Source organism: Gallinula chloropus (genome assembly GCF_964237585.1).
Source record: "Gallinula chloropus genome assembly, chromosome: 29".
Classification (NCBI taxonomy): domain Eukaryota; kingdom Metazoa; phylum Chordata; class Aves; order Gruiformes; family Rallidae; genus Gallinula; species Gallinula chloropus.
In genome coordinates, this window is record NC_140114.1 from 4,894,293 (window position 1) to 4,964,911 (window position 70,619).

General features: G+C 52.9%; 2 protein-coding genes across 2 annotated transcripts; both read left to right on the forward strand.

Annotated features, from left to right (window-relative positions):
* Window positions 1–11,505: 11,505 nt before the first annotated feature.
* Window positions 11,506–16,519, forward strand: LOC311202185 (coiled-coil domain-containing protein 183-like; the record flags this gene model as incomplete). Its single annotated transcript, XM_084276723.1, has 12 exons — window positions 11,506–11,617; window positions 11,721–11,848; window positions 11,963–12,040; window positions 12,804–12,974; window positions 13,103–13,207; window positions 13,327–13,449; window positions 13,824–13,952; window positions 14,077–14,322; window positions 14,583–14,743; window positions 15,099–15,288; window positions 15,682–15,778; window positions 16,389–16,519. 12 exons carry the CDS (start codon window positions 11,506–11,508, stop codon window positions 16,517–16,519), a joined length of 1,671 nt encoding a protein of 556 aa, XP_084132849.1.
* A 24,914-nt stretch (window positions 16,520–41,433) lies between these two features.
* Window positions 41,434–42,357, forward strand: LOC311202186 (olfactory receptor 14C36-like; the record flags this gene model as incomplete). The annotated part of the gene is made up of 1 exon (XM_084276724.1): window positions 41,434–42,357. The coding sequence occupies one exon, from the start codon at window positions 41,434–41,436 to the stop codon at window positions 42,355–42,357; it is 924 nt and encodes a 307-aa protein (XP_084132850.1).
* Between the last annotated feature and the right edge of the window lie 28,262 nt (window positions 42,358–70,619).

Sequence of the window (70,619 nt, forward strand, 5' to 3'; positions counted from 1 at the left end):
AGAGCCCATAAAGCTTCCCCCAGAGATCAAGGCACACACCATCCTAGTTACCTATAGCTAATGGCCTGAAGGGGCTTTATACTCTCAGAGCTGCTGTAACTCCTTTAAGATCAAAATCATCTTCTAAGCTACAAGCAAAAAACTAGAATTCTTTTAGGGTGACTAAAACAAGCTGCTGCAGATGCTTCTGAATTTTTCTGTAGCCTTTTGGTGTAGCTGGTTTTGTTGCTGAAGTTGTTCACAGCCTGGAGGCAGAAAACATTGACACAAAGGTACCGTGACACTTGAGGAGCTGCATGAACAAAGCCCCCCCCCCCCCCCCCCCCAGAGTGTAATATGTCTGCTGCAGGCTGGGCAGTGTCCCTTGTGGCACAGTGTGACTCCTTTCTGGGCAGTCAGCAGGTCTGGTGCACTTGTGGTCCATGGAGAATGAGTGCCAGGTGAGCCAGAGCCGGGTCCGGGAGGGGTGAGAGGGCTTCTGGCCCATGGGTGGCAATTGCCAGAGGACTCAGTGTAGCTGGGAATGTCCCTGTGATTCCAGAGCCAGGGTCATTTCTCCTGCTCTGTGGCTTTTTGGTTCTTGCTTGGAAGGAAAGAACAAAGCCGAGGTACACATGAGCTGACCCCCTTTCTGTTGCCAGCCATGAAGGTGCCTCTCGGCGGGGTTCTTCCTCCAAGAGAGCCACGTGTCTGGGCAAGGTCGTGGTCCATCCAGCTGTCTTGTGCATCTGTCTGTGAAGCTGTCTTTCCATGGAGCGTTGTCTTTTGTACCCCAGTCTGCTGGCTGTCTCGTTCAGCAGGAATACTTGACAGCCGACACAGCAGGATGTAACCACTGCCTGGCAAGGTGGTTTTATGCCCCCAAGGAGCTGAGTGGGGATAAGGCCATTTCTAACTGGAAGGACTCTAGGAAGGGCTGACCCCTTTCTGTTACTGAGTCTTTGCGCATACACACAGACACACACACAGTTTTAGGGAGTCCATCCTGAGTTTTTATTATTTTCTTACAAGTGTGTCAGTACCTGGTGTTTTTCCTCCAGCATCTCTGCTCTTCTGTGACTGCTGGGTCTCGTGTGTTCATCCTGGTGTGACCCCAAGTGACTCATCTGTGCTGCAGAATGTGTCTGGGCTGTTAAAACATCAGATGAGGGAAAAGCCTCCAGTTCTGGGTTGAATGGTGTTTTGGGGAGCAATGGAGAGAAAGGCTTTTGTCCTGGTTTCAGCTAGGATAGAGAGAATGTCCTTTCCAGCCTCTGGTGTAACGCTGTTTTTGGGAGTTGGGATGAGAGCAGCACTGATACCACACTGCTGGTTTGAGTTGCTGCCCAGCAGTCAAGGACTTTTCTGTTGTTCAGGCTGGCCTGGTAAGGAGAAGGCGGCTGGGGGGCACCCAGAAAGCTTGGAGGGGACACAGCCAGGGCAAGTGCCTGAAACTGGCCCAATAGGGCATTCTGTGCCAGTGAGCGATACTTTGCTGTAAAGTCTGTTCTTCTTATCTCCTGCTGTCCAGTAAACTGTCCTTATCCCAACACAGGAGGTTTGGGGTGGTTTTGGTTTTCTTCTCCATTTCGCCCCCCCAGCCCTGGCAAATTCCCCCCTCACACCCCCTCAGAGAGGCAGCTGCGTGGTGCTCGGCTGGAGCAGAACCAGGACAGCTTTTTGTTCCTAGCTGTGTATGGGGAGACAGCGTTGGATTTGCTTGTCAAGGCTTGGTTATGACTTGTTTCCTGCCTTTGGGGAACTGGAGGTTGATTTTGTTGTGGGAATTGATGCAAAAGGCACCCAGGCAAGTGCAGATGAATCCTCTGCCTTTGTTCCCAGTCTAAGTCTATAAGCTAAATAGGTAACTTCAAGTGCTTCCAGTGAACCATACAACAAAACTTTGCACCTGGAGAAGCTGCTGGCACTCTTGAATGCCAAAATATCTCCTCCACTTGGTTTCTTTTTTTTTTTGCAGGTTTTGAAGCTGCCTTTTCTTCCGAAAGGCAAACTAGAGCAGCAGAAGACATCAATGGTACCTAAGAGCCCAGATGACTGGCTGAGCAGTCAGCAGTTCTGTCCTTGGCTAGAAGGGGGTTTTGATTCTTTAACTGTTTTGTGGCAAAACGGGTCTTCTCTGCCTGTACAGAAGGATGCTGTGGAATCCCTACTCCTCCCAGTTGCTGTTTCTGGGTTGCTTTGATGCAGCTGGTGTCAGTTGTGCTTACTGTCTGCGAGCTTTCTTGCTTCTGAGTCTTGTAAAAGTTTTGGAGTTTAGCCTGGAGTGAGCTTCCAAAGAGTTTCTTCTTCTTCCTAAGAAACAAGGCCTATCTTTTCCTTGTAGCCACTTGGAAGGAAGGTCAGATGCTCCATTCTCCTTCTGTGCCAGATCTTTGCAGCTCCGGGGATGGATTGAGTCAGTAGGCCAACTCAGGGAAATGACAAGGCTCCTGGATGGAGTAACTGCCAGGTGAGCGACAGCCAGCTTGTGAAGGGTGAGAGGGCTTTTGGCCCATAGGGAGCATCTGCCAGAGGACTGAGGGTACTTGTGAATGCAGGGGCGCTTCCAAATACAGGGTCATTTCTCCTGCTTAAGGAAGAGTGATGGGAAGACCCCAGGTGCTGGAAAAGACAAGGGTTTCCCTAGGGCTGTGTGGCTTTTTGGCTCTTAACTTTGTGGGAGAGCAGGCAGCAGTCGGGAAGGGGCTGCAAACTTTGGCCTGGTCACAGCCCACAGGTCTGCAGGAGGCAGCGAAAGCCCAGGAAAGTTCTTAACGCCTGATGGCTCTGAAATTTTGCACGTTGAAGTCTGGTATGGAAACTGAAGAGTTTGGCAATCCACACAGGGCTGTTTTCTGGACAGAGCTTTTTCCACTTTGGTGCTTTGGTTGTGGTAACCGTAGGAGAGCAGCACATCTTTGGGGGTGTGGAATGACATTAATGGGTGTGAGTTTCAGTGCGTTTTGGGTTGGCATGGCAGGGTTTTGCTAGTGGGGCTGCTGCAGAGGTGGTTTCTGGGAAAAGATGCCAGCAGCTTCCCCACAGCGGCAGTGACTGCTGGGGACACGGCAAGGGGAGGTGGGGGCCGGGGACCCTGTGAGGCAGCCAGCCCCTTGGCTGGGCAAGAGAAACTTTGGAATGGTCCCAGGTCACTTGCTGCGGCGTGGTGCGCTGTGGAAGGGACACTGGCGTGATGCCTCAGTCATTGCTGACACTGGGCTGAGCCTGGTAGGGGTGTATTTTGAGTGCCTGGTTTAGGAGAGCAAATCCTCAACCTTGTGAACTTCTCTTCATGGCCCGTGGACCGGACAGAAGCCACTTTCCTGTCTGTCTGGGAGGACTTGAGGGAAACGAGGACGTCCCAGCACGCACACGGGGTCCAGGAAAGCAAAAAGGAGCCGTGTCAAGGCTGTGCTGCTGTTGCAGATCCCAGCTCTGACCTACGTGTGCATCCCAGTGCCACAGGCAGGTTTCTTCCTTGGAGCTGCACAGCGTTGTTCAAGGGAAAGTGAGTTGGGCTGAGCTGCCTTAGGAATAGATCTGTCCCTCTCTTTGACATGGGTGCGAATGTTACCAGAAGAGTCGCTTAAAAAACTCTCTTGTGACTTAAATCTAGAGACTGAACTGTAGAAAGCAGGCATTCCTGACTGTGCCATGCGATGGCTTTGATGTCCTGACACTCTAGATTTTAGCTGGACGTGTTTCCTTGTTCATCCTTTCTTTCTGCTGTCTCCTGGGCTTTTGTTTCTCCTGTGGTCACTTCCTTCTCTCTGTTTTCATTGTTTGCTTTTTTAATTTTTGCCCTTTCATCGCTTCATTCTTCTCTCTTCTCTTTTTTTTGGGTTGTTTATTTTCCCCATTTTGTTGCTTCATTCTGTTGTCATCTTATTTGGTGTTTTTTTCCTATTTCATCGTTCCTCTCTGCTGGGGGTTTCTTTTGGGTATTTTCTTATTCCATTTTTGTTGCTTCTTTCTGCTCTCTCCTGGCTTTTTTGGGGGGATGGGAGGGAATGTTCCCCTTTCAATTGTTTCTCTCCACTGTCAGTTTCTTTGGGAGTTTTTCCCCTTTTGTTTCTTCCTTCTGCTCTCTTCCAGATTTTTTTGGATTTTCCCCTTTTAGTCACTTCCTAAGTAACTTCCTCATTATTTCCCCTTTTCTTGTCTTCTGCTGTCTTCTCTTTTTTTGGGTTGTTCTTTCCCCTTTGGTGGCTTCCTTCTTTTCTGGTTCCTTTGGTTGTGTTTTCCCATTTCATCACTTCCTTCTGAAGTCTTTAATTCATTGTGTGGTGTCTTTTCCCTCTCCTATCTCTTTGTTCTGCTCTCTTCTTGTTTTGAGGCTTTTTTACCCTCTCTCATTGCTTCTTTCTGCTCTTTACTCCATTTGGGTTCTTTTTCTTCCCCTTTTGTCATTGCCTTCTGTACTCTTCTCGTGGTTTAGGTTGTTTCTTTTCCCCTTTTGCTGCTTCCTCCTGCTCTGCTCTGGTTTTTGGGGAGGTCTTCCTCCTCCTGTTGCTGCTGTTCCTCCTCCTGTGGCTCCTAAAAAGGGCAGTCTCAGATTCGTAGTATTCTAAAAGAAAGCAGTTGAAAGGGGCAGCAGAGTTTTGGGTCAGATTTTACTTGACTGAGGGTGTTCCAGAAGCTGAAAGTGCTAAAGCTGAATTGGTGACACAAAGGAGAAGTGCAGTGACCTGTGTAGATGCAGATTGATTAATTTGGATAATACCCCAGATAAGGAAAGGAGAGGGATGACAGATTTCCACAGGATTTAGAGGAAGGACTGTCATTAGTGCCACTCAGAATTTTTTCCAAAGAACACATCTCTCTGTCATGAAGCTTTTGGATATTTTTACTCTTTGGAAGGAATAATAGGTCTATTTTGTAAAGGCAGCAGCAGAGATTTTTATGGCACATCCTGTGTGGCACTCCATGGAACTCACAGTAAAAGCAGGGCCATAGGATCGTAGTTCATCACGTGGATTATAAATCCAGGGAAGCTGACTGATAGATCTTCACAAGTATTGTCTGTCAGTGAAGAGTCATCACTGAAGGGAGGGTTTCCTACCGACATTATTTCAGGTGGCAGTGCTGGATTCAGCCCCAGTCACCACCTGCTTTATTGAGTGGGTATAAAATTGCAGCTCTCAGAGTATGTGAATGGTGAAACATAAAAGGGAGCATCAGAGTTAAAAACTGTCAAACGAACAGCTGCAAATTCACATGTTCCCTGAAGCACTATTTGAAGAGTGAGGACACTGAAACATCAGAGCAAATTACTTTGGAAAAGAAGGATTCTTGTACCTTTTGGTGTCTTTAGAGCTAGATTGGCTTTTTTTGTATATGGGCTATTTTGCTCACATGAAAGCAGCTGTTCTGAGTAAAAGAATATTCCTGTTTCTAAGAAGAGGATAAAGTAGGCAATATAACAGTTGTGTTTGGCTTCAGACTGTTGATTGTTCCAGAAAGGGTGATACTGAACACAGCTGTGTTCTTAGGCATGATTGCTGTTAAGTACCAACCATACCAGCAACCAGGGCAATGAGAATCCTGTCCTGGAACTTCCTGTCTGGTTTGAAAATACCTGTGTGTGTATCTGCATGCTTGACTTTGTAGCTGTGAATAATCCTGCTGAGCTTAGGGCAACAGTTCATACCCATAAAATCATTTGCATGTAGAGCTCCAGCAGTGAGGCCAGAGCTGCAGACTGGGGCAGATGGAGCACAGAGAGAGATTTAATATCAAGGACAAAATGAGCTCCTGCTGATGGGATTCAGTAGCTTTAGTCCATTAATAAATAGTGGATTGTGCAGGACATTTTTCCCCCTGCTACTGACTGGACTCTGAACCTTTGAAAGTTCATGTAGATACCATATTACTTAGTGATCTGAAAGATGTGTACAGGGAGCTTTCACTGATTTTCCTCCCCTGATACCGGGATGTATTTGCTCAGCGTGTGCAGGGTCAGTAGACTTTGCCTTCCTGTTCCAGGAGGTTTGGTTTCATTACAAGAAAATTACCTTTTGAAGATGAGAATCTGGAGGATTAAAACCTGAAACATTATATGAGATGTATTTTTCTTAGGTGACACTGTGCAGTGGTCAGAAGGTCTCAGTCTTGCAGATCTGCACTATAGATTCTGTAGTCAAACACCTGATCAGCCTTTCTGGGGTGTGGATGCTCGTTGGGAGAAAGAGTGACAGATCCAGGCACGTTGGAAGCAATAAGCCCCCACATTGTCTTAAAATTTAACATCTCCAATAATAATCTCAGTTTGCCAGGGTGGAAAGGCCCACGTCATTTGGGGTGAGAGGAGGTTTGGGTAGTAGTTTTCTCCCACGTGTTTTGGCAAGAATCTTTTCCCAGTTACTTGGACTAAATCAGATTTGTGTGTGTGGCCAAAATCCCATTGTGTCCAGTTACATGAAGTTGTTGTCTCAAGCCTTAATATTCCATAGCTCTGGAAACCGAGGTCAAGTTGACTGGTATGGAATCCAGGAAGGAAAAGCCATTTGAACGCAGTGGCACTGCTGCTTTCCCTGCTCTAGCTTTTTTCTTCTGCTTTTCTGATGATCTTTCTTCCCTGCCCAGTACAGAGGCAATACCAAGGATGGTGACTTATGGTGTAGGTAGATAACAGTTGGAAGAGTTCAGTCACAGAAAGCTTCAGAGCATTGTACAGATAAAGTGGGGTTTTAAAGGGGTCCATTTGTCCCAAAGTTTTCTGGTTTGTACCACTCCTGTAGCAAATAAAACCACCTAACAGAGTGTGGATCATCTATCTCCCAGCGAAGGCTGGAGACAGGTATTTGTGGTGCTGACACATGTTAATGACTCTGCCTGGTGATGACCTGTCTGAGCAGTGGGGTCGATACAGTTACTTGATCCTTTCAGTGCAGGTGCTGCTGTGGTTCCCTTTGCTCAGTTCCCACTGAAACTGGGATAGGGTTTTTTATGACAAATACAGTGGTGGCTCTTTGCCCTTCCCACTCTGTATGGACTGACAGGAGAGGCTTTCTGTTGCAAAGAGTGATAGTGTTTTTCACGTGTGTCTGGGCAGGGAGGGATTTGCCCGTGCACAGCAGCTATGGGGAAGTTGCAATGTCAGCCCAGAGGTTTCAGGGCAAGGTGAAGCTTTGCCAGCAGTAAATTGCTTTGCCCTAATTCCAGAGGTGTGCCACGAGAAGAGATTTGCAGCACTCTACCAGTGTGGCAGGAAAGTTCTTCCAGGGTGTTAGAGGTGATTTTTCTCTGTTCTGTTCCAAGAACAAGTTAATGCATTTGTGCCTGTTACAGTTGAACTGACTCTGGACTCTGACAATGGAAAACCAGAAATTGGGACTAGGAACTTCTCCTCTACTTTAGAAATTCAACTGTTGTGCTTCTCCTGCCATGTTTATTTGTAGGTGTCCCCTCTCCCTTAGGTAACATGGTGTTACCTGTGTCCTGCCCCTGTGTGCGTTGGTAGAGATGGGCAGTAGGATTCGTTAGGACTCTGGAAAAGCATTGATAGGGTATTAGATGTCAGGAGAAGGCTTGAGTGACAGATCTCAGCTCAGGAACCAGGGCACTGCAGGAAGAGGGCAGCAGGGTGACAGATCTGGTGTAGGCATTGATAGGAACTCCAGAGAAATCCAATTATTCAGGTAGAAGAGCACGAGCATCCTGGTGCTGCCATGAACCCCACTCCTGGATTCCTGCCTGACACATGGCTGGCTCTCATCCCAGTCTAACGGGAGGGCTTGAGTGACAGGGTGGGGACCAGCCTGAGCCCCTGAGGGACTGGAATGGTGCTATTGTGCGTGTTCTATTGTCAGACTGACCAGTTGAAGACATGGAGTTTGCCTGCTCGGCACCAGGGAGTCAGCTCTGACGGGGCATGTTCCTGGTGATTTATTCTAGAGGCTTTCTTAAAGATTTAAATTCTACTTTTTTGCCTCCATAAAAGCTTACATTTCAAGGGTTAAGTAGGACCTGAGTGCAACTGGTGAAGTAATGCTTAGCAAGGAAACTTTTTACCCAGACTGGGAACTCACAGATGGGTTTTGTATATAGGAAAGGTTCTGTTGATTTTCAGAATTAGTAATCCTTTTTTTTTCATATTATAAAGAGGTGTTTTTTGGTAAATGACACCACTTTAGATTTAAATGTACAAAATTATGGACAAGTTGGTGTGTAAAAGTTATTCAAGGGAAAGCAGAATGGCAAAGTTGCTCCAGAGATGCTGTTACCTGAAGGTTGACAAATTATGTGGCATTGAAGAGCTTTAAAATGCATTTAAATTTTGTGTTTCTGGACACTGGAGTTGGTGTAAGTTTCATCCCCACCAGTCAATCCTGAGACCCACATCCCCTAGTAGGACTTGGCTTAGGAGTGCCCTTCCTTTCCTAGCAGTAGGAATATATTTCCCAGTCAGTCTTTGATCTCTGTTCTGCATTGGTGCCTGCTGGGCTTGCAGTGAGGATCAGTCATAAACTGCAGTTGGGATTCTGGGAGGCAAATCTGTTCCTGGTTTCCCAGACTGGGACTTGAGACAGTGCTTGTGTGTTTTGGTAGGAGAGTGTTTCCTGTGATCCAAAGCCCAGTCTTTCCCATTGATTAACTAAGTGGTGTTCCTGGACTTTGAGGTTAATTTCCCTGTGAAAACCAGGAGTGTCTCAGTGCAGAAGGATCAGGCAATAATTTAGGATGGGCTTTCTAGGTAAGGATGAAGAGGAAAGGAAACCAGCAGCTACTGACATAACCAATCTGTGGGCAATAGTCCTATAAACAGGTACTTTTAGATGTGAGGCACTTGGTATGAGACTTAATCAACATCCCTTTACCTGCAAAAGAACAATAACAAACTCAAGGCTGGGCTGCCTGGACACTGACAAGCAAATCTGTGTAAATAAAGGAGCTCCATTTGGTCATGGAAGCAAAAGGTGGTTAATCCCATTGAAGGTTTTCTGTCCTTCCTTCCCACACATGCGGATTCAGTGAGAGACTTTTAAGGCTGTCTTTTAAGTCTGGCTTAAAGGCTGTGTGAATGCCTCAGAACATCTCAGGTGGCATTAGAGCCCTGTCTGGAGGCAAGCAGACAGCCTGAAACGTCCCACCCATCTGCCATCATAGCTGTGCCTGCAGTGGTTCTTCTGCAGGCTGAGGCTGCTCTGTGCACCTTCTGCCAGGGAGCTTTTCTTGTAACTAAGACTGGTGTGGAGGGAGAACTGGTATTTTGGAGACACAGTATCTATTTCTTGAAGCTATACTTTCTCAGGTCACACTGAGGTTTACAAGCTGAGGAAATGTTGGATTCCATGCAGGAGGCGCACTGACGCTGGATGGGTCATCACTGTAACCAGGATATTCCCTAAAGCAGATTTATTTGTTCAGACCTGGAGAGGAAGATGTGACAGAGTTGAGGGAACTGGAGAAGAAAAAATCTATAGAAAAAGTGTGAAGAAATAAAATCTATTAGTGAATGTCTTGTGTATTGATGGTTTTATAGTGAAGGAGGGTTTGACCTGGTTTGGCTCTCTTTTGTGTGGTTTGGAGTATTAGATATGAAAAAACCTATTTATCCAGGCTGATGGGTTTTGGGCATTTCTGTTCCTTCGTGGTGAGCACAGAGCCTCCAGAGCAGGCAGAGCTTGGCTAGGTAAGAAGGAAAGTCCATTTGGTGCAAAAGTCTACAACTGGGAGAAAGAAGTACTAGATTCTCAGGGAATAAATATCTAAATTCAGGGAATCATAGTGTGTTTCCTCTGGTTTGTAACCACTTTGTGATGCCAGTAATAACCAGTCTGAGCTGTCCTCATAGCTCAGTCCTCCATAATCACATGTCACCTCTGTGCTTAGGCAGTTGATGACCAGGACACTGAAAAGAAGCTGCTGTGTATTTACTGCACCAGTCAGATGATTTTTCTGGCTTGTTCATAGTGGTTTTGTCCTCAGCAATGGTACAGTGTATTTTATATCCATTGCTTTTAGGTCAGAACCATAGGTTTGTTATGAGTGATACCAACCCCTGGGCACACACATGCCTTTGTTACTGAATGCCAACACAGATGTTTATATCCGACCCCTGAAATGCAACAACTAAAACACGGAATCTGCAGCTTGCTGCTCATCTAATGGGTAGGAATATACTGGGAGTTGTGTGGGCATGTTCTTGAGGGTCTTCCTTCCAATCTTAATCTTCAGGGGGGATTTTCTGTAGAAGTGAAAAAGCAAAAACTTTGAACATCCAATGCACATTTATTCTCTGTGTTATAAAACAGGACTCCTATGAATGGCATGTGTTAAGTGGGTAGTGCAAATGTACAGATTTGCTGCAATTTGATCATTCTGTGGCTTTCTGTATTTTCTGTCATATCCAACAAAGATAGAAATTGCAGCAAAGTGTTGGCTGGCTTTGTAATAAACCTTGTCTAAGCAATTTGTTAATCAAACCAGTAGGCAGTTAAACTATGTTAACCTTTGTAACTGAGCTGTTATTAATGGCAATTGATGTGAGGGTACAGGATCACGATATACAGGTAGTGTAGTTATGCAGTGTAGTTATGGGAAGCAGCTCTGGGAACTAACGGCTTGGGAAGGACAAGAGAGGCTGTTTCTTTTCCTTTCTTTTTCATAACAAAGGGCTTTACTTGTGAAAGTCTCACACTATCTCTGGGAACAAGGATTCGAGGGCAGGATGGCATCCACCACCGATACATTGTTTATCCCCTTGCTGCAGAAAAACTGACTAACAAGGACATAAATTAGCTCAGACTGATAAGAACACTGCAAGCTTGCAAGACCCTCACATTCTAGGTGAAAGTTGAGAAGTACATCGTGAGGAGGACTCATGGCCTTCTTCCAAGGACCACCAGAGACCCTCACTCACAGTTCTTGGAAGGATCTGCACAAGCGCAAAGGACTGATAAGCTCATGAACATGTGAAGCCAGAGTAGGTGGGTTTAGGTAATAATTATGTAGAGGCATTAATAGAATATTCATTGTTTTACTGCATAAATGTTGGGTCGGGCTGCTGCTTGGGTGCACGCCGTTGGTGGAGCGGAGAGTCCCTGGCCGCCCAGGGCTGGTTTGGCTGCTTCTTACTTGCTCAAATAAATCGTATTTGGAAACTCTAAACTAGAGGGAGCAATTTGTCACCGCCATTTATAACACCGGACATCATATTGTAATATCATATTAACCAATATTATGAAGTTTCTCATATTCTGGAACTTGTCCTGGCCCCGTTTCTGTTGGGGTGTGGGGGGTTGCCCGGCTGGGCAGGGGGCAAGTGCTGTAACCATGGTGATTGATGGGAAACAGAACCCGTATCCCAGCTGCCCACCCGGCCCTCTGCTGCCGTGGGGAGCTCAGTACTCGTGGCTCATCTCACCCGCCCGAGCGAAGAGGAAGGGTCTGTGGGAGTCGGTAGGCGAGCAGGGGGGTTACAGCAGTTGGAAGGCACCGTGGTGAAGGCTCCACGGGCACCAGGAGCTCAGCTCCATCTGTGGTCTCGTCCTGGCTGCGTGTCCACCCAGCAGCGGTGCCACAATGACTGCCGTAGGGCTGCAGGGCCGGGGCAGGAGCGCCCGTGTGGTGCAGGGTCAGAAGACCAGACTCAGCCAGCGCATCCAGGAGCTGCAGGACATCGCTGCCTTGCGAGGTGCTGCCCCTTGGGCTTGGCAGGGCGGTTGGGGGGTGTCCCGCTGTCTTGAGCCGCACTGCCTGTACCCGCGTGGGACTCAGGGTGCCTTATTGTCCTCCAGAGCAAGGGCAGAAGATTTTCACTCATCTGTGTGAGGAAAAGCTGACTGAGACCAGGCAGCGTCTGCTCCCCCTGCGCAAGACGGTGCGGGATGACATCCACACCCTGGACACCATCCGAGCGTCCCCGGTAGGTGCTGGACCCCCTGGTGCTGTCCCTGCAGAGCCAGCTCCTGTCCGGGAGCAGGACGTGCCCGTGCCCAGGCTGGCAGTGATGCTCTTGCTTTCCCTCTGCCGCCCACAGCGCAGCAAGGTCACCTTCTCGGAGGCATGTAGAGCAGAGAGGCCCATGGGAGTCCTTATGGCCAGGAAGGTGGTCGAGGTAACAGGAGGGGTGGGCAGGCAGGGACTGCTGGCAGGGACTGGGACCCCAGGGGTGCTCAGAAGAACAGGGTGCATGGCACATGGACGTGGTGCTTGCGCGAGGGCAGCACAGCAGGGCTGGTGCAGCAAGACCTGGGGTGTTCGCTTGTGGTCCCATGGGTCCCCTTGCAGCTCATCCCCATCTGTGCAGGTCCTCCTCTGGCACCCTGAGCTTCCTTGGCCCCAGCAGAGCTGCTGGCCGTCCCAGCTGGCAGGTCCCCAGGGCTGCCTGGCTTCCTGTGGGGTCCAGCCACATCCCTGGAAGAGAGAGAGGTGCTGGTGCTTCCCTCTACTGCCTGTCCCAAGGTTCTGGCCTGGCTATAAAGCCCCTGGGGATAGAGGCGCTTGGCCCCACCGAGCTGCCTTTGCCCAGGGACCTCTGGCAGGGAGGGAACGGTGCCACCGCTCTCCGCCAGCAGCCGCCTCTGGGCCACTGATGGATTGATGGAGGCTCAGCCCAGGGTCTGCCTTATGCACAGGCCCTGAGCCCGTCCCGTTGCTGTCACCAGCAGGTGCCCAGCTCTGCCTTACCCCAACCAGCCCCCGCAGAGCAAAGCTCTCCCACACCCCACACTGCCAAGGGAGTGACAATGTGCTGAGCAACGTCCCAGCTTCCCTGCTCTACCCTGGGAGGGGGGGAGTTTTGGAGGCAGCCCCACTTCTCCCCAGGGTGCCCGTTGAGCCGTGTCTGCAGCCTGGCAAACCTTCGTGTCCCCTTCCAGCTGGCCCTGGAGAAGGTGCAGGCTGAAATCCATGGCCGCACCAACACGTACAACGCGCTGCAGTACGAGGTGCGGCGGCGGCGCCAGGTCCTGGGGGAGCTGCAGAGGCGGCTGCAGCAGCTGGAGAGTGTTGCCGCGGCGGACGACAGGCAGCACCAGCAGCAGATGCGGGTACCCAGGACCCCTTTTCGGGGTGACAGCACCCACAGGGAGCTTTATTCCCAGCCCGGTGCCCCCGGGGGCAGTGCTGGGCTTGGTTTGCAGGGTAACCCCCAGCTCGCATCCCATCTCTGCCCCAGGTGATTCACCAGCTGGAGAACAACATTGAGAAGATGCTGGTGAAGGTCCGTGCCGCACAGAAGGTGACCACCCAGTACCTGGCTGTGCGGGATGTCCTGAAGAAGGTGAGCTCCTCCTCACCGTGCTATCCTCCCACCCTGCCTGCTCCTCCATCCCCTGTCACAGCATGCAGGGCACCCCTGGGGCTCGGTGGGGTGACGAGCTGTGGCTCCCTGTGTCCCAGGAGCTGGCCCAGGTGCCTCAGCACCTGGACCTCCTGAGCGGGATGGCCGAGAGTTACCAGAGGGAGCTGGAAGACATGGAGCCTGTGGCCTCGCATGCCCTCAGAGCCGCCGAGGTAGCCAAGGTGAGATGGTACAGGGCACCCTGGGGCCCTCTCCCACCCTCCAGAGCCCGCAGATGGCACCACACTGGTGAGTACTCCTGCTCTAAAGAGCAAGAGACTGGGCTGGGCTTGCCCATAGCACCCAGATACCCCCATAGCTCCTCCTGCATCCTGCCCTTGGGCCAGCCTGCCCTAGGGCTGGGCACAGCCCAATTGAAGAAGCCCTGGCCATGGTGAAAGCAGCCCGATCCATCCTCGCCCAGTTTCCTTCTCAGCCCATTTACAGAGGGGTGCAGGGGGCCATTTTTGACCCTGGCCGTTCCAGAAGCTCAGCTGGCTCCCTAAGGTCCCTCCCAGCTACGGCAGCAGCTTCTCCCTTCCCCGATACGCTGCAGGCACACATGGCGGAGAGGAGAAGCTGGTTCCTTGCGCAGAGAGAGCTCAGGCACCGCTCCCTGGCCGCCCAGAAGGTGCCCAGGGACAGGCACTGGCTGAAGGAAGCCAGCACAAAGCATCCCAAAGAGGTGAGCTGGGGCACGGGCTGCGGGACGGGCTGTGGGCAGACAGCAGGCATCGGTGCTGAGCCCCCATGGGAGGTGGGACAGGGGGCTGCAGGGAGCTCAGGGGTGACGATGACCATCCTTGCAGCGAGCCGCCTACCAGCTCAGCACGGACTCCCTGCCCCAGAACTCGCAGGACCTGCTGGTGGGTGAGTGCCTGGCGGGGCGCGGGGGGGTGGGATGCGGGCACGGCCACAGGCAGGAAGGACCCCTCACGCTTCCCCCCAACCCAGACACCGAGACGGAGGCCGCCGAGGCCCAGCTGGAGCGCGAGGCCGGGCTGACCGAGAAGCTGGAGAAGGCCAAGGCTGCGGTGCAGTGCTGCCTCCTCTGGGTAACGTCAGGACCTGTCCCTGGTAAAACGGGGGGCTGCTGGAGCCATGGGCAGGGGAGCCCTTGCTGCTTGCTTTGTGGGGTCACCTGCTCTCCTCTGCCCCTGGTGCCCCCAAAGCCCGGCTCCTGAGGGCAGGGATGGACCTGCTTTTCTCCGTCCTGTGAGCTGTCAGCGGCCCAGGGTGCAGAAATGTCCCTGAGGCCACGTCCCTATGGTGTTGGAGCACCGGGGCCTGAGTCTCTGTGCTCTCCCCTGGACAGGACATCCCCAGCAGGCTCCTGGAACAGCAGGAGTCCTCGCTGGACCTGGGGAACTGCATCAAGGAGTACAAGGAGAAGGTGCAGGCGCTGAGGAAGAGGCTGAAGGAGCTGGAACTGAAGCACGCCCAGCTGAAGTTTCGCCAGCCCCCCGACACAGCCAGGTGCGGCTGGCGTCAGGGCAGACATGCGACTGGGCCACCTCCTTTGGCGGGGACACGTGTGTTCTGGATGTCCAAACAGGGCACCCCTTCCCCTGTCCCACTGCAGCCACCCACCCCTCCTGTCCTGGAGGTTCCTGAGCAGGGTGCTCCCCCAGCTCTGGTCCTGGCAGAGTCCCCAAAGCTCCTGCTGCGGCACCGGGAGGCCTCTCCCTCCTTGCCTGTCATTGGCAGTGGCACCAGGGGTGCAGATGGGCTGCAGGCAGCACCTATGCTTTGCAGTTCTGGGAGGGGTGGCAGGGGGGCAACTTGAGTAGCCTTCACGCCAGATTTGGGGTGTCTCTGCACCCCTGTGCAGTTGTATGGACGTGAATGGGGTTGGCTGCAGGATGTTGGAGGAGGAGCTGTTGATGAGCCTGCAGCGTGAAGAAGAGAAGCTGGAGCAGATGAAAGCCCATCTGCTGAGGAACCAGAAGGTCCTGCTCCAGTTTGAAGATGGCCTTGACAACCTCTTCATCCGCCTGCACGACATCACTGTGCCCGGACAGGTACCTGTGCAGCACTGGGTGAGCACAGGCCCCTCCAGTACTTGGTGTGGCAGCGGCACGGTGTGAGGACACCTGGGGCAGCCACCATCTCTCCAAGGGGCTTTTTTTCCCTGCTAAGGTGGTTCTTCTCTCCTGCTCCAGGAGGATTATGTCAAGGCCCTGGGGCTGGAAGAGAAGCTCCAGCACTGCCAGCAGAAGCTGCAGTACCTGGTGCAGCGGGTGTGTGACTTTTCCCCCGACAGCCACAGCCCCAGTGAGAGCAACAAGGTGCGTGGGGGTTTCATCCCTGGGCACTGCAGGGTGTCTCCCCCAGGGACATCCAGGTGGGGCACCCCGGGGTTGTTCCACCCACCAACCGTTCGTTCCTCAGTTGACCCAGGGTGTCTTTCACAGGCTTTGGTCAAGGTCAGGAATCTTCTGGAGAAGGCCACCGCCAGCGATCCCCAGAACCTGAAAATCTCCTTGGATGCCACAGGCAGCAGTGTCCAAGGTAGGAGAGCACAGCCAGGACACGTCCCACAGCGACTGTTCCAGCCCCTGCCCGCTGCGATTACTGGGTGTCCATCCACCTTGGGGCTGACCTTGGCTGTCTCCAAGGCTTTGAGTTTGGGTGATGATTTTAGGTGGGGATGTGGGAGATGAAAGGCAGCCAGTGGGGTGGTGTGTGTTGGAGCACAGCAGGAACAAAGAGGGTTGTGTGGGGCAAGGAGGGAGACCCTCATCTTAGAAATCCTTGTGGTGAAGAAGAACCAACGCTCAGGTCTGGCTTTGCCCTCCTCCTGTTGGATGCTCTTGGAGGAACCACTGAGGTTTTGGCAGCTTGCCCCCTCTTTTTAACGAAGCCGAAGCTGTACCCACCACCTCATGGGCTCCAGACCATTATGGGAAACCCCAATAGTGTCTGAGACAGGGCAGGTCAGCCTGGGATGCTAAGGAGAAAGAGCCTCACTAGTCAGTATTGCCTGTGGCAGAGGGCTCGGCCCGAGGGTCACCGTGATGCCACCAGCCCTCCAAAACATGCCAGCTCTCCCTGGGGACATGGGCTGAGCGGAGGTGGCCCCACTGCCTCTCCTCAGCCCGCTTCTCTCCTCTCTGTCCAGACCTCTTCGATTTTGAGGAGAAAGACCCCGGCGTTGTCCTCAGCCGTGAAGACATCAAGAGGCAGGGGCTGCGCCTGGTCGAGAGCAACAAGAAGAGCCGGCGGAAGAAGCTGCCCACTTGGACGCTTTGATCCTGCAGACGCCCCCGCTTATTCTATGGCTCCTGCAGAGCCCCCCTTTGTTCTCTGGCTCCTGCAGACCCCCCTCTTGTTCTCTGGCTCCTGCAGACCCCCCCCTTGTTTTCTGGCTCCCTCAGACCCCCCCTTTGTTCTCTGGCTCCTGCAGACCCCCCTCTTGTTCTCTGGCTCCCGCAGATCCCCTTGTACCCTTCCCCACCAGGTTTAATAGAACAGAGATGTTTTGTTTCTCACAAGCCTGTGGTGAAGCTGTAATGGGGGTGGGGGCCTGGATCAAATCTGCTGTCTGGGACATGGGGTGTGCAAACCCTGAGGGGTGCAGAGCTAGGTTTGGGGACAGCCTCATCCCTACTCCTTGTGCCCTTTGCCCAGTTGCTCTCCCCACTGTCACGGTTTGGCCCCAGCTGAGAGCTGAGCACCACGCAGCCACTCTCTCTAAGAGGGTTGTCGCAGTTTTGGGTTCTGGTGGAGAAGGGGGGGCTGCAGAGATGGCTGCTGCAAGAAGTAGTCAGAGCTGCCAGCTCTGGGATCCCTGATCCTTCCTGGTTGCCCTCCTGGGAAATGGCAAACTTGTGCCCCGGACTTTTGCTGCTGCTGTGAACCAGAGCTCATCCCCTCGGAACCCGTCTGCGGGGGGGAAAGGGGGGGATGCTGCCGTGACTGTGTATGTTTTGGGATCAAACGGGCGCCTTCGCCAGGCATCACTGCTCCCGAAGCTTTCCTCAGTGCAGTAAAAAGCCATGAGCTGAAGAAACTTGTCCTGTTTTTTGTCAGGATGGAGTTAACTTCTTTTGCAGCAGCGGATGGAATGCTGTGTTTGGGAGTTAAAATGAAAGCAGTGCTGGTAACACCCTGATGATTTTAGTTGCTGTCAGACAGTCAAGGGACTTTCTCAGCTCTTCATATTTCTCTATTCATGAGAAAGGAGGGACAAAGCCAGGACAGGTGACCCAACTGGCCAAAGAGAGTATTCCACACCAATTACATCCTGCCCAGGATATCGGGGGGCTGATGGGAGGAGGAGCAGAGGGGCGGCTCTGGGATGCGCGGTTCTTGCGGGACGATCGGGTTCTGGGACGGCTCTGGGTGGCACGGCCTGAGCTGTGGGTTCGGTGAGAAACTGCATTGTGTATCAACAGCTTCATATATTTTTTGCTCTAAAGTCCTGTCAGCATTGTTATATTTTATCTTTCTGCTGTTTTAGTAAACTGTCCTTATCCCAACCCACGGGCTTTTGGTTTCATGGCTTTGGGGTTGTTACTTGCCCCTTCCTTTTCCCTTCCCTTCCCTTCCCTTCCCTTCCCTTCCCTTCCCTTCCCTTCCCTTCCCTTCCCTTCCCTTCCCTTCCCTTCCCTTCCCTTCCCTTCCCTTCCCTTCCCTTCCCTTCCCTTCCCTTCCCTTCCCTTCCCTTCCCTTCCCTTCCCTTCCCTTCCCTTCCCTTCCCTTCCCTTCCCTTCCCTTCCCTTCCCTTCCCTTCCCTTCCCTTCCCTTCCCTTCCCTTCCCTTCCCTTCCCTTCCCTTCCCCCCCACACACACACACTTTTTCCCCCTGCTCTTTTCCTTTAAAGAGCAGGCAGCTGCCTGGATCTCAGCTCTCAGCTGGGGTAAAACCACGACAAATATCTTCATCGATGACCTTGATGAGGGAACAGCATCCACCCTCAGCAAGTACGCCGATGGTACAAAGCTGGGAGGAGTGGCTGACACGCAGCAACACTGCGCTGCCATCCAGCGAGACCTGGACAGGCTGGAGAGCTGGGCAGGGAGAAACCAGGTGAAATTCAACAAAAGCAAGTGGAGAGTCTGGCACCTGGGAAGGAACAATCGTTTATATCAGTACAGGCTGGGGGATGACCTGCTGGAGAAGAGCTCAGTGGAGAAGGACCTGGGGGTCCTGGTTGATGACAGGTTGGCCATGAGCCAGCAGTGTGCCTCGGTGGCTAAGAGAGCCAATGGGATCCTGGGGTGCATCCGGAGGAGTGTGGGCAGCAGGTCACAGGAGGGGATCCTCCCCCTCTACTCTGCCCTGGTCAGGCCCCACCTGGAGTATTGTGCCCAGTTTTAGGCTCCCCAGGACAAAATGCCGGGGATCTCCTGGAGAGAGTCCAGTAGAGGCTACAAAGGTGATTAAAGGCCTGGAGTATCTGCCCTATGAAGATAGGCTGAGCGAGCTGGGACTGCTCAGCCTGGAGAAAAGAAGATTGAAAGGGGATCTTTTTTATAAATATCTTAAGTATGGGATGCAGGGGGAAATGGCCATTCTCTTCTCAGTGGTCTGTGGAGACAGGATAAGGGGCAAGGGCTGCAAATTGGAGTCCCTTCCAATCCCTATGGTTCTGTGATTCTGTGATTAGGGATTGATTAAACTTCAGGCCTCTGGGGAGTGTTTCAGCTTTGACATTGGCATTTAAAGTAAGGGGGTAGATGAGATCTCAAGGTCAGACATCAGGCTTGGGGCAGTACTAGGTTGGAGGGGACAGGGTCTGTAGGGACTCTGCGAGCTTCCACCCTCATGGTGACCAGAGAGTAACCTCAGTTGGTGATGACCAAAAGCCTCCCCATTTTACTGTGATGGGTATTAGCACTGGGACCTGTGGCATGTCAGGGCACATCTAAGTGGCTCCATGACACAGGATGTCTGTATCTTTTCACTTTGTAATCTTGAAATTGCTCCCTCTGATTCCCTGCTCTAATCAGCGTTCAGGGAGTCACACATCAGTGTTCTGCAGGAGTTTCATCACCCACAGCCCTTAGCAGCTTCTACTAAACCTCCAGGAATCTTCATTCCTCCCATGGCCCTTCACACTCAGGGACTTTCAGCTGGGAGCTTGTTAGTGTGCAGCCACTATCATCAGTTTATTTTTGCCTCTCAACTCCTGGACAGTTTTTATCATTCTTTTCAAAATGAGGCAGAATTCTGTTCCTCTTTACAGCCAGTCCTCAGGGTAAACGGGGTGGGAATTGCAGCAAAGAGGCTGCAACATTCAGCTGCAGGCTCAGTGCAGAAGCCTGATGGAGGAAAAGAGTGAAGCTTCCAAGCATGCCCTGGAAACATGGTGGGGTTGGGGAGGTGTAGAGGAATGTTGTCTATGCGGTGTGGGAACTCAGGAAGACAGCTGTTGTGACCTTTCCACAGGAGATCCTCTGGTTCAGTATCAGTTGGAGGAAGCTCCTGTCAGTTCTGTAACTTGAAAACCTAAAAAGCCTGAGAATATTAAAACCTCTTTCTTGTTTTTTAATTAAGTGCTCATTGAAATCTTCCACTTTAAGCAGAGTCCTGAAACCTCTCCAATTAGCTGTACAAGTCTTGACACCCTGAAGAAAATGATGGGAAGACACAAAGCTCGTTAGGACTTGTTCAATTTTAATGAGCCCCGTGGTGCATTTGGTGCTGGTTCCATGAACTGCAGATCCTGTGAGGAGGTTGAAGCAGTCTCTCCAAGATTTAAGGTCAGAAGAAGCAGCTCAAGTGCCTTAGAGTGTTAATTGGCCCCACTGGGGCCCATTACTGACAAAGTCTGCCCGTGGATGGGTTAGAGCAGAAAATTGCAGGCTGTGATTAAAGGTAGACTGAGGTGCTGTGCAGGTGGATCTGATGCTGAGTAAAGCCTTGATGTATTTTATCAAGCAGAACAGCCAGCCCCACAGAAGTGGGATTCTGCCCCCTGCACTGCCCCAGGGCTCCTCCTGGGCCAGTGTCACATGGGGGGTGTGATGCAGAGTGTGGTACAAGGGTACCACAGCTCCCAGCATCCTGAGGGGCGCAAGGAAGCAGTGAGGCCCCAGTTCCATGAGATGAATATGTCTCCTTTCAGGCTTTGGGGGCGGAGACAACTGTCACAGCCAGGTGTGGTGGGTTGACCCTGGCTGGAGCAGATGCCCACCAAAGTCACTCTGCCAGTCCCCCTCTTCAGTCTGACAGGAGACACAAAATCTAACAAGATGCTCATGGGGCGAGGTAAGGGCAGGGAGAGATCATTCAGCAATTATCATCACAGGCAAAAGAGACTCAGAGAGGAATAAAATTCATCTTGTTTATTACCCCATCAAAACAGAGTAGGGTAATGAGAAATAAAGCCAAATGTTAAAACACTTCCCCCAACCCATTCCTTCTTCCCTGGCCCATCTTTATTTCCAATTTCTCTTCCTCCTGCCCCAGACCGACACAGGGGTACATGGAATGGGGGTTGTGGTCCATTAATCACATGTGGTCTCTGCTGCTCCTTCCTCCTCACGGGGAGGAGCCCTCACACGCTTCCCCTGCTCCAGTGTGGGATCCCTCTTGAAGAGACAGTCTTCCATGAACTGGAGTAGAGTTTTGGTAGCGGGGGGCTACAAGGGTGGTTTTTGCAAGAAGCTGCTAGAAGCTTCCCCTAGGTCCAACAGAGCCAATACAAGCTGGCTCCAAGATGAACCCACCACTAACCCAGGATGAGCCAATGGGCAACGGTGTAGCACCTCTGTGAAGAAATAGTTAAGAAGGAAACCAAAAGAAACCCCAGAAGTGGACACTTTTTGCTGCTAGAGAGAGAAGTGAGAAGATGTGAGAAACCCTGCAGAAACCAAGGTCAGTAAAGCAGAAGGGGGAGGAGGCACTCCAGGCATTAGCAGTCTGTGGAAAAGACTATGGTGAGGTAGGCTGTACTTCTGAAGCCCATGGAAGATGGTGGGGAGTAGAGATTCCACCTATAGCCCGTGGAAGAGCCCATGCAAGAGCAGGTGGTGACACCTGAAAGCAGCTGTGACTCAGTGGGAAGTCCATGCTGGAACAAGCTCCTGGCAGGACCTGCAGCCCATAGAGAAAAGAACCAACACTGGAGCAATCTCTCTGTCAGGACTTTTGACCCCATGAGACACTCACACTGGAGCAGTCTGTTCCTGAAGGTCTGCACCCTGTGGAACAGATCCACCTTGGGAAGTTTGGGAAGAACTGTAGCCCGTGGAGGGACTCATGTTAGTGGCTGGGAAAGGGGTACAAGCCATCCGCCTCTGGAGACTGAATCATAGAATCTCCTGAGTTGGATTGGACCCATAAGGATCATTGAGTGCAGCTCTTGGCTCCCCACAGGACCAGCCAATTCAGAGTATGTGACTCAGTGCATTGTCCAGACGCTTCTTGAACTCAGTCAAGCTCAGTGTTGTGGCCACTTCCCTGGGGAACCTGTTCCAGTGCCCAACCACCCTCTCAGTAAAGAACTTCTTCCTAACAACCAACCTAAACCTCTCCTGTCCCAGCTTCATGCTGTTCCCTCAGGTTCTGTCACTGGTCACCAAAGAGAGGGGATCCAGGCCTGGCCCTTCACTCCACCTCATCAGGAAGCCACAGGCCGTGATGAGGTCTCCCCTCAGCCTCTACTTCTCCAGGCTGTACAAACCTAAGGACTTCAGCCTCTCCTCGTAAGATTGCCTCTCCAGACCCTTCACCATTCTCACTGCCCTCTTCTGGTCACTCTCCAATAGCTTTTGTGCCCCTCTTGTACCATGGTGAAAACACAGGGAGAACAGAAGGGGAATGGAGTACTTAAAAACCAATTCTTTGGATGTTTCCTTGGAAGCAACACAGGATGAAAAGCCCACCCTTCAGGCACGGGGTGCAATACATCCCCTTTGATTGCAGAGCAGGTCTTGCAAATGCAACATCTGAGAGAGTGTTATCCAATGGTCAGAATCACAGAATCAAACCTCAGAACAAGCAGTGTAAAGCAAAGAATTCTCTGTGAGTGGGATTATTGGAAGGGAAAGCAGAAGACTCCTGGCCTAAGATAAAATCTGGTAGAAGTGCAGAGGATGGGAGACAGGTTATTGTTGATGAAGCAACATCAACAACATTGGGATGGATTCCATAGTGCAACCTGGAGCTCCTTGTTCCTCATGCTGAAGATGAGGGGGTTCATTGCTGGGGGCACTACTGAGTACAGAACAGGAACCACCATGTTCATTGGTGCGGAAGAGACAGAGGCATGATTCAGGTAGGCAAACACGCCAGTGCTGATAAAGTGGGACACCATGGCCAGGTGAGGGAGGCAGGTGGAAAAGGCTTTGTACTGTCCATGCTCTGAGGGGATCCTAGCATGGCCCTGAAGATCTGCACATAGGGCACCACAATGAACACAAAACAACCTATAACTAAACAGACACTGACCACAATGAGTCCCAGTTTCCCTGAGGTAGGCATCTGAGCAGGAGAGCTTGAGGATCTGGGGGATTTCACAGAAGAACTGGTCCAGATCATTTACCTTGCAGAGGGGCAGTGAAAATGTGTTGGTTGTTCGCAGCACAGAATAGAGAAACCCACTGCCCCAGGCAGCTGCTGCCATGTGGACACAAGCTCTGCTGCCCAGAAGGGTCCCATAATGCAGGGGGTGGCAGATGGCAACGTAGTGGTCATAGGCCATGACAGTGAGAATATAGTACTTTGCTGTAGCACAGAAAAAATACCCAAAAGACCTGTGCTGAACATTACATGTAAGAGAGATGGCCCTGATGTCCCAGAGGAAGTTGGCCATGGCTTTAGGGACAGTGGTTGAGATGTATCCCAGGTTGAGGATGGAGACATTTAGGAGGAAAGTGCAGGACTCTGCACTTGGCCTTGTTAAACTTCATCCTGTTGGTCTAAGCCCATCGGTCCAGTCTGTTCAGACCCCTCTGAAGAGCCTCCCTACCCTCAGGCAGATCAACACTTCCTCCCAGCTTAGTGTCATCTACAAACTCACTGAGGGAGCATTCAATCCCTTCATCCAGGTCATTGATAAAGATGTTGAACACAGCTGGACTCAGGACTGAGCCCTGGGGGTGCCACTCGTGACCGTCCTCCAGCTGGATTTGGTTCCATTCACCCTTTGGGCCCGGCCGTCCAGCCAGTTTTTAACCCAGCAGAGGATCCATCTGTCCAGGCCAGTGGCAGCCAGTTTCTCAGTCAGAATGCTGTGAGAAACCCTGTCAAAGGCTTTACTGAAGCCCAGGTAGACACATCCACAGCCTTCCCCTTGTCCATTAGGCGGGTGACCTTGTCACAGAAGGTGATCAGGTGAGTTTGACAGGATCTACCTTTTGTAAACCCATGTTGACTGGGCCTGATCCCCTGGCCATCACAGAATCACAGAATCACAGAATCTTAGGGGTTGGAAGGGACCTCAAGAGATCATCGGGTCCAACCCCCCTGCCAAAGCAGGCTCCCTATCTCACATTACACAGATAGGCATCCAGACGAGACTTGAATATCTCCAGAGAAGGAGACTCAACCACCTCCCTGGGCAGCCTATTCCACTGCTCCGTCACCCTCACTGTGAAAAAGTTCTTCCGCATGTTGGTGCGGAACTTCCTATGCTCCAGCTTACAGCCATTGCCCCTAGTCCTGTCCCCACAGACCACTGAAAAGGGGCTGGCCAAATCCCCCTGCGTCCCAAGTCTAAGATATTTATAAACACTAATTAGGTCTCCCCTAAGCCTTCTTTTCTCAAGGCTGAACAGACCCAGCTTACTCAGCCTTTCCTCATAAGGGAGATGTTCCAGGCCCCTAATCATCTTCGTGGCCCTTCTCTGGACTCTCTCCAGGAGATCCCTGTCTTTTTTATACCATGGAGCCCAGAACTGGACACAGTACTCCAGGTGGGGCCTGACCAACGCAGAGTAGAGGGGGAGGATCACTTCCTTCGACCTGCTGGACATACTCTTCCTGATGCATCCCAGGATCCCATTGGCTCTCTTCGCCACCAGTGCGCACTGCTGGCTCATAGCCAACCTGTCATCAACCAGGACCCCCAGGTCCTTCTCCACAGAGCTCCTTTCCAGCAGGTCATCCCCCAGCCTGTACTGATACAGTCGGTTGTTCCTCCCCAGGTGCAAGACTTTACACTTGCTCTTGTTGAACCTCATCTGGTTTCTCCCAGCCCAGCTCTCCAGCCTGTCTAGGTCTCGCTGGATGGCAGCGCAGTGTTCCTGCGTGTCAGCCAATCCTCCCAGCTTTGTATCATCGGCGTACTTGCTGAGGGTGGATGCTATACCCTCATCAAGATCGTCAATGAAGATATTAAACAGGACTGGACCCAACACCGAGCCCTGGGGAACACCGCTAGTCACAGGCCTCCATTCAGATTCTACTCCACTGATTACACATGTGCTGCATGACAGCTCCCAAGATGGAACTTCCCCAGTCTGCCAGGATTGCTGGTAGATGATGGAAAGGGGTTTGGCAAGCACATCTGACAGCTCTCTCAGCACCCTCGGGTGAATCCCATCTGGCCCCATTGACTTGTGGGTGTCTAACTGGACAAGTAGGGCACTAATTGTTTCCTCCTGAACCATGGGAACTTTGCTATTCTTCCCCTCCCTGTCAGCCAGTTCCTGAGGATGAGCACTCAGGGAGCATCCTACTTTACTATTAAAGACTGAGGTAAAGAAGGTTATGAAGGACCTCAGCCTTGTCTTCATCCCTTATCACTAATGTTCCCCTGCATCCAATAAGGGCTGGAGATTCTCCTTGACACTCCTTTTGCTGTTAAAATACCTATAGAAAGACTTTTTATTCTCTTTTACAGAACTTCTAGCTGCTTTTTACAGCAGCTATTTTCTGCTGCCCTCCCCTTGCCCCAGCCCTGTTCTCTGCCAGTGCCCAGCTATGCAGAACTGCGGCACTCCTGCTCTTTCCCACCACCAAAGAAATGTGCAGTCAACTCTGAAAGCCAATTTCAAGCTTTCTTCAGCCACTGCAGTAATTCTCTGAGCTTTCAACATGCAAAAAACCCCCCATGTCTCTCAGCAATGGAAGTGATGTGAGGTTACCATGGAGTTTACTGAAGAGCAGACAGTGGTGGCAGCAGTAGGGTGTGAAGTAATGTCCCTGGCTGGACCCCGTGGCCATAGGCTCAGTGCAGAGCAGCCCTGTGCATCAGAGGGGCATCACAGGGCTCAGGAGCTGCAGCCCTGGCTGGAGCAGTGGGGCTGGGGGTGTCTCAGGGCACTGCAGGGATGTGCCTGGGCACGGTGCCAGCAGGAAACCACAGGTTGCCTGCCCGGGGGGAGCAGGGCGAGCGCTGCGAGGCCACATGGGCTGTGGTTTGTGCACCTGCAGGCTCCAGCTCCCGCTCTGCCCGGGGGGAATAACGGCCCCTGGGTGACACGCTGAGAGCCAGGGACACGGCTGAGCCCCTGGGCTGCGTCTCTGCTGCCAGGGCAGGGACATGGCCCAGCCCGGGCTCCTGCGAGGGACCCACCGTGGGGCTCTGCGGGGAGGAAGGGGCCAGCCAGCACTCCTGGGGTGGAGCTCTGCCCCTGGCCAAGGGCTTTTCCCAGCTGCTGCTCCCAGCACAGCGGGGCTGGAGCAGGAGCAGGGGCTGTTTCCTTTCCAGCCTGACACAGACCCAGAGCAGTCCCAGCTCCATGGCTCCCACGGCTTGGTGGTGCCTGGACATTCTAGGCCTTGGGTTCTTGGATGAGCCCAGCAGAGGAGATGCTCATTGCTCCCACTGCCCCCAGCAGGGACCAAGGGGGCACAGACCCATTTCTCCTCCACACTCAGCTTGTCCCATGACGATCCCCTGCCACAGTGACTGTGACATGCGCAGTGGGACCTCTGTGTCCCTCATATATGGTCATGAACGGAGCTGGAGGAGTTCATTGGAGGGCTGGGCTGTGTCGGAGGGGAGATAGCTCCAGATAATGTCTAAAAAGGTGCTGCTGCTTTGATTGGCTCCTCATGCAGCTGGGTCGGCATCTTCAGAGATATATTACCCTTTCATCACTGTCGTCCCTGTGGGTCCCCAGGAGCCGTGAAAGGGAGTAGGGTGCTGCAGGGCTGTTCCAGCAAGACAGGAGGCTGAGGTTGGGGATGAAGGGATTCTTGTCCCCTCAGGTGCTGTGGCTGCTCCTCTGGGTTCAGCTGTGCAGGGGTAAGTGCAGCACCCTTGTCCCACAGACAGGGTCAACGAGCACCAGTGGGATCATTGATGTATCTCTGGGAATGGGGTATCTTTGGAGGATCCACTGAGATGAGATGCAGATGTTCCATGAGTCAACTGAACTTGTGTCCTTCCTTGTTCCTCTCTGGGTATAGAGGGAGCTGTGGGTCTGGGGGCATGGGGTCGTGCAGGGGGGTCTGGGCATGTAGGGAGGTGGTGCCTTGTGAAGATCCAGGCACTATGTTTGGGTCAGTCTAGGCAGGGAACAGTTGAGGTGGGAGGAGGTACTGTTGGCTGTTGGGTGGTGAATAACCCATCAAGGTTAGAACTGGCCCCCTCCTGCCCTTTGCAGCCCATGGGGAGAAATGGGAGCCTGACACTGCCCTGAGGACAGCATGGAAGGGTACATCATACACACTGGTACCTGGGAAGGAGGCATCTCCAGACCTGTGTTCTAGGGCTCAGTGCTCTCCTGAAGGTTCCCATGTTTGTGTTTCAGGGGCTGCAGAGGTGAGGCTGGAAAATGGTGGTGGACGCTGTGCTGGAAGAGTGGAGGTGAAACAACAGGGACAGTGGGGCACTGTGTGCGATGATGAATGGGACATTAATGATGCTGCAGTGGTTTGCAAGCAGCTGGGCTGTGGGCCTGCTGTTGAAGCTCATGGCATTGCACACTTTAAGCCAGGAACTGGCCGCATTTGGATGTCTGATGTTGAGTGTGATGGCACCGAGTCCGCCCTGTCTGAGTGCATAAGCGAAGGCTCAGGTGAAGAGTACTGTGATCATACAGAGGATGCTGGAGTGACGTGTTCAGGTAAGGGTGCAGCCTATTCCCCACTTTTGTGGCCAGGATGGGGGAAGGGACTTAGCTGTGCCCTCAGGTCAATAAGGGGTACTGGAGAAGGGCCCAGTGTGGCCAGTCACACTGCTGAGCTGGGATTGTCATTGTTGATTTCCCTGATCCCTGAGGAAAGCCCAGCAGGAACCTGTAACAGCCTGACCCCTGAGGTGACTCAGCCCAACCTCTTTAGGTGCCTAAAGCAGGGAGATGGGTGCTGTGCACACATACAATACACCCTTACCTTGGATGAGGACCCCTCCCTAGGTGGGGGTGGAGCTGGGGGCTGGTGCAGACAGTGGTTGTGGGTACACCCACACTGCAGAACCCTCTGCATCTAGGGGCATTTCTGGTGGGGTTCCAGTGCCTGGCTGTGATCTTGGTGGTGCAGAGCAGGCTGTCACAGCCAACAGCACCTGGGCCCATCTCCTTGGGCCCAACACCAATGGGTGCTTCAGGGCCTGGGGCCCGTGCCCAGCAGCCCAGGGTCTCCAGAAGAGCAGCAGTTTATCTGAGCAGAGCCTGTGGCTGTGGCTGTGGGAGAACAGCCAGCTCCCAGTGCTGTGCTGATTTCTGGAGAGCAAGGAGGGTGTCTGGTGGGTTTGTGCCATCAGCACCCACTGGGAGCTGCTGGGATGGTTGTGAGGCTCTTGGCCTGTAGCCACCTGAGAGATGAGGTGAAACATGCTCAGGACGTTGCCAGAGGGTTCTGGGAACTCACAGGGATCTTTGATTCCTCCAGGGTTTGTCCGGCTGGTTGGAGGGGGCAGCCCCTGCTCAGGACGAGTGGAGATCCATGATGAGAACCAGTGGAAAACTGTCTGTGACTCTGACTTTGGTCCCAAAGCTGCTGACGTGGTCTGTGAAGAGCTGCAGTGTGGGGTAGCCCTGTCCATCCCTGGGGCAGCTCATTTTGGAGAAGGTGTTGGTTCCATCTGGGACAGAGAGCTGCAGTGTTTGGGGAATGAATCTTCTCTTGTCTTCTGCCCTACAAGGTCCCCCAGACATCCACCCTGCACCCACACCAACGATGCTGGTGTCACATGCACAAGTAAGGGGTCTGGGCACATTGCTGGGTATGAAAGCAGGAGGGATGATGTCTTTTTCTGCAGCCCTAAGAGAATGCAGAAGGAGGAGAAAGGAAGGCTGTCCATCTGGCCAGTCCTCCAACTGCCAAAAGTGAAGAGAACCAATGCCCCTTTTCTCCTCTTTCTCTGTCCCCAGAGTACACAGGGTTCAGGCTGGTGAATGGCAGCACAGCTTGTGATGGGCGGGTGGAGGTCCAGGTGCTGGGGACCTGGGGAACCCTCTGTGACTCCCACTGGGACCTCTTGGACGCCCACGTTCTCTGTCGCCACCTCGGCTGCGGGTTTGCTGAGTCCCTTCCTGGAGGAGGGCGTTTTGGGAGAGGCACCAGCCCCACCTGGAGAGAGTCATTCCACTGTGACGGGACTGAAGCCAACCTGAGACACTGCCCAGTGACTGCCCTGGGAGCCTCCCCATGCTCCCACGACAGGGACGCTGCTGTCATTTGCTCAGGTGAGTGCTGGGAAAACAGCGTCTGACCCCCATTTTCCCCTGGGGTGTGACATGGCCACCCAAAGCAAGGGATCCCAAGGCAGCCACAGGGTGAGCTTTTCCCTGGAGAAAACCTGCCTTCACCTGGAGTGATCTGGAGAGTTTGATCTGCTCCGACTGAACGCTCTGAGGTGGGAGAGCTGACACTGAACAGGGTCAGACATCTCTGTCCTCCTGGGAAACTGGCAGGCTCAGAGTCAAACCAGCTCCCAGTCCCTGAACCCAGGGGTGCAGGGGGGCAGAGATGTGTGGGGTGCTCCATGGCTCAGCAGTGGCAATGCTACTCCTGAGGATGAACAAGTTTTGTCCTACTTCTGCCCATCCCCGTTGTACCATCTGGTCCTCCCTCCTGTGGGAGCTGCTCCATCTGCCTCAGCAGGGAGGTTTTGGGTATTGTCTTGCCCAGGAGAGCTCAAGGACCATGGGCAAACCTGCTCCTAAAGGTCACTGCACAGCCCTGGGGCAGGTAGCAAAGCTCTAAAGTACTGTGAGGTTTCTAGAGCTTGGAGAGGCACTGCAGGTCTCTGGGCTCTCTGGTGCTGCTGAGGCTGGGCCATGGCTGCTCTCCCCAGGCTCAGACAGCTCCGGGGCCCTGCGGCTGGTGGGTGGAGGCAGCCGGTGTGACGAGCGAGTGGAGATCTTCCAGCGCGGGACCTGGGGCAGAGTCCTGGATGACCAGTGGGACGTGCAGGAGGCCAGCGTGGTGTGCCGGCAGCTGCGGTGTGGAGAGGCAGAGAGAGCCTACAACCCCCCAAAGCCTGAGAGAGGGACGGGTCCTGTGGGGCTGCGAGGGGTGTGGTGTGCAGGGCATGAGCCCAGCCTGACCCTCTGCAACACCTCCCTGCCCGAGAGCGCGCTGGCAGCTGGGATTGCTGAGGATGTGGGGGTCGTTTGCCGGGGTGAGTGGCACTGCAGGGACCCCCCGGGCTCTGGGCTGGGTGGGCTCCATCCCCTGACAGCAGCTGGGCTTCTTCCTGCTGCAGGGAGCCGTCAGGTGCGGCTGGTGAACGGGCCCGGGCGCTGTGCAGGCAGAGTGGAGATCTACTACCGGGGCAGCTGGGGGAGCGTCTGCGATGACGGCTGGGACCTGCCCGACGCCGCCGTCGTCTGCCAGCAGCTGGGCTGCGGAGGGGCGGTGGAGGCCGTTGGCTCTGCTGCCTTCGGGGAAGGCGCCGGGCAGGTCTGGCTGGGCAACGTGAGCTGCTTGGGGGCCGAAGCTGCTCTCTGGGACTGTCCGGCACAGCCCTGGGGGCAGCCCGACTGCGGGCACAAAGAGGACGCCGGAGTCATCTGCTCAGGTCTGTGCTGGGAGCTGTGCTGGGAGCCCAGGGACAGGGGAGGGCGGGACAAGGGGAGAGCTGGCAATGGCCGAGTCTGTCCCTGGCTGCTGCTGAGCCCCTGCCCAAGCCCATGGTGGGGACACCCACACACAGGTCCTCTCTGTCCCACATGGCATCTCTGGGGAGACAGTGGAGGGAAGGGTTGTCTGTCTGTCTGTCAGGGGCTGCCAGGGAGACTGTCTGGCCGTGTCTTTTCATGTTGAGGACCTGAGGACTAGATGGACACCCCTGATCCCACATCCCTGCACCATCCTGATACTTTTGGTCTCTCTCCTCCCAGAGTTTGTGGCCCTGAGGCTGGAGAACAACGGCAGCTGCTCTGGGCGCCTGCAGGTTTTCTATAATGGGACCTGGGGCAGCGTTTGCTCCAACTCCATGCCTTTCCAAACGGTGTCTCTGGCGTGCAAGGAGCTGGGCTGTGGGGATGCAGTATCCTTGGATCTATTCCCAGCTTCTGGAACGCTGCGTGGCCCTGCCTGGGTGGATCGTGTGGAGTGTGGGGAGAGTGACAGCTCCTTCTGGCAGTGTCTCTCCGCTCCCTGGCACCCACAGTCCTGCACTGACCTGCGCGATGAGACCCACATCACCTGCCAGGGTAACTCTGAGCCACCCGGGCACCAGCGTCCCCACCTCCTGCTCCCTTCTGGGCACTGTCAGACACAGACAGAGCCCACAGGGGCTTTTCCTTTCCATGCCAGACCCTTCTGCTGCTGGTGGTGGCACAAAGGAGCCTTCAGCTCTCAGACCACACACATTCAGCAGCAGTGGGCAGCCAGGCTGCCAGCAGTGCCTGGGAGAGGCAGAAGTGTCTGCAGGAGACCCATCAGGGCTCCAAACAGAGTCCCCCATCCTGCTCTCTGTGAACCAGGCTCCCTTGGGGGCTGAGCAGTCAGGGTCCCCCACTTTGCTGGGTGTGTCCCCTGAGTGACTGGGGTTCAGCTGCTCCCTTGAGCAAGGTGACTCAGGGATGCACAGGCAGAACTCAGCCCCGCTCTCTGTCACATGACCCCCCTGCTGCAGCCCCTCACTATGGCATTTCCTTCTACAGACAGAGAGCCAGAAACAGCCCCGGCCCTGGATCCCACGTGCCCAAACTCCAGGAGCTGCACAGGTAGCTGCTCCTCTGCAGGCCTCTCTCCCCTGGCTGGGCTCTGCCTGCTGCCCTGGTGCCCTGAGGGGTCTCTGCCTTCTCCAGACAGGGAGAAGATCCGTGCGGTGGGAGGCGAGAGCGGGTGCTGGGGCAGAGTGGAGGTCTGGCACCGCGGCTCCTGGGGGACGGTGTGCGACGACTCCTGGGACATGCTGGACGCGGCGGTGGCGTGCCGGCAGCTGGGCTGTGGCCCCGCAGTGTCTGCCCTGGGCGAGGCGGCGTTTGGGAAGGGGACGGGCCCCATCTGGCTGGAGCAGGTGGAGTGCCGGGGCACAGAGCCGTCTCTGCAGCACTGCTGGGCCCGGCCCGGGGACAGCGGCGCCTGCCGGCATAAGGAGGACGCTGCCGTCAACTGCTCGGGTGAGCATCTCCCGGGGGCTGCACTGTCCTGCCCGTGGCCCCGAGCAGGGCCCTGGGCTCCTGCCTGGCCACCCCTGAAGGAGCAGCCCCACAGGAGGGCCAGTGTGGGTGGGATGTGCCAGGGATGTCTGCACACGTGCACACACCCCAGGGGTGTCTGAGAGGAGGCTCCCCAAGACCTGCACACCCAGCCTCTCAGCACAGCTCTCCTTTTCCTCCTCTGCAGCTGTTTTTTAGGGTTCTATACTGGTTTGAGGGGTGCTATACTGGTTTTAGGGTGTTTGTACTGGTCTGGGGGGTACGTACTGGTTTTCAGGGGGGTCTATACTGGTTTGAGGGGATTCTGTACTGGTTTTATTGGGGGTTCATACGGGTTTGAGGGTGTTGTGTACTGGTTTGGTGTTCTATACTGATTTGGGAGATTCTATACTGCTTTTGGCGGCCCATACTGGTTTAGGGGAATTCATACTGGTTTGTGAGGTTTTATACTGGTCTTGGGAGTTCTATACTGGTTTCTCGGGTTTCATACTTGTTTTGGGGGTTTTACTGGTTTTTTGGATGTCTATACTGGGTTTGGGTAGTTCTGTACTGGTTTGGAAGGTTCATACTAGTTTCGGGGGGTATATAATTTTTTTGGGGGGGTTAATATTGGTTTGGGGGTGGGTTCATACTGGTTGAGGGACCACCATGGCAGCCCCACAAGTATTGCCAGAAACCACCCCAGCAGTGTCCCCAGTAACCAGCCCCTCAGTATTCCAATTACCCAGCGCTGCAGTATCCCAGTTAACCCACAGCTCTCCTTCTCTTCCTCTGCAGCTGCACCCAGGACCACAGCACCAACCCCCCGAGCAGGTAACCTGTCCTGTGTGTCAGCGCTGGCTCTTCCCAGGGCCGGGCTGTGACCCACAGCCAGGGGGAAGAGACCCCTTGCTGGGGTGGGAAACTCCCAAGAGGTGTCACTGGGTCAGCAGTGGGGGGGGGGGGGGTGGGGTGGTTAGGGAGGGCTGCCAGTCCCCAGAAGGGTGGGACCTTCCCCATCACTCACCCCTGGGGTCCCTTACCCCGGTGTCACAGGGTCAGGACTGTGGTGTCACAGCCCCCAACCTCTCCCAGGCCTGGGGCTGCTATTTCTGGCTTCCTGCCTGTGCAGATGCCACCCGGGACCGTCTGACCAGCAGCAGGAGAGAGTCCTTGCTTGTCATCATCTGCATCATCCTGGGAGCCCTTCTCTGCTTGCTCCTGGCCCTCCTGGCTGGGCAAGCGTGGAGCGCCAGGGCTGGGCGCAGAGGTGGGTTTGTTCTCCGTGGTCCCAGGTGAAGATGTGTGTTGGCAAGGCCAGGGGTGCTGTGGGGTGTCAGTGAGTGGTACAGGCAGAGCTGGGGGACAAGAGTGTGTGCTGCCCACAGTCCCATGTGTCACCCCATTGACTGCCTGACCACGGGGAACCAGCAGGAAGGGGGAGAGCGAATCCAGACATGGGGGGAGTCAGGGATGGGACCAGGAGAGAAATGGCACAGCTGAGCTGGGGAGATGGGATAAAGGGGGGATAGATGAGGATGTGCCACGGGTAGTGCTCTGGGTATATGGGGAGGGGGCTCTGGGGGTGCAAGATGCTGGGAGAACCATTGGACAGCACCTCCCATCCTTTCAGCATCAGGACCCCTGTCTGTTCCTCCACCCAACCCTTACCTCCCCCCAGCAGGGCAGGGGCTGTGTAATGGATCCTTTGGGCAGAGAGTGGACAGCTCCAGGGCAGAGGAAAGGGAGGAGCTGCTCCAAGCTCAGCACCAGGAACAGGATCCAGGGTCCAGAGGGGCACAAGGGCTGTATCTGAGGGATGGTATGAGGGTGTTGCTGCCCATGACCATCTCCATGGGGGCATTGTCCTTCCTGAGGAAGTGGCAGCAGTGACTGGAGAGCACAGTGGGGCTCTGTTGTAGGGACAGCCCTGGGCTGAGCCAGGGGAACAGGGAAGGGGGAGCAGATCAGGATCCATCCCGTCTCTGCCCACCCCTGAGCCACATCCCTGAGCCAGCCCTGCCTCTGTCTGCAGCCTCTGAGCGAGCCTGGGAGCCCTTCCCTGAGGCCCTGTACGACGAGATCGGGTACAGCCCAGCATTGGAGAAGCAGGCAAGGTTCAGCTTCTCAGGTGGGTGTGGGTCCCTCACTGGGGCCATATCTTCAAGGCTCTTTCCCCTGCCCTCCACCTAAGACTGACCCCCTGCAGCTCCCTGGCCCATGGTCCCTGCAGCACTGGGGCTGTGGGGTTCTGTGGGGAGAGCAGCCAGGTCTTGGCATTGGAGAAGAGCTTCATCCTCACCAGCTCATCCTGTCCCAGCCAGTGCACAGCCTCTTCTCTGTGTGTCCCTACATCCCATTGTCATCTGAGGGGTGAGGGAAGGGGCTGTCCCAGGGCAGCTCTGGGAGCCCCTGTGAGTTGGGCTTTTTCCCAGGAGAGCAAGGAAACTCCTGACCCCTCGTCCAATGCAGCCCGGGCTCAGTGGGTCCCCTGTCCCCAGCAGCACTGAGCACAAGCTGGGTCAGCAGAACTCACCCCCATAAAACTTCCATCATTCTCTCCAGGCTCCTATTCAGAGGGGTCCCTGAACAAGATGCAGACCCACTATGAGGACATTGAGGAGGAGGATGGTCCAGGATCAGCACCAGGTAATGGGGAGCAGGAAGGGGTGGATCTCTCCTCTCTGCACACTGATGATGGACACCAGTGTCACCCTGAGCAGCAGGGGAGGAAATGGGCAGGGGAATCCTCTGATGCTGCCAAGTCCAGTTTCTAAGGCCCATGTCCCTGCCCTTCCTCCCTGCCCATGTCGAAGGCCCTTCCTCTGCTCCGCAGGATGTGTCTTCTCACTGTCAGCATCTCCCCTCCCCTTTCAGACGTGTCTGTCCTGCCCAGAGGTGACCCAGCAGATGGCTATGACGATGCCAGGGAGGTTTCTGAGCCTGGGGAGGATCCTGTGTCTGGGCAAGGAGACTGGGAAATGCCCAGGGCACCAGAGGATGGAGCGGGTCCCAGGGATGCACCTGCAGGTGAGAGGGACAGACAGTGCTGAGGGTTCCTGGGGTGCCAGATGAATTGCTGCCATATTAAGAGCCCACAATCTGGATACAGACCAACGTGCCCCAGGAGTTTTCCTTTGGGGGGGACCCTTGGTGGAAGAGGGAGGTAAATATTTCTTCACTGGTGAGAAGGGAGGAAGGTGATGTACAGGTCAGGATGGGCACCTCTTGGGACGATCACTCAGTGGGCTGCCTTGCTGCTTGCAGGGACACACCTGTGCCCCCAGAGAAGTGCTGAGGCCCCTGGAGCTGAGGAAGATGCCTGGTCCCCTCCCCAGGACAGCACAGGCTATGATGATGCTGAAGAGGTGTCTCTAGCACATCCCCCTGAGGACACCAAGGCTGTGACACCAGAGCTCAGTGCACAGCAGCCCCTGAGACCTGGGCCAGCACAGCCCATCCAGGACGTGCACCTAGGTGCAGCCAGGAGGGAGGAGAGGTCTGTGCAGCTGGGAAAGCCCTGAGCACCAGGCAACCATCTCCTTTCTCCCAGGGGTAGCAGAAACAGCCTGGGGTTTCCTCTATATTTATTCTCCTGTGGTAACTCTGTGCCTCCCCACTTGTTCCTATTAAAAGTCTTTGGGGTATGAAGGGGTATTTTTCTCTCCTTCTTAACTCTGTGGGAGGGAACTCCTCTTCCCCCTCCTTCTCACTAACCCTGAGGCACATAGCAATAGGACAATGGGTAATGGATTTAAACACAAAAAGGGGAGATTTAGGTGGGATATTAGGAAAAAGTTCTTCAATATGACGGTAGTAGATCACTGGAACTGGTTGCCCAGAGATTTAGGTTCCATCCCTGGAGATATTCAAGGTCAGGCTTGAAGAGACTCTGAACAACCTGTTCTATGGAAGAGGTTGCTGCTCACTGTAGGGAGTTGGACTAGGTGACCTCTAAAAGTCATTTCCAAACTTACAGATTCTATGATCTAAGTGCAAGCAATACCTGCTGATCTCTGCCTTCCGCAAGGACAATCCATACAAGGACACCTTGAGACAGACAGAGAGAGGACAGGACAGCTATAAAGGCAAGGCAAGAACACAAGAGATGGTTAAAGAGCCGTTGAGACAGACTACTGGAAGATGGGAGAGTTTTTATATTCCTGACACTGAAATCAACAGCTCCACCGTTTCTTCAGTTCCCTCAGTGTGTCTTTGATCTCCTGGTTCCTCATGCTGTAGATGAGGGTGTTCACTGCTGGAGGCACCACCGAGTACAGCACAGTCACTACCAGGTTGAGAGGTGGGGAGGACATGGAGGGGGGCTTCAGGTAGGCAAAGAAGGCAGTGCTGACAAACAGGGAGACAACGGCCAGGTGAGGGAGGCAGGTGGAAAAGGGTTTGTGCCGTCCCTGCTGCGAGGGGATCCTCAGCACAGCCCTGAAGATCTGCACATAGGACATCAGAATTAACATAAACCACACAAAGAACAAACAGGCACTAAGTACATTAGGCCCAACTTCCCTGGGGTAGGAGTCTGAGCAGGAGAGCTTGAGGATCTAGGGAAGTTCACAGAACTGGTGCACAGCATTGCCATGGCAGAGAGGTATTGAAAATGTATTGGCTGTGTGCAGCACAGCATGGAGAAACCCACTGCCCCAGGCAGCTGCTGCCATGTGGACACAAGCTCTGCTGCCCAGGAGGGTCCCGTAGTGCAGGGGGTGGCAGATGGCAACGTAGCGGTCATAGGCCATGACAGTGAGTAGATAAAACTCAGCTGAAGCAAAAAAGACAAAGAGAAAGGCCTGTGCAGCACGTCCTGTGTAGGAGATGGCCATGGCTTCCCACAGGGAATTAATCATCGATTTGGGGAGGGTGGTGGAGATGGAGGACAGTTCAAGGAAGGAGAGGTTGAGGAGGAAGAAGTACATGGGGGTGTGGAGGTGGTGGTCACAGGCTATGGTGATGACGATGAGGCCATTGCCCAGGAGAGCAGCCAGGTAGATGCCCAGGAAGAGCCAGAAGTGCAGGAGCTGCAGCTCCCGTGTGTTTGTGAATACCACGAGGTGTAGCTGGGTGATAGAGCTGTCGTTCACCATTTCCTATTTCTAGGCATGGGGTACTGCTCAAGGAGCAAAACACAGTAAGTTAGGGGAGACTTCTCTGAGCAAACTCAAAGCCATGTCCTACAAATACTCCCCCTGCTACACACACCTGCTTTTATTTTCCCAGCATTTTCTTCACCTCTACAGCTGGAGTCCTGATTGATGCTGGCTGAGTGTGCCATGGGGAGCAGGGTCTCTGCCCTCAAGATGGCAAGGAGTCAGCCCTTGGTTTGGGGCCTTGGCTGCAGAGGAGATGGTTCATGTCTTGGAACCCACTGCCCTGAGGGCAGAGGCTTTGCTTGGAGGAATGGGGCTTTCTCACAGAAAGGGGTCTGCAGTGGAGGCAATGATACAGGGTTTTCTGCATTCTCCCACCCACAACATTTCTGGGTTTGGTTTCCTCTCATTCCCTCACATTATCCCTGCTGCCTGGAGATTTTCCTCCTGGCAGATGTTTCCCTGTCAGGTGGCTTTTCCCTGTCATCTCTCACAGACCCCATCACAAGCTCTGTGGACTCACCTTGGCCCTACACAAACACGTCAGGTTTCAGGGCACTGGCAGTGCACAAGTTCTTGTTGACATGTGGAAAAAATCCAGTCAGAACAACCCTGATGAATCCTGTAATGGTGATGTGGGTTCTGTCCATGGGAAGAGGAGTGGCTGAAGGCGCTTTAGGAGGCTCTTGGTAGAGTCAGTGATCACTCAAAGTGATGGTTCAAGAGTCTCACAGACGTGTTCATACTGGAGAACTCCTTTTACATATCTCCCCTCCCATTGTTCAAGAGTAGGAAATGGAAAAGTCAGAGGCAGGAAATCTCCTTGTCTTTATCCTGCCTTGACCTTCCCCTTGAAGCACCTCCTCAAAAATGTCCTTGGGTGATCTGGAGGTGTGAACAGTTCTCACCCACGCAGTGCCCCCTGAACAGCAAAGACTCTGTTCTTCTGAAGATCAGTCCATCCACCCACAGCCTCTCCCCCAGTGCTGTAGCAGGTTCTCCAGGAAGCTTACCCTGCAGGCATCAGAGTCCTTTCCCCACCACACAGCCCCCAGTGGCACAGGAAACCTGATGAGGACAGCCCTGACCCCCCTGGGGATACACCCAGCTTCACACTCCTGCAGCCTTTCCCAGGAGAAGGAAAAGGTCATGGCTTTGGTCCCTCTAATAGCGAAGCAGAAATTCCTTCATCCAGAGCATGTCCTTCTCCTCTACACCAACTGCTGGATGTGCCAGCTCTGGGACATCCCTTCAGGATACTCTTGTTTATTGCCCTACAGCCAGAGACATAGCATGTCCACAGCCATGAAGATTTCTCTGTGAGCTCTGGGCATCCTCCCATCCAGATTGCCTTTATCCCCTCTCTGTCTGCCTTGGAGTCTGCAGGCAGTGCCCTCAGCCCCGCTGTGCTTGGCAGAGGAGCTGCTCTTGGCAGAGCTGTGTCTCTTCAGCACTGCCTGCTTGTCAGGAGCTCCCTCAGAGAGGAGTCTAGGTGCGCCTAGACTGTGCTGTCTATTTGGAGCAATGGATAACAACTAGTGGAACTTGGATAAACTCAAAACATGGTGTAGTTTTGTAGTAGTAGTAGTTCAGCCCCAAACAGTGGCTGGGCACCACACAGGAGAAACAGACAGACCCTCCTTGTGTCACTGCCTGACTCTCCCGTTGATGAATCAGTTTCTGAATGGGGACCAGGGATTCTCTGTTGTATTGTCACATGTGCACCATCATGGAAGCAGTTTGTACCTGTGTGATGTGATTGGCATGGAATACCCCCTTTGGCCAGTTTGGGTCACCTGTCCTGGCTGCATCCCCTCGTTTCTCATTAGTAGGGAAATGTGAACAACTGCAAAAGTCCTTGATTACTTGGCAACAACTGGAAACATCAGGGTGCTCTCAGCACTGCTCTCATCCTAATTCCTAAACACAGCATTCTATCCACTGTAAGAAAAGAAATTAACTCCATCCCAACCGAAACCAAGTGCTGGCAGGGGCTGGCTCCAACGTGGGTCACAGCAGCTCCTGTCTGTCTCCACCTGCTCCATCCAGCGTGGGGCCTCTCCACAGGCTGCAGGTGGGGTCTGGGCTTTTTCCATGGGCTGCGGTGGGACACCCGCTCCACCATGGGTTTCTCCCCAGGCTGCAGGGGCATCTTTCACTCTGGCACATTGGGCACATCCTCCCCCCTCTTCCCGGCCTTGGTGTCTGCACAGCTCATTACATCTTCTCACTCCCTTCTCTGGTGGAAAAAGGCAGCTGCTTTGTTTATGTTTTCCGAAATGTGATTCCCAGAGGCGCTGTGACCATCACTGATGGGCTTGGCCTTGGTCAGCAGGGACTCTGCCCTTGAATCAACCAATGTTTGCTCTGCAGGGCCTGCAGAGAACTTCTAGCTGCTTCTTGCAGGAGCCATCTCTGCAGCCCCCATCCCCTCCCAGCACCCAGCTACACCAGACTGCAACAATAACTGACCTTTCTATGTATCTGAATAAAACTGTTCTGGGAGAGAATCTCCTCTGAAAGCTGACCCCCTTCACACGCTGCTTGGCCGTAGCAGGCAGCTGAGGAGAGAGATTTCATGGTTATTAAACTGTGTCATGTTGAACTGCTGTTTGTGGTCAGAGAAATCTGTCTGTGCCTGTGAGCACAGATGATGCCAGGAAAAGTGTTGGGAGTCCCAGGAGGCCAGTGAGGGAACTGCTGGTCTTGAGGAAGAGCAAGGTTCTGCGTGCAGGGTTGGATCTCAAGGGACTGATTTTCCTGCCTGTCCAGACCTCCTTAGCAGACCCATATCCATCCCAGAATGCTGCTGTCACTTCTTCTATCAACTGAGCCATGACAGAAAATACCTGTGACTGGAAAAAGTCCTCCATGGGAAATTCCTTTGAAACCTGTATCACTAAGGACCCAACTATAATCCAAGTAGTAGGAGGAGTTTTGAGCTCTTCAATGAAACTGAGTTGAAGAGCCATGCTTGTAAGGGCTTTCTGGATGTTAATGAGCCCCATGGTGTCTTTTGTTCTGAATCCCCAGACTTCAGATACCAAGATGAGAGTGAAGAAAACTCTCAAGAAGTTCAAGTCAGGAGTAATGCCCAAAGTACCTTGAAGCACTAACAGGCCCCACTGGGAGCCATTCCTGACAAAGCCTCCCCATGGGCTCGTTAGAGCAGACAACTGGAGGCCATGAGGACAAACACAGGCACAGTGCAGGCAGCTCTGATGCTGAGGACACCGTGGCTTGGTCTAATGAAGCAGCAATGCCAGTGCTGACCCCCAGCCCCTGGGCAGGGATATCCTGAGAATGTCAGAGATGAGATCATGGAACAATCCCTATGAAGCCTGAGACACCAGAAGGGAGTCTAGAAAAACTGGTCTTCTCTTGATGACCTGGGCCAGGCTCCTGGGATGGAGCGAGCTCATGGCAACCCGGCAGCACTGCAGAGAGACAGCTCTGCCCAGGAGCAGCTCCTCTGCCAAGCACACAGGGCTGGGGACACTGCCTGTGGGCACCGAGGTGAGACCTGTGAGGCTGAGAGAGCTGACGGATGCTGAGAGCTCACTGGAGGAGAAATCTGCACAGCCTCTGCCTGGTATGTCTGTGGGTGCAGGGCAATGCAGGTTCTGTTCCTGGAGGGATCTCCTAAAGCTGGAACATGGGACAGTGTGTGGGGTCTATCAGGAGGACAGGTTCTCCATAGGACCAGAAGGTGCTGCCTGGAAGGGATGCCCTTCTGCCCCATCAGAGGGACAGGGCAGGACAGCTGTCTTCTCCTGGGCATGGCTGCAGTTGCACTGTGGAAAGAAGCAGTGGATGTAAAGTCTGACGCATGGAAATATGGTGCAGGGTCCTTGTCCCAGAGAGAAGAAACCTCCGAGTGCCTGTCCTTCCAGCCTTCTGGGGAATGTTTCTTGCTGTTTCCCCTCCTGTTCTTGTTGCCTTTCTCCCACCGTTTACTGGGGCTCTGGGCAATTCCATTGGTGGGGTTGGCACTGAGCTGACCCTCACTTCAGAACCCCCATCTGTAGGACTGAGGACTTCACAGGGGCTCCAGCTGGGCTGCAGCTGCCTCCCACAATGGCACCGCTCTCCCAAGGACTCTTGTGCCCCAGAGAGGAGCCCCATGCAGAAGACAATGCCACTCATTGCCTCTATGTGGGCTGGTGTAATTAGCCCTGTGTGTCCCTAAATGGAATTGGGGATGTAACATCCTCATTGGGTAGGATGAGACCGCAGGAGGGCTTTGGAGCTCTGCCCTGCGAGACTGGATTCCTCAGCTCTCTGAGGGGTCCATTTTCTTCTACAGGGAACAGCAGGGTGTTATCAGAGAGCATCCAGCACAGGGATGCTGAGACCAGGGCTGATGGACAGAGCAGCTCTCCCCACTCTGCACTCAGGGGAAGGTTTCACTGGCACTGCAGCAGCAAACCCAGGGAGACCCCACCTCTCTTAGCAGTGAGCACAGAGCAGATATCTCTAAAAGGGACCTGCCAAAACTCTTCCTGAATACAGAGTCAATCTCAGTGTATTCCCTAAGAATTGGAACAGTTTTTCCTCAAAGTCACGTTCCCTAAATTCTCACTGCCTTTTCATCCTCTGACAGGACTCCACACTTGACAGCAGCAGATGCCCAACAGCAGCTCCATCAGCCAGTTCCTCCTCCTGCCCTTTGCAGACACATGGGAGCTGCAGCTCCTGCACTTCTGGCTCTTCCTGGGCATCTACCTGGCTGCTCTCCTGGGCAATGGCCTCATCATCATCACCATAGCCTGTGACCACCACCTCCACACCCCCATGTACTTCTTCCTCCTCAACCTCGCTGTTACTGACCTTGGTTGCATCTCAACCACAATCCCAAAATCTTTGACCAATTTCCTTTGGGGCACCAGGGCCATTTCCTACAAAGGATGTGGGGCTCAAATATTTTTCTTTGTATTTTTCATCATCACAGAGCTCTGTCTTCTCACTGTCATGGCCTATGACCGCTACGTTGCCATCTGCCACCCCCTGCACTACGGGACCCTCCTGGGCAGCAGAGCTTGTGTCCACATGGCAGCAGCTGCCTGGGGCAGTGGGTTTCTCCATGCTGTGCTACACACAGACATTACATTTTCCCTTCCTCTCTGCCATGGCAATGCCCTTGACCAGTTCTTCTGTGAAATCCCCCAGATCCTCAAGCTCTCCTGCTCAGATGCCTACCTCAGGGAAACTGGACTCATTGTTGTCGATATCTGTTTAGATTTTGGGTGTTTTGTGTTCATTGTGGTGTCCTATGTGCAGATCTTCAGGGCTGTGCTGAGGATCCCCTCGCAGCAGGGACGGCACAAAGCATTTTCCACCTGCCTCCCTCACCTGGCTGTGGTCTCCTTGTTTGTCAGCACTTCCTTCTTTGCCTACCTGAAGCCCCCCAACATCTCCTCCCTATTTGTGGACCTGGTATTGTCATTTCTTTACTCAGTTTTTCCACCAGCAGTGAACCCCCTCATCTACAGCATGAGGAACCAGGACCTTAAGGATGCCATGTGGAAACTGATGACAGGATGTTTCTAATCAGCAATAAACTTCTTATCTTCCGCATAGCATTAGCCATGTGACTCATGTTAGGTCCTGTTTCTAGTTACAGACTGGGTATTTAATGGGATGTACGTTCATGTCATTCTTAGTGTAGCATCTCTTGGTCTTCTGTGACCCAGACAGTGTTTAACGATGAGCTGTGCTCTCTTTACATCATATCTGCCTGCAAAGGTCCAAAATTTTTCTTTTTTTCTTTTTTTTTCCTTGCATTTACTTATAATTTACAGTCTTCATCAGCTGAATCACTTGACTCACTGGGAATTTTCAGGAAGTGTACCGATGGTATCAGAATAAATACTTACTTTCACTGTGTCTACATTACTTCTAGTCTGTCTGTTTCATGTCCAGATCTCTTTAGGATACCAATATCTGTTGCAGAATGCTGGTGTTACTTCTTCTATCAACTGAGCCATGACAGGAAATACCCATGGCTGGGTATTGTGAAATTCCTTTGAAATCTTCATCGCTAAGTACCTAAATAAATCCAAGTAGTTGTAGATGTCTTGGGTTTTTTCATGAAAATGACTTGAAGAGCCATGCTTGTAAGGGCATTCTGCTGTTAGTGAGCCCCATGGTGTGCTTTCTACTGAGTCCAAGACCTCAGACACCAAGAGTAGAATGAAGAAACCTCTCAAGAATTTAAGTCAGCACTAATGCCAAAGCACCTTGGTGCATTTATGGGCCCTACTGGGAGCCATTACTGACAAAGCCTCACCATGGGCTCATTAGAGCAGAGAACTGGAGGCCATGAGGACAAACACAGGCAAAGCACAGGCAGCTCTGATGCTGACGACACCCTGGCTTAGTCTGATGATGTAGAAATGCCAAGCGCTGACCCCCAGCCCCTGGCCCTCATCTGTGTCATCTTCTTTGGGTCTGTGACACCTAGGGAAGGTCAGGGTAGGACACCTGTGGCCTCCCCTGCGGTCAGTGCAATGAGGCAGGGATGCTCCATGGCCGTGAGGACAATGTGCCTCCCCTGAGACTTTTGTGTCAGGGACATCAGCCATAGCCAAAGAGACAAAGATCAATCAAGCCCTTTCACTGTGGCTGCACTTGGAACACTTGACTTCAGTTACTGGGATCAGGATCTCCTAGTTCAGGCAGGCTTGCTTTCTTCTGGATCCTCGGCTTTATCCACTTGGCTGGTACCCACTTGATTCCTGTATCTGTAATGACACAGGCAGATCTCCTTCCCCAAGTTAGTACCTGTAGCTTTATGTCTTCCTCACACCTGACACTGACTTTCTTTGATCCCTTCCAAACCTCCTTTTAAACCTACTGCAAGTGGAGATACCAAACTGTCCTCTGGCAGACTTAAATCATCCAAAACATGCCGAGCTTTGTTTAACGAATCAGCTGGAGACATGTCCTTCTCTCCCCCCTTTTGTTTGTGAAGCAAACACTTGAGAGTTTGATTCATACATTTCACCATGGCCTGGCCTGTGGGTGAATGTGGTGTCCCTGTGACATGGGTAATATCCCATAACTGGAAGAAGGTTTGTGTTGCCTGTGCTCTATATCCTGGGCAGTTGTTGGCTTTGATTTCACGGGGTACCCCAAGTGCTGCTATGGCAGAGCGCACATGGCATTGGACATGTTTACTAGATCCCCCTTTGTGCAGTAGCCCCACACTGCCAGAGAAAAGGGATCTAGACAAACATGGACATACTTTTGCCCACCATATTCTGGGAGGTGTGTAACGTCCATTTACCAGACTTCTAATGGGCCTGTGCCACAAGGACTGATGCCAGGGGCAAGGCCACTGGTGAACTGCTGACAGGCCAGGCACGACTGTACAAGCCCTTTAGCCTCAGCAACCAACAGGTGGTGGTGTGGTTGAAGCACCTTGGCAGATTGATGAAAGGATTCATGTGATCTCCGAGCCTGTGCACAGCGCTCTGCTGAGGGAGCAGCCCACGCTGGTGCTCCCAGCCTGTCTGCTCTCTGATTGCCTTCTGCCAGACCCTGAGTTAGTCCCGTGTGGCTGTGAATGTGGGTAATAAAGTACTGATGCTGTCGATTAGACAGGAGGAGCCAGAATTCCTTCACCAACCTGTACAATCTCTGGTCTGAAACCCCTTTCAATAGTGCCTGTTCCATTCGGGTCACTATTCCCACAGTAAATCACAGACTAGATGAACCGGTTCGGCTTTCCACTTGTCAAACACTTTTACAACTGCCTGCAACTCCAACTGCTGAGCTGAGGCTTGGGCTCCTTTTAATATAAAATCCACCATTTCCCATTCTCTTGCCATGTCATTGCAGCCTTCTGAGTTCTACCTCCCACATCAGTAAATACTGTAATACCCCGAACAGGACGCCCAGACAACAAGGGCTTTTCTTCTATTTGGCAGTTATGTAGTACTGTAAAGATTCTATGTGGTGGGTAATGCACTTTCACTTTCCCTGCATAGTCTAATAAAGCTATTTGCAGGGCAGTGCTGTTCCCCAAGGCCCAAGTTAAATACTCTGAAATGCAGGTTCTGGTTTTGGCTGCATTGGCAAGAACGCCCATTCTAACAACCTTAAGGGGTCTTTGTCATTAGTCCACTGCATTATAATAGCAAGCACATGCTCTGTTTGATTAATGACTGTGACTCCTCTGTCCCAGTCAGAATTCCATCAATGGGTATATGTAGTTTTGATTTTGTTACTAATAATTTCCAGGGCCTTTTTAGCTTCTTCTGACAGGATGCTGGGTGCTCCTGCACCATCTCCTCCCTTTAGCAATGCCACTAAAGATTTCAATTCCCTATTTGTAATGCCACACAATAGTCTAACCCAGTTAATATCTTCGAGCAGCTTTTGAACATCATTGAACGTGCTGATCTCAGCTCAGATCTCAATCTTTTGGGGTGTTACAGTACTTTTATCAAGCTGCCACCCCAGATATTTACACACTGACTTCTTTTGAATTTTCTCTGGAGCAATCTGTAACCCCTTGCTTTTCAAATGCACTGTTAACTCATGAATCAAACTTTCAAAGTTCAAGTTTTTTCCCACAATCAGTATATCATCCATGTCATGATAAAAGATTAGATCAAGATGCACTTTTCATACTGGAGCAAGTGCCCAAGCTACATAAGTCTGGCACATAGCTGGTGACTTTTTCATGCCTTGGGGGAGCACTACCCAATGATACCTTTCCATGGGTTCATTTTTTTTTATAGTAGGGACTGAAAAAGCGATTTTTTCATAATCATCAGGGTGTAAAGGAATAGTGAAAAAACAATCTTTTAAATCAATTATTAAAACGTCCCAATTTTTAGGTATCATGTTTGAAGATGGCAGACCGGGTTGCAAAGCTCCCCTATCTTCTATTACTTCATTGACTTTTCTTAAATCATGCAACACGCGCCATCTACCGTCCTTTTTGGGAATGGCAAAAATAGGCAAGTTCCACGGACTTCTGGAAGGCTGGATATGTCACTTAGTCAGTTGCTCCTGTATTAAATCCTGTGGGTGGGCAAGCTTTTCTTGAGTAAGCGGCCATTGATCGACCCAAATGACGGTTTCTGTTTTCCAGGTTAGTTTTAAAGGGGGTTGCCCACTTTCAATGGCTGCCATCAAAAATCCTTTTGCTTAGTAACCAGCCTTGCTCCTAGTTGGCCAAGCACATCCCTCCCCAACAGACTGTCCTGGTTTCATCGAGGATGGAGTTAATTTCTTTTCTAGCAGCAGATGGAATGCCATGTTTGGGAGTTAGGGTGAAAGCAGTGCTGAGAGCACCGTGATGTTTCTAGTTGTTGCCAAGCAATCAAGGACTTTTCCAGTTGCAATCAAGGACTTTTCCAGTTGTTCATATTTCCCTCCTAATAAGAAGGCAGGGGACACAGCCAGGACAGGTAACCCAAACTGGCCAAAGAGAGTATTCCATGCCAATTACGTCATGCTCAGTATAAAGAGGAACTGGGGGGAGGAGGAGTGGGCGGCTCCAGGACGCGCAGTTTTGGGGGACGGTCTGGTTCTGGGACAGCTCTGGGCTGCACAGCCTGAGTTGTGTGGTTTGGTGAGAAACTGCATTGTGTATCACCAGGTTCATATATTTTGTGCTCTGAAGTCCTGTTAGCATTGTTATACTTTATCTTTCTGCTATTCTAGTTAACTCTCCTTATCCCAACCTGTGGGGTTTTGGTTTCTTGGTTTTGGGGATTTTTTCCCTTTCCCTTCCCTTCACCCCCTTCCCCCCTCTTCCTTTAAAAGAACAAGTGATTTTGTGGTGCTGAGCTCTCAGCTGGGACAAAACCACAACAGTCCTGTTGGGTGCCCAACGTGGGGCACAAAGAGTTGGGATAATGGTAGATCTGACCCAAATACATTTATGATAAAGCTGTGATAAGCACTGTTATTTAAGCAGTCTCTGGTCATTATGCTGTGGTATTTATTCACATGACTGTGGTCATGGTTGTGGTACTCAAACCACTGTTTGCTGCATGCACTCCTGGCAGGGTTCTTAGCCATCTCGGGGCTGGGGCTCTTGTACTTCACTTTAGTGCAGTTTATGATATCAGTCTATGATATGGTAACATCAATGACCATGAGCTTAAGCTGGTATTTGTATGGGGTTTTGCTGTCCTGTCCATTCCTCGGACAGGGAGGGATTACTAACAGCAGCCAGTATGCAGGGGGCACAGAGGGGAATAACTACACTGATTTCTTTCCCTTTGGGCTAAATACAACAGCTCTTATAACAGTTTTTGAAATTTTTCAATATCCCTGGGATACTCAAAGTAGCATTGTGCTATCACTAGGTTTGTTGCAGATGGTCCAAGTTTTGTTATGCATTAAGCAAAGGTTTAAGATTACCACTCAGGAATTTTCCCTGAGGCTGGATCTTCAGGAATGGCAGGGCATGTGGCAGTATATGGGCAAGTACCTAGGCACTTTCTCACACCCAATGGTTTGGAACTTCACTCCTGAAAAGCTACAGGACTCTGATAAAATGACTGCATATCTGAAAAAAATTGCTGTAGTTTTTCCAAAGACGCTCTCTTACTGCCCTGTGCTGGGCCCTGGCCACTGAACACTGCTTGATAGCAGGCAGCACTGTCAGGGGGAAGGGAAGGAAAACAGACTGGCAGATACTGTAGCTGCTGCAACTCCCACAACAGACATTGCTGATGATTCAAAAAACTAACCCACACCAGTGTCTGTTGCTCCCATACAAAAGAGGAAACACACAAAGAAATCAGTTCGCGTAGTGACAGATGATGATGATGATGATGATGATGATGATGATGATGATTGATGATGATGAACTGGGGCCATCTCGAGCATGTCAGGATGAGGCATCACCAGAGGTTGTCACACGATCCCTGACCCTGAGTGAGCTGCCTGAGGTTCGGAAAGATTTCAGCCGCCACCCAAGTGAGCACATCATCACTTGGCTGCTCCGATGCTGGGATCACGGGGCCAGTAGTCTGGAATTAGATGGCAGGGAGGCCAAGCAGTTGGGATCCCTAGCTAGGGAAGGAGGCATTGACAAGGCAATTGGGAAAAAGCCGGAAATCCTCAGCCTCTGGAGGCGACTACTGTCAAGTGTGAAGAAAAGGGATCCCATAAAGGAATATATTATGTCAGACACCCAAGTGTAACACCACAGAGGCAGCTGTCCAGCACCTGAGAGAACTAACTGTACAGGAGCTGATTTATTATCATCTGGAGAGCTCACAGTTACCCGCTGATCCTGATGAAGTCCAATGTACACCAGCCATAGGGCATAAGGTTGTACAAAATGCACCATCAGGGCACACCAATTCACTGTCAGTAATGGACTGGGGTGATGCAGAAAGCACCAGGGCAGACTCGAGGTCGACCACTGGGGTTTTGGAGTCAGAGCTACAAAGGATCTGAGGCCACTTACACTCCAACAGAAAAAGAAATACTGGCAGCATATGAAGGGGTGTGAGCCGCTTCAGAAGTGTTTGGAACTGAAGCCCAGCTCCTCCTGGCACCCCAACTGCCGGTGATGGGCTGGATGTTCAAAGGGAAGGTCCCTTTTACACACCATGCCACTGATGCTACGTGGAGCCAAGTGGGTTGCACTGATTACACAGCGGGCTTGCATAGGAAACCCCAATCACCCAAGAATCATGGAAGTGATCACAGACTGTCCAGAAGGCAAACATTTTGGGATGTCACTGGAGGATGAGGAGGTAACACATGCTGAAGAAGCCCCACCTTAGAACAAACTGCCAGAGAATAAGAAGCCATATGCCCTGTTCACTGATGGGCCCTGTCGCATTGTGGGAAAGCATCGAAGATGGAAAGCTGCTGTATGGAGTCCTACAAGACGAGTAGCAGAAGCCACTGAAGGAAAAGGTGAATCAAGCCAGTTCACTGAGGTGAAGGCCATTCAGTTAGCCCTGGACATTACTGAGAGAGAAAAGTGGCCAATGCTCTACCTTTATACTGATTCATAGATGGTAGCCAATGCCCTGTGGGGTTGGTTGCAGCAGTGGAAAAAGAACAACAGGCAGCGTAGAGGCAAACCCATATGGGCTGCTGAATTATGGCAAGATATTGCTGCCCGGTTAGAGAAGCTCGTTGTAAAGGTACGTCATGTTGATGCCCATGTGCCTAAGAGTCGGGCCATGGAGGAACATCAAAACAACCATCAGGTAGATAAGGCTGCTAGGATTGAAGTGGCTCAGGTAGATCTAGACTGGCAACGTAAAGGTGAATTATTCCTAGCTCGATGGGCTCATGATTCCTCAGGTCATCAAGGGAGAGATGCAACATATAGATGGGCTCGAGATCGAGGGGTGGACTTAACCATGGATGCTATTGCACAAGTTAACCATGAGTGTGAGACGTGTGCCGCAATCAAGCAAGCGAAGCGGTTGAAGCCCCTTTGGTATGGAGGACGGTGGATGAAATATAAATATGGGGAGGCCTGGCAGATTGATTACATCACCCTCCCACGAACACGCCATGGCAAGCGTTATGTGCTTACGATGGTGGAGGCAACCACTGGCTGGCTAGAAACATGTCCCATACCCCATGCCACTGCCCGGAATACAATCCTGGGCCTGGAAAGGCAAGTCCTATGGCGACACGGCACCCCAGAAGAATTGAGTCCTGCCCAGTCAAAATTTCCACGCACTGTAGAAGGAGACAGAGTTCCAGTGGTGCATATGAAGAGTATATTAGGGAAGATGGTTTGGGTCATCCCTGCTTCAGGCAAAGCTAAACCAATGTCTGGTATTGTTTTTGCTCAAGGACCTGGTTGTACTTGGTGGGTAATGCAGAAGGATGGAGAAGTTCGATGTGTACCTCAAAGGGATTTGATTTTAGGTGAGAATAGCCAATATAATTAATAAGGTAGAAATTGTATTATAGTAATTACTAAATAACCCATTACTGTACATTCATTATTGCTACTATTGCTGTATGTTGTTGCATGTTGTACCAATGGAGTTACAGCCGGAGTCATACAAGTCAATGAAGGAAGAGTGCCACGATGACGGGACCAAGACCTGGTGTTCCAAGAACTTTTTCCTCCTTCCCTTTGAAAATGAACATCTTTGATTCACAGACTGTGAACATGGACCATGTCAGGTGTATCGGTCGAGAGCCCGAGATGCAGCATGCAACAATCCAACGGTGCATACTGACACCATGAGAGACTGTTACGACGAATGAAGCCTGAAAATCATCATGGACTAAATGTTCATTCACTCAACAAACTCAGAGGAATGGTCCATGGACTAAGGGAATAATACCTGTATGCATGTGTGCGTATACATGGGTACATATATATATTTGTGCCTGAAACAAGGTTGTACCCAAAATAAATGGTTGGATCTGGTCATGACGTAAATGGTATGGAATAAAGGGTGGATAATGTCCTGGTTTTGGTCAGGATGGAGTTAATTTCATTTGTAGCAGCGGATGGAATGCTGTGTTTGAGAGTAAAAATGGGAGTAGTGCTGATAACACCCTGATGTTTCTAGTTGCTGTCAGACAGTCAAGGACTTTCTCAGCTCTTCATGAGAAAGTAGGGGCGAAGCCAGGACAGGTGACCCAACTGCCCAAAGAGAGTATTCCACGCCAGTTACGTCCTGCCCAGGATATTGGGGGGCTGATGGGAGGAAGGCCTAAGGCGGCTCCGGGACGCGCTGTTCTTGGGGAATGGTCGGGTTCTGGGACGACTCTGGGTGGCACGGCCTGAGCTGTGGGTTTGGTGAGAAACTGCATTGGGTATCAACAGCTTCATAGATTTTTGCTCTAAAGTCCTGTCAGCATTGTTATATTGTATCTTTCTGTTATCTTAGTAAACTGTCCTTATCCCAACCCACGGGCCTCTTAATTTCTTGGTTTTGGGGTTATTTGCCCCTTCCTCTTCTTTTTCCCTTCCCTTCCCTTCCCTCCCCCCCCCCCCCCCCCCTTCCCTTTTCCCTGCTTTTTTTCCTTTAAGGAGCAGGCAGCTGTGTGGATCTTGGCTCTCAGCCGGGGTGAAACCACGACACTACTGTAGAAAGAAGAAATGAAACTGCATATTGAGAACAGGAGCCAATACCAGGGTGGCAAGAAAGAAGAGAGTATATTAGAAAGCAATGGAAATCCCCAGGGAGCAGAGCCGACTACGAAAAACTGTTGAATTATCAATTCCCTCCTATAGGCAGAGTTAAAAATGTTGGGTGGTGCAGATATGATGAGCCTGTAAAACAAAACGTATCCCAAATAACTGTGGAATGGGAATGTGGGCAGACTGAACGAACTTCCAAAAACGAAGGAGAATGCACCAAAATTTGGTCCATGAACATACTTCTAAGGTTTCAATATATGGCAAAGATCCCATCGTGTTTTAGGTGGGATGGGTTGGAATTTACAGTAGATCCCACAGTAACAGATAAAAGTGCCAGTACATGAGCAAAGGAGAAAATAGTCCCCTGGTGGCAATGTGAGCAGAGATATAATTGTAGTGCAGTAATTCAAGCAATCCAACCTGAACCCCCCATTGGCAGCAGCTTTAAAATGTGGCTGTTTATGTCGAGGACTGAAAAGCACTTTAAATGTAACAACCTATTGGAAAGTTAGCTGCTGGAGCTTGATTCCAAGTCCTGCATATTTAATTTGGGCAACAAGTGATGGTACTTGGACATCTCATCTACCAATAGGTGGAAAACTCAAACAAATTACTTTGGGACAACCCACATTATGCCCGATTTGGAAAAAATCTCCCTCTAAAGGAGGTCAAGAAAAATTACATTTGCTACAAGTGAAAAGATCAATGTTAGATGAAGATGATTGGAATGAGCCAGAAGCTGGAGTAAAAGTTGGTTGGGCACTAGAATCTCTTCTAAATCCCATGGCATCATACAGAAATAGGGCATGGTTATACCGATTGACTGGACAAGTCAAACATCTGGCCAATGTAACATGTAAGGATTCACACAAATAAATGTACAGTTACAAGCCACATCAGGAATGGCCATACAGAGTAGACTGGCACTAGATATGCTGTTGTTGAAGGAACATGGAGTATGTGGATTTTTGAGAGACAAAATAGATCATTGTTGTATACACATCCCAAATGTAGCTGAAGATGTAGAACATGACCGGGAATTGTTAGGTAAAATTGAAAGAGAAACACATAAAATAAAAGATGTGTCAGAAAGTTGGATAGATAAAATTTTTAAAGTCTTGGGGCTGAATCTGAGTTCTGGGGTAAAGTCATTAACTGAAACTTTATTCATTTTAACTGTGACATTCTTTGTGCTTGGTTTGGCGTATTATTGTTTGAAAAGTGAATTAGGTCAAAAACCAGCATGGAATCAAAACAAGTATAAAAGTACTATGGAGACAAATGATGAACAAATGGAGAATCCACCACCATCTGACAATTTGGCTTTTGATAATTCAACTGTGTGAAAAATAAGGTGTGAAAGTATTGAGAATGATCATCAATACTTTGAAAGGGGGGAAATGTTATAAATTAAACAATTGATTTTGATTCAGTCTAAGATATGATTTTGATTGTAAGAAAAAATAATAGTTATGAGAATATACAGCGTGTTCAGACTTTTAGGAACAAGATGTTGTGTGCCCTTAGCACTATGGAAAATCGGTATGGACTCTGCATTAAAACAGTGGGTACTGGTTATGGACCTTGAGCTAAAACAACAGATGCCAGAAGAAACTGGCTATGGCTACGAAAGATCAGCTGGAGATGAAATGAGCAAGCACAAGGATGGGGTTCACTCGCGGACACAGTGAGGAAGACGATCGACGGCCACCAGAGGACCCCGCTCAACATAACTATGCATGTGGGGAGGACATTATGTGTGATAATGATTTCCAGGAAATACCATGAATATGTTAATCATTACCCTCGCCTCTATGTATTTAAAACAATCAGCACAGCTAACCAATGATTTTTATAGAATAAGAATACAGATAAAGTGAAGCAATCAAAAGCCAATCATTGGAAAGGTCAAGCTAAGAAGTGAGCATGATGGGCAATGATTTTTGCTAAGAATTGAATAAATGTGTTGTGCTTTGTACCTTTGGGTGAACAGGTCTTTGGTGGAGCCATCCCCCGTGTTCCCCAGCGCTGGAATAAAAAGAAATGCCTGCTTCTCTGCTCTGTGTAGATGGTTCTTCACAATTGTGACCACTAACAAAAGCAGGACACCTGCTCAGCAGCTCAGATCCACACAGGTCGATGGGTCAGGGTGAGAGCACTGAGGGAGCTGGCAGAAGTGCTCCCCAAGCCACTTTCCCTTATTTACCAGCAGTCCTGGCTGACCAGGGTGGTTCCACCAGACTGGAAACTGGCAAATGTGACAGAAAGAAAGACCAGAAGGAGGATTAAGGGAACTACAGGCCTGTCAGCCTGACCTCAGTGCTGGGGAAGGGGATGGAACTAATCATCTTGAGTACCATCATGCAGCACATGCAGGACACTCAGGGGTGAGGCCGTGTAAGCATGGCTTTAGGAAAGGCAGATTGTGCTTGAGGAAGCTGATCTCCCTCTATGACAAGGTGACCTACTTAGTGGAGGAGGGGAAGGCTGTCGATGTGATCTACATGGACTTCAGTGAAGCCTTTATCACTGTTTGCCACAGCATCCTGCAGGAGAAACAAGCCACTCATGGATTAGATGGGTATACTCTTTGCTGGGTTAGAAGCTGGCTGAAGGCCAGAGAGTTGTTGTGAACGGAGCTGAATCCAGCTGGTGGCAGGTCACCCTGCTGTAAGGCAGAAAGGCTCTGCAGAGAGACCTGGACAGACTGGATCCATGGGCAGAGGCCAGTTTTAAGGAGTTCAACAAGGCCAGGTGCACTTTGGTCACAGTCCCCCCAGGCAATGCTACAGGCCTGTGGCAGAGAGGCTGGAGAGCTGCCTGGAGGAAAAGGATCTGGGGATGTTAGTGGACAGGCAGATGAACATGAGCCAGCACTGTGCCCAGGTGGCCAAGAATGTCAACAGCATCCTGGCCTGGATCAGGAGTATTGTGACTAGCAGGAGTAGGGCAGTTATAGTTCTGTTGTCCTCAGCTCTGGTGAGGCTTCACCTCGAGTACCGTGTCCAGTTTTGGGCCCCTCAGTGCAAGAAGGACGTTGAGATGCTGGGCCGTGTCCAGAGAAGGGCGACAAATCTCTAGAAGTATTGGAGCACAAGTCCTATGGGGATCAGCTGAGGGAACTGGGGCTTTTTAGTGTTAAGAAAAGGAGGCTGAGCAGAGACCTTATCGCTCTCTACAACTACCTGCAAGGAGGGTGTAGGGTGTTGGGGTCCAGTTTCTTATCTCAATAGACAGGGATGGGATAAGAAAAAATGGTGTCAGATTGCACCATGGGAGATTTTGGTTAGATATAAGGAAAAATTTCTTTACTGAATGGGTATTCAAGTGTTGGAAGAGGCTGCCCAGGGAAGTGGTGGACTCACCATCCCTAGAGGTATTTAAAAGGTGTGTAGATGTTGTGCTTGAAGACATGGTCTAGAGGTGGACTAGACAAGGTTAGGCTGTGGTTGTGGACTCGACTATGTTAAAGATCTCTACCAACATAAGTGGTTCTATGATTCTATGGTAGACTTCCAGGAAATTCTGGTTCTGTCACGGGGGGAAAGCATTGCCATTTCAGACAAGTAGACAAGTGATTCAGCCAATGAAAATGTTCTAATAATTTTTTTAGAAATATCAGGAGAAAAGTAAAGAAAAAACTGTGCACCCTTCCAGGCACACATGATGCAAAGAGAGCACAGCTCGACATCACAAAGTGGCTGCGTCACAAAAGACCAGGGGGTACTACATTAGGAATGGGATGAACATCCACCATGTCATTACAGCACAGAGAAAACAGAAGGAAACAAACCCTTCAAAATACAGCTGATCCTAACGTGAGTTACATGGCCAGTGACAGCAGAAACAGATGAGCAGTTCGTCACTGCTTAGAAAGATCCAGTCCCCAGTTTCCACAGGGCATCCTTGAGCTCCTGGTTCCTCAAGCTGTAGATGAGGGGGTTCACTGCTGGTGGAAACACTGAGTAAAGAAATGACACTACAAGGTCCAGAAATAGGGAGGAGATGGAGGGGGGCTTCAGGTAGGCAAAAAGAACAGTGCTGAGAAACAGGGAGACCACGGCCAGGTGAGGGAGGCAGGTGGAAAATGCTTTGTGCCGTCCCTGCTGCGAGGGGATCCTCAGCACAGCCCTGAAGATCTGCACATAGGACACCACAATGAACACAAAACAGCCAAAATCTAAACAAGCACTGACCACAATGACCCCAATTTCCCTGAGGTAGGCATCTGAGCAGGAGAGCTTGAGGATCTGGGGGATTTCACAGAAGAACTGGTCAATGACATTGCCCTTGCAGAGGGGCAGTGAAAATGTACAGGATGTGTGCAGCACAGCACTGAGAAACCCACCAGCCCAGGCAGCTGCTGCCATGTGGACACAAGCTCTGCTGCCCAGGAGGGTCCCGTAGTGCAGGGGGTGGCAGATGGCAACGTAGCGGTCATAGGCCATGACAGTGAGAATATAGTACTCTGTGAAGATCAAAAATACAAAGAAAAAGAGTTGAGCCACACACCCTGTGTAGGAAATGGCCCTGGTGTCCCACAAGGAATTGGACATGGATTTGGGAATGGTGGTAGAGATATAGGCAAGGTCAGTAATAGAGAGGTTGAGGAGAAAGAAGTACATGGGGGTGTGGAGGTGGTGGTCACAGGCTATGGTGATGATGATGAGGCCATTGCCCAGGAGAGCAGCCAGGTAGATGCCCAGGAAGAGGCAGAAGTGCAGGAGCTGCAGCTCCCGTGTGTCTGCAAAGGGCAGGAGGAGGAACTGGCTGATGGAGCTGCTGCTGTTGGACATCTGCTGCCATCAAGTGTGGAGACCTGTCCAAGGAGGAAGAGGCACAATGAGAAATTAGGGAACTGTTCTTTGAGGAAAACCTCTTCCAATTCACATTGTCTTTCTACATTCAGGAAGACTTTTGTCAGGTCCCTTTTGAGAGGTCTGCTTTGTGCTGGCTTGAGCGTGTCACTGCTGGGAGGAGGGGTGGCTGTGGGTTCTTGAGAACTCAATCCTGCCTTGCAGCAGTCAGTAAATAGAAGGATGGTGTGATCTCAGACTAAATCCCCTGTGGATAGCAATGAGCTTTTCAGCACTGTCACTCCAATTTCACCCAAGGGCAGAAGAGATATTTGGAGCTTTGTTTTTCTTCCTGCCTGTATCTGAGGAGAGTTTTTCTGTCAGAACTGCCTGACATTGCTGCTACAGTTCCAGTAAAACCTTTCCCTGAGTGCAGAGTGTGGAGACCTGCTCTGTCCATCAGGCCTGCTCTCAGGTGCCCTGTGCTGGACACTCTGCTGCCTGAAGATGTCACTCTACCTGCTTCTTTTTGACTATTTCTCTCCAGCTCTGTACTCACACACCTCATCCAACCTGCCCTGTACTCAGCTCTGCTCTGCAGACTCCTCCTGGCATCAGGACACTGCCCAGGGGAACCTGTGTGTGTCCAGGGCTCAGGAGATGCTCTGACAAGTCCTAATGACCAATGAGTTTGCACCTGGAGTGGAAAATGCATCCCCGGTGTTCTTAAAAAGTCTCTGGGAAGTTCCCTGGGATCAACTGCAGCTTGTAGCAAACCTATCCTACACAGCACACTTAGACAGCAGAAGGACCCTACACTGTCCTTCCATGGGTCACACTTGCCACCCACAGCTTCTTTCTGCAGCGGTGCTGATGGAAGCCCAGCAGGCAGGCTGAGTGCTGACCCTGGCAGCAGCAGAGTCCCTGCCCCAGCTCACAGACCCCAGGGTGCATGGACCCTGCTCTCAAGGACAGCCCTGAGCACCCATCAAACATGCCCAGGAGAAGACAGCTGTTCTGCCCTGTCTCCCTGATGGGGCAGAAGGGCATCCCTTCCAGGCAGCACCTTCTGGTCCTATAGAGAACCTGTCCTCCTGACAGACCCCACACACTGCCCCATGTCCCAGCTTTAGGAGATCCCTCCAGGAACAGAACCTGCATTGCCCTGCACCCACAGACATACCAGGGAGAGGCTGTGCAGATTTCTCCTCCAGTGAGCTCTCAGCATCCATCAGCTCTCTCAGCCTCACAGGTCTCCCCTTGTTGCCTACAGGCAGTGTCCCCAGCCCTGTGTGCTTGGCAGAGGAGCTGCTCCTGGGCAGAGCTGTCTCTCTGCAGCGCTGCTGGGATGCCATGAGCTCCCTCCATCCCTGAAGCCTGGCCCAGGTCATCAAGAGAAGACCAGTTCTTGTAGGCTCCCTGCTGGTGTCTCAGGCTTCATAGGGATTGTTCCATGATCTCATCTCTGACATTCTCAGGATATCCCTGCCCAGGGGCTGGGGGTCAGCACTTGGCATTGCTGCTTCATCAGACCAAGCCACGGTGTCCTCAGCATCAGAGCTGCCTGCACTGTGCCTGTGTTTGTCCTCATGGCCTCCAGTCGTCTGCTCTAACGAGCCCATGGGGAGGCTTTGTCAGGAATGGCTCCCAGTGGGGCCTGTTAGTGCTTCAAGGTACTTTGGGCATTACTCCTGACTTGAACTTCTTGAGAGTTTTCTTCACTCTCATCTTGCTATCTGAGGTCTGGGGATTCAGAAGAAAAGACACCATGGGGCTCATTAACATCCAGAAAGCTCTTACAAGCATGGCTCTTCAACTCAGTTTCATTAAAGATCTCAAAACTCCTGCAAATACTTGGATTTTAGTTGGGTCCTTAGTGATACAGGTTTCAAAGGAATTTCCCATGGAGGACCTTTTTCTAGTCACAGGTTTTTTTCTGTCATGGCTCAGTTGATAGAAGTGACAGCAGCATTCTGGGATGGATATGGGTCTGCTAAGGAGGTCTGGACAGGCAGGAAAAGCAGTCCCTTGAGATCCAACCCTGTCTGGAGAACCTTGCTCTTCCCCAAGCCCAGCAGTTCCCTCACTGGCCTCCTGGGACTCCCAACACTTTTCCTGGCATCATCTGTGCTCACAGGCACAGACAGATTTCTCTGACCACAAGCAGCAGTTCAACATGATCCAGTTTAATAACCATGAAATCTCTCTCCTCAGCTGCTGCTACGGCCAAGCAGCGTGTGAAGGGGGTCAGCTTTCAGAGGAGATTCTCTCCCAGAACAGTTTTATTCAGATACACAGAATGGTCAGTTATTGTTGCAGTCTGGCGTAGCTGGGTGCTGGGAGAGGATGGGGGCTGCAGAGATGGCTCCTGCAAGAAGCAGCTAGAAGTTCTCTGCAGGCCCTGCAGAGCAAACATTGGTTGATTCAAGGGCAGAGTCCCTGCTGACCAAGGCCAAGCCCATCAGTGATGGTCACAGCGCCTCTGGGAATCACATTTAGGAAAACATAAACAAAGCAGCTGCCTTTTTCCACCAGAGAAGGGAGTGAGAAGATGTAATGAGCTGTGCAGACACCAAGGCCGGGAAGAGGGGGGAGGATGTGCCCAATGTGCCAGAGTGAAAGATGCCCCTGCAGCCTGGGGAGAAACCCATGGTGGAGCGGGTGTCCCACCGCAGCCCATGGAAAAAGCCCAGACCCCACCTGCAGCCCGTGGAGAGGCCCCACGCTGGATGGAGCAGGTGGAGACAGACAGGAGCTGCTGTGACCCACGTTGGAGCCAGCCCCTGCCAGCACTTGGTTTCGGTTGGGATGGAGTTAATTTCTTTTCTTACAGTGGATAGAATGCTGTGTTTAGGAATTAGGATGAGAGCAGTGCTGAGAGCACCCTGATGTTTCCAGTTGTTGCCAAGTAATCAAGGACTTTTGCAGTTGTTCACATTTCCCTACTAATGAGAAACGAGGGGACGCAGCCAGGACAGGTGACCCAAACTGGCCAAAGGGGGTATTCCATGCCAATCACATCACACAGGTACAAACTGCTTCCATGATGGTGCACATGTGACAATACAACAGAGAATCCCTGGTCCCCATTCAGAAACTGATTCATCAACGGGAGAGTCAGGCAGTGACACAAGGAGGGTCTGTCTGTTTCTCCTGTGTGGTGCCCAGCCACTGTTTGGGGCTGAACTACTACTACTACAAAACTACACCATGTTTTGAGTTTATCCAAGTTCCACTAGTTGTTATCCATTGCTCCAAATAGACAGCACAGTCTAGGCGCACCTAGACTCCTCTCTGAGGGAGCTCCTGACAAGCAGGCAGTGCTGAAGAGACACAGCTCTGCCAAGAGCAGCTCCTCTGCCAAGCACAGCGGGGCTGAGGGCACTGCCTGCAGGCTCCAAGGCAGACAGAGAGGGGATAAAGGCAATCTGGATGGGAGGATGCCCAGAGCTCATAGAGAAATCTTCATGGCTGTGGACATGTTATGTCTCTGGCTGTAGGGCAATAAACAAGAGTATCCTGAAGGGATGTCCCAGAGCTGGCACATCCAGCAGTTGGTGTAGAGGAGAAGGACATGCTCTGGATGAAGGAATTTCTGCTTCGCTATTAGAGGGACCAAGGCCATGACCTTTTCCTTCTCCTGGGAAAGGCTGCAGGAGTGTGAAGCTGGGTGTATCCCCAGGGGGGTCAGGGCTGTCCTCATCAGGTTTCCTGTGCCACTGGGGGCTGTGTGGTGGGGAAAGGACTCTGATGCCTGCAGGGTAAGCTTCCTGGAGAACCTGCTACAGCACTGGGGGAGAGGCTGTGGGTGGATGGACTGATCTTCAGAAGAACAGAGTCTTTGCTGTTCAGGGGGCACTGTGTGGGTGAGAACTGTTCACACCTCCAGATCACCCAAGGACATTTTTGAGGAGGTGCTTCAAGGGGAAGGTCAAGGCAGGATAAAGACAAGGAGATTTCCTGCCTCTGACTTTTCCATTTCCTACTCTTGAACAATGGGAGGGGAGATATGTAAAAGGAGTTCTCCAGTATGAACACGTCTGTGAGACTCTTGAACCATCACTTTGAGTGATCACTGACTCTACCAAGAGCCTCCTAAAGCGCCTTCAGCCACTCCTCTTCCCATGGACAGAACCCACATCGCCATTACAGGATTCATCAGGGTTGTTCTGACTGGATCTTTTCCACATGCCAACAAGAACTTGTGCACTGCCAGTGCCCTGAAGCCAGACATGTTTGTGTAGGGCCAAGGTGAGTCCACAGAGCTTGTGATAGGGTCTGTGAGAGATGACAGGGAAAAGCCACCTGACAGGGAAACATCTGCCAGGAGGAAAATCTCCAGGCAGCAGGGATAATGTGAGGGAATGAGAGGAAACCAAACCCAGAAATGTTGTGGGTGGGAGAATGCAGAAAACCCTGTATCATTGCCTCCACTGCAGACCCCTTTCTGTGAGAAAGCCCCATTCCTCCAAGCAAAGCCTCTGCCCTCAGGGCAGTGGGTTCCAAGACATGAACCATCTCCTCTGCAGCCAAGGCCCCAAACCAAGGGCTGACTCCTTGCCATCTTGAGGGCAGAGACCCTGCTCCCCATGGCACACTCAGCCAGCATCAATCAGGACTCCAGCTGTAGAGGTGAAGAAAATGCTGGGAAAATAAAAGCAGGTGTGTGTAGCAGGGGGAGTATTTGTAGGACATGGCTTTGAGTTTGCTCAGAGAAGTCTCCCCTAACTTACTGTGTTTTGCTCCTTGAGCAGTACCCCATGCCTAGAAATAGGAAATGGTGAACGACAGCTCTATCACCCAGCTACACCTCGTGGTATTCACAAACACACGGGAGCTGCAGCTCCTGCACTTCTGGCTCTTCCTGGGCATCTACCTGGCTGCTCTCCTGGGCAATGGCCTCATCATCATCACCATAGCCTGTGACCACCACCTCCACACCCCCATGTACTTCTTCCTCCTCAACCTCTCCTTCCTTGAACTGTCCTCCATCTCCACCACCCTCCCCAAATCGATGATTAATTCCCTGTGGGAAGCCATGGCCATCTCCTACACAGGACGTGCTGCACAGGCCTTTCTCTTTGTCTTTTTTGCTTCAGCTGAGTTTTATCTACTCACTGTCATGGCCTATGACCGCTACGTTGCCATCTGCCACCCCCTGCACTACGGGACCCTCCTGGGCAGCAGAGCTTGTGTCCACATGGCAGCAACTGCCTGGGGCAGTGGGTTTCTCCATGCTGTGCTGCACACAGCCAATACATTTTCAATACCTCTCTGCCATGGCAATGCTGTGCACCAGTTCTTCTGTGAACTTCCCTAGATCCTCAAGCTCTCCTACTCACACTCCTACCCCAGGGAAGTTGGGCCTAATGTACTTAGTGCCTGTTTGTTCTTTGTCTGGTTTATGGTAATTCTGATGTCCTATGTGCAGATCTTCAGGGCTGTGCTGAGGATCCCCTCGCAGCAGGGACGGCACAAACCCTTTTCCACCTGCCTCCCTCACCTGGCCGTTGTCTCCCTGTTTGTCAGCACTGCCTTCTTTGCCTACCTGAAGCCCCCCTCCATGTCCTCCCCACCTCTCAACCTGGTAGTGACTGTGCTGTACTCGGTGGTGCCTCCAGCAGTGAACACCCTCATCTACAGCATGAGGAACCAGGAGATCAAAGACACACTGAGGGAACTGAAGAAATGGTGGAGCTGTTGATTTCAGTGTCAGGAATTTAAAAACTCTCCCATCTTCCAGTAGTCTGTCTCAACGCCTCTTTAACCAACTCTTGTGTTCTTGCCTTGCCTTTATAGCTGTCCTGTCCTCTCTCTGTCTGTCTCAAGGTGTCCGTGTATGGATTGTCCTTGCGGAAGGCAGAGATCAGCAGGTATTGCTTGCACTTAGATCATAGAATCATAGAATCTGTAAGTTTGGAAATGACTTTTAGAGGTCATCTAGTCCAACTCCCTGCAGTGAGCAGCAACCTCTTCCGTAGAACAGGTTGTTCAGAGTCTCTTCAAGCCTGACCTTGAATATCTCCAGGGATGGAACTTAAATCTCTGGGCAACCAGTTCCAGTGACCTACTACCCTCATATTGAAGAACTTTTTCCTAATATCCCACCTAAATCTCCCCTTTTTGTGTTTAAATCCATTACCCCTTGTCCTATTGCTATGTGCCTCAGGGTCAGTGAGGAAGGAGGGGGAAGAGGAGTTCCCTCCCACAGAGTTAAGAAGGAGAGAAAAATACCCCCTCATACCCCAAAGACTTTTAATGGGAACAAGTGGGAAGGCAGAGAGTAACCACAAAAGAATAAACATAGAGGAACCCCCAGGCTGTTTCTGCTACCCCTGGGAGAAAGGAGATGGTTGCCTGGTGCTCAGGGCTCTCCCAGCTGCACAGACCTCTCCTCCCTCCTGGCTGCACCCAGCTGCATGTCCTGGATGGGCTGTGCTGGCCCAGGTCTCAGGGGCTGCTGTGCACTGAGCTCTGGTGTCACAGCCTTGGTGTCCTCAGGGGGATGTGCTAGAGACACCTCTTCAGCATCATCATAGCCTGTGCTGTCCTGGGGAGGGGACCAGGCATCTTCCTCAGCTCCAGGGGCCTCAGCACTTCTCTGGGGGCACAGGTGTGTCCCTGCAAGCAGCAAGGCAGCCCACTGAGTGATCGTCCCAAGAGGTGCCCATCCTGACCTGTACATCACCTTCCTCCCTTCTCCTCACCATTGGAGAAATATTTACCTCCCTCTTCCACCAAGGCTCCCCCCCAAGGAAAACTCCTGGGGCACGTTGGTCTATTGCCAGATTGTGGGCTCTTAATATGGCAGCAATTCATCTGGCACCCCAGGAACCCTCAGCACTGTCTGTCCCTCTCACCTGCAGGTGCATCCCTGGGACCCGCTCCATCCTCTGGTGCCCTGGGCATTTCCCAGTCTCCTTGCCCAGACACAGGATCCTCCCCAGGCTCAGAAACCTCCCTGGCATCGTCATAGCCATCTGCTGGGTCACCTCTGGGCAGGACAGACACGTCTGAAAGGGGAGGGGAGATGCTGACAGTGAGAAGACACATCCTGCGGAGCAGAGGAAGGGCCTTAGACATGAGCAGGGAGGAAGGGCAGGGACATGGGCCTTAGACACTGGACTTGGCAGCACCAGAGGATTCCCCTGCCCATTTCCTCCCCTGCTGCTCACGGTGACACTGGTGTCCATCACCAGTGTGCAGGGAGGAGAGATCCACCCCTTCCTGCTCCCCATTACCTGGTGCTGATCCTGGACCATCCTCCTCCTCAATGTCCTCATAGTGGGTCTGCATCTTGTTCAGGGACCCCTCTGAATAGGAGCCTGGAGAGAATGATGGAAGTTTTATGGGGGTGAGTTCTGCTGACCCAGCTTGTGCTCAGTGCTGCTGGGGACAGGGGACCCACCGAGCCCGGGCTGCATTGGACGAGGGGTCAGGAGTTTCCTTGCTCTCCTGGGAAAAACCCCAACTCACAGGGGCTCCCAGAGCTGCCCCGGGACAGCCCCTTCCCTCACCCCTCAGGTGACAATGGGATGTAGGGACATGCAGTGAGGGGCTGTCCACTGGCTGGGACAGGATGAGCTGGTGAGGATGAAGCTCTTCTCCAATGCCAAAACCTGTCTGCTCGCCCCACAGAACCCCACAGCCCCAGTGCTGCAGGGACCATGGGCCATGGGGCTGCAGAGGGTCAGTCTTAGATGGAGGCCAGGAGAAAGAGCCTTGAAGATATGACCCCAGTGAGGGACCCACACCCACCTGAGAAGCTGAACCTTGCCTGCTTCTCCAATGCTGGGCTGTACCCGATCTCCTCGTACAGGGCCTCAGGGAAGGGCTCCCAGGCTTGCTCAGAGGCTGCAGACAAGAGGCAGGGCTGGCTCAGGGATGTGGCTCAGGGATGGGCAGAGACGGGATGGATCCTGATCTGCTCCCCCTTCCCTGTTCCCCTGGCTCAGCCCAGGGCTGTCCCTACAGCAGAGCGCCACTGTGCTCTCCAGTCACTGCTGCCACTTCCTCAGTAAGGGCAATGTCCCCATGGAGATGGTCATGGGCAGCAACACCCTCATACCATCCCTCAGAGACAGCCCTTGTTCCCATCTGGACCCTGGATCCTGTTCCTGGTGCTGAGCTTGGAGCAGCTCCTCCCTTTCCTCTGCCCTGGAGCTGTCCACTCTCTGCCCAAAGGATCCATTACACAGCCCCTGCCCTGCTGGGGGGAGGTAAGGGTTGGGTGGAGGAACAGACAGGGGTCCTGATGCTGAAAGGATGGGAGGTGCTGTCCAATGGTTCTCCCAGCATCTTGCACCCCCAGAGCCCCCTCCCCATATACCCAGAGCACTACCTATGGCACATCCTCATCTATCCCCCCCTTTATCCCATCTCCCCAGCTCAGCTCTCTCCTGACCCCATTTCTCTCCTGGCCCCATCCCTGACTCCCCCCATGTCTGGATTCGCTCTCCCCCTTACTGCTGGTTGCCCGTGGTCAGGCAGTCATTGGGGTGATACCTGGGACTGTGGGCAGCACACGCTCTTGTCCCCCAGCTCTGCCTGTACCACTCACTGACACCCCACAGCACCCCTGGCCTTGCCAACACACATCTTCACCTGGGACCACAGAGAACAAACCCACCTCTGCGCCCAGCCCTGGCGCTCCACGCTTGCCCAGCCAGGAGGGCCAGGAGCAAGCAGAGAAGGGCTCCCAGGATGATGCAGATGATGACAAGCAAGGACTCTCTCCTGCTGCTGGTCAGACGGTCCCGGGTGGCATCTGCACAGGCAGGAAGCCAGAAATAGCAGCCCCAGGCCTGGGAGAGGTGGGGGGCTGTGACACCGCAGTCCTGACCCCATGACACCGGGGTAAGGGACCCCAGGGGTGAGTGATGGGGAAGGTCCCACACTTCTGGGGACTGACAGCACCCCCTAACCCCCCCCCCTCACTGCTGACACCTCTTGGGAGTTTCCCACCCCAGCAAGGGGGTCTCTTCCCCCTGGCTGTGGGTCACAGCCCGGCCCTGGGAAGAGCCAGCGCTGACACACAGGACAGGTTACCTGCTCGGGCGGTTGGTGCTGTGGTCCTGGGTGCAGCTGCAGAGGAAGAGAAGGAGAGCTGTGGGTTAACTGGGATACTGCAGTGCTGGGTAATGGGAATACTGAGGGGCTTGTTACTGGGGACACTGGTGGGATGGTTTCTGGCAATACTGGTGGGGCTGCCATGGGGGTCCCCCAACCAGTATGAACCCACCCCCAAACCAATATGAACCCCCAAAAAACCATTATATACCACCCAAAACTAGTATGAACCCTCCAAACCAGTACAGAACTACCCAAACCCAGTATAGACACCCTAAAACCAGTAAAACCCCCAAAACAAGTATGAAACCCCAGAAGCCTTATAGAACTCCCAAGACCAGTATAAGAACCTCACAAACCAGTATGAATTCCCCTAAACCAGTATGGACCACTAAAATCAGTATAGAATCTCCCAAATCAGTATAGAACACCAAACACAACGCCCTCAAGCCCATATGAACCCCCAATAAAACCAGTACAGAATCCCCTCAAACCAGTATAGACCCCCCTGAAAACCAGTATGTACCTCTCAGACCAGTACAAACACCCCAAAACCAGTATAGCACCCCTCAAACCAGTATAGAACCCTAAAAAACAGCTGCAGAGGAGGAGAAGGAGAGCTGTGCTGAGAGGCTGGGTGTGCAGGTCCCAGGGAACCTCCTCTCTGACACCCCGGGGGTGTGTGCACGTGTGCAGACATCTCTGGCACATCCCACCCACACTGGCCCTCCTGTGGGGCTGCTCCTTCAGGGGTGGCCAGGCAGGAGCCCAGGGCCCTGCTCGGGGCCACGGGCAGGACAGTGCAGCCCCCGGGAGATGCTCACCCGAGCAGTTGACGGCAGCGTCCTCCTTATGCCGGCAGGCGCCGCTGTCCCCGGGCCGGGCCCAGCAGTGCTGCAGAGACGGCTCTGTGCCCCGGCACTCCACCTGCTCCAGCCAGATGGGGCCCGTCCCCTTCCCAAACGCCGCCTCGCCCAGGGCAGACACTGCGGGGCCACAGCCCAGCTGCCGGCACGCCACCGCCGCGTCCAGCATGTCCCAGGAGTCGTCGCACACCGTCCCCCAGGAGCCGCGGTGCCAGACCTCCACTCTGCCCCAGCACCCGCTCTCGCCTCCCACCGCACGGATCTTCTCCCTGTCTGGAGAAGGCAGAGACCCCTCAGGGCACCAGGGCAGCAGGCAGAGCCCAGCCAGGGGAGAGAGGCCTGCAGAGGAGCAGCTACCTGTGCAGCTCCTGGAGTTTGGGCACGTGGGATCCAGGGCCGGGGCTGTTTCTGGCTCTCTGTCTGTAGAAGGAAATTCCATAGTGAGGGGCTGCAGCAGGGGGGTCATGTGGCAGAGAGTGGGGCTGAGTTCTGCCTGTGCATCCCTGAGTCACCTTGCTCAAGGGAGCAGCTGAACCCCAGTCACTCAGGGGACACACCCAGCAAAGTGGGGGACCCTGACTGCTCAGCCCCCAAGGGAGCCTGGTTCACAGAGAGCAGGATGGGGGACACTGTTTGGAGCCCTGATGGGTCTCTGTTGAGACCTCTCCTGCAGACACCTCTGCCTCCCCCAGGCTCTGCTGGCAGCCTGGCTGCCCACTGCTGCTGAATGTGTGGGGTCTGAGAGCTGAAGGCTCCTTTGTGCCACCACCAGCAGCAGAAGGGTCTGGCATGGAAAGGAAAAGCCCCTGTGGGCTCTGTCTGTGTCTGATAGTGCCCAGAAGGGAGCAGGAGGTGGGGACGCTGGTGCCCGGGTGGCTCAGAGTTACCCTGGCAGGTGATGTGGGTCTCATCGCGCAGGTCAGTGCAGGACTGTGGGTGCCAGGGAGCGGAGGGACACTGCCAGAAGGAGCTGTCACTCTCCCCACACTCCACACGATCTACCCAGGCAGGGCCAGGCAGCCTTCCATAAGTGGGGAATGGGTCCAAGGATAATGCCTCCCCACAGCCCAGCTCCTTGCACGCCAGAGACACCGTTTGGAAAGGCATGGAGTTGGAGCAAACGCTGCCCCAGGTCCCATTATAGAAAACCTGCAGGCGGCCGGAGCAGCTGCCGTTGTTCCCCAGCCTCAGGGCCACAAACTCTGGGAGGAGAGACACCAAAGGGAAGAGGATGGTGCAGGGATGTAGGATCAGGGGTGCCCCTGAAGCCCCCAGACAAGGAAAATGCATGGCCAGACAGTCGCCCTGGCAGCCCCTGACAGACAGACAACCCTCTCCTCCCCACTAACCCTTGGGGAAAACTCCTCAGAAATGCCATGTGGGACAGAGAGGACCTGTGCGTGGGTGTCCCCACGATGGGCTCGGGCAGGGGCTCAGCAGCAGCCAGGGACAGACTCGGCCATTGCCGGCTCTCCCCTTGTCCCGCCCTCCCCTGTCCCTGGGCTCCCAGCACAGCTCCCAGCACAGACCTGAGCAGACGACTCCGGCGTCCTCTTTGTGCCCGCAGTCAGGCTGCCCCCAGGGCTGTGCCGGACAGTCCCAGAGAGCAGCTTTGGCCCCCGAGCAGCTCACGCTGCCCAGCCAGACCTGCCCGGCGCCTTCCCCGAAGGCAGCAGAGCCAACGGCCTCCACCGCCCCTCCGCAGCCCAGCTGCTGGCAGACGACGGCGGCGTCGGGCAGGTCCCAGCCGTCATCGCAGACGCTCCCCCAGCTGCCCCGGTAGTAGATCTCCACTCTGCCTGCACAGCGCCCGGGCCCGTTCACCAGCCGCACCCGACGGCTCCCTGCAGCAGGAAGAAGCCCAGCTGCTGTCAGGGGATGGAGCCCACCCAGCCCAGAGCCTGGGGGTCCCTGCAGTGCCACTCACCCCAGCAAACGACCCCCACGTCCTCGGCAATCCCAGCTGCCAGCGTGCTCTCGGGCAGGGAGGTGTTGCAGAGGGTCAGGTTGGGCTCGTGCCCTGCGCACCACACCCCTCGCAGCCCCACAGGACCCGTCCCTCTCTCAGGCTTTAGGGGGTTGTAGGCTCTCTCTGCCTCTCCACACCGCAGCTGCCGGCACACCACGCTGGCCTCCTGCACGTCCCACTGGTCATCCAGGACTCTGCCCCAGGTCCCGCGCTGGAAGATCTCCACTCGCCCGTCACACCGGCTGCCTCCACCCACCAGCCGCAGGGCCCCGGAGCTGTCTGAGCCTGGGGAGAGCAGCCATGGCCCAGCCTCAGCAGCACCAGAGAGCCCAGAGACCTGCAGTGCCTCTCCAGGCTCTGGAAGCCTGATGGCACCCTTGAGATCCATTGCCTGCCCAAGCACTCTGCATTGAGCTTCAGGAGCAGCTTTTCTCATGGTTGGTTTCCAGGGACTGAGCCCTGCTGGGCAAGACACTCTCTTTGCTCTTGGTGGGGCAGAGCCACCCAACATGTCCCTGCTGAGGCAGATGGGGCAGCTCCTGCAGGAGGGAGCAGCAGATGGTGGGATGGGCTGGGGATGGGCAGCGCCAGGAGAAGCCTTGCTCATCCTCTGCCCTGGCACTGCTGATACATGGGACACCCCACACATCTCTGCCCCTCTGCACCCCTGGGGATCAGGGACTGGGAGCTGGTTTGACCCCAAGTGTGCTGATAGCTCCAGGGCCTGATCCCTGACCCAGGAGGACAGAGACGTTCAGTGTCAGCTCTCCCACCTCAGAGCGTTCAGTCGGAGCAGATCAAGCTCTCCAGATCACTCCAGGTGAAGGCAGGTTTTCTCCAGGGAAAAGCTCACCCTGTGGCTGCCTTGGGATCCCTTGCCTTGGGTGGCCATGTCACACCCCAGGGTAAATGGGGGTAAGACGCTGTTTTCCCAGCACTCACCTGAGCAAATGACAGCAGCGTCCCTGTCGTGGGAGCATGGGGAGGCTCCCAGGGCAGTCACTGGGCACTGTCCCAGCTGGGCTTCAGTCCCGTCACAGTGGAATGACTCTCTCCAGGTGGGGCCGGTGCCTCTCCCAAAACGCCCTCCTCCAGGAAGGGACTCAGCAAACCCGCAGCCGAGGTGGCGACAGAGAACGTGGGCGTCCAAGAGGTCCCAGTGGGAGTCACAGAGGGTGCCCCAGGTCCCCAGCACCTGGACCTCCACCCGCCCATCACAAGCTGTGCTGCCATTCACCAGCCTGAACCCTGTGTACTCTGGGGACAGAGGAAGAGGAGAAAAGGGGCATTGGTTCTCTTCACTTTTGGCAGTTGGAGGACTGGCCAGATGGACAGCCTTCCTTTCTCCTCCTTCTGCATTCTCTTAGGGCTGCAGAAAAAGACATCATCCCTCCTGCTTTCATACCCAGCAGTGTGCCCAGACCCCTTACTTGTGCATGTGACTCCAGCATCATTGGCGTGGGTGCAGGGTGGATGTCTGGGGGACCCTGTGGGGCAGAAGGCGAGAGAGGATTCATTCCCCAAACACTGCAGCTCTCTGTCCCAGATGGAACCAACACCTTCTCCAAAAGGAGCTGCCCCAGGGACGGACAGGGCTACCCCACACTGCAGCTCTTCACAGACCACGTCAGCGGCTTTGGGACCAAAGTCTGAGTCACAGACAGTTTTCCACTGGTTCTCATCACGGATCTCCACTCGTCCTGAGCAGGGGCTGTCCCCTCCAACCAGCCTCACAAACCCTGGAGGAATCAAAGCCCCCTGTGAGTTCCCAGAGCCCTCTGGCAACGTCCTGAGCATGTCTCACCCCATCTCTCAGGTGGCTACAGACCAAGAGCCTCACAACAATCCCAGCAGCTCCCAGTGGGTGCTGATGGCACAAACCCACCAGAGCCCCTCCCTGCTCTCCAGAAATCAGCACAGCACTGGGGGCTGGCTGTTCTCCCACAGCCACAGCCACAGGCTCTGCTCAGATAAACTGCTGCTCTTCTGGAGACCCTGGGCTGCTGGGCACGGGCCCCAGGCCCCGAAGCACCCATGGGTGATGGGCCCCTGGAGATGGGCCCAGGTGCTGTTGGCTGTGGCAGCCTGCTCTGAATCACCAAGCTCGGGGCCAGGCACTGGAACCCCTTGGAGCCACCAGAAATGCCCCCAGAGGGTTTTGCAGTGTGGGTGTACCCACAGCCACTGTCTGCACCAGCCCCCAGCTCCAGCACCCACCCAGGGAGGGGTCCTCATCCAGGGCAAGAGCATACGACAGGTGTGCACAGCACCCATCTCCCTGCTTTAGGCACCCACGGAGGGTGGGCTGAGCTATGTCAGGGGTCAGGATGTTTCAGGTTCCTGCTGGGTTTTTCTTTGGGGACCAGGAATGACAATCCCAGCTCAGCAGTGTGACTGGCCATACTGGGCTTTTCTTCAGTAACCTCTTGTTTCCCTTAGACCACAGCCTGGTCCCCCGCCGCCTGACTACAAAAGTGGGGAATGGGCTGTACCCTTACCTGAACACGTCACTCCAGCACCCCGACTGTGATAGCACTGCCCTGAGACTCTCTTTTTGCAGTCAGATAGGGAAGACTCAGTACCACGATACTCAACATCAGCCATCCAAATGGGGCCAGATCCTGGCCCAAAGTGTGCAATGTCATGAGCTTCAACAGCATCCCCACAGCCCAGCTGCTTGCAAACCACTGCAGCATCAGTCTTGTCCCATAAGGAGCCACACACTGTACCCCACTGCCCCTGTTGTTTCACCTCCACTCTTCCAGCACAGCGTCCACCACCATTTTCCAGCCTCACCTCTGCAGCCCCTGAAACACAAACATGGGAACTTCAGGAGAGCACTGAACACTAGACCACAGGTCTGGAGGTTCCTCCTTCCCAGGAACCAGTGTGCATGATGTACCCTTCCATGCTGTCCTCAGGGCAATGTCAGGCTCACATTTATCCCCAAGGCTTTCACCATGCTGGAGGTGCTCATCTCTAACCCCACTGGGTTATTCACAACC